Source organism: Lytechinus pictus, chromosome 2 (assembly GCF_037042905.1).
Source record: "Lytechinus pictus isolate F3 Inbred chromosome 2, Lp3.0, whole genome shotgun sequence".
NCBI classification, from domain to species: domain Eukaryota; kingdom Metazoa; phylum Echinodermata; class Echinoidea; order Temnopleuroida; family Toxopneustidae; genus Lytechinus; species Lytechinus pictus.
This window is the reverse complement of record NC_087246.1, coordinates 69,227,640-69,299,728: the sequence shown is the minus strand read 5'-3', so window position 1 is coordinate 69,299,728 and position 72,089 is coordinate 69,227,640. Positions and strand designations below refer to the sequence as shown.

General features: G+C 34.9%; 2 protein-coding genes across 2 annotated transcripts in view; both read right to left on the bottom strand.

The window, feature by feature from the left end:
• Positions 1-28,853: 28,853 nt before the first annotated feature.
• Positions 28,854-58,987, bottom strand: LOC129255093 (GATOR2 complex protein WDR59-like). The gene is made up of 22 exons (XM_064095735.1): positions 57,816-58,987; positions 54,656-54,736; positions 54,068-54,105; positions 51,913-52,001; positions 50,689-50,805; positions 50,088-50,165; positions 49,621-49,777; positions 49,138-49,220; positions 48,285-48,548; positions 47,564-47,725; positions 45,490-45,585; positions 44,514-44,658; positions 42,605-42,674; positions 41,715-41,820; positions 38,424-38,569; positions 37,790-37,871; positions 37,372-37,484; positions 36,690-36,804; positions 36,073-36,224; positions 35,393-35,538; positions 32,313-32,429; positions 28,854-31,242 (listed from the first exon to the last, which is right to left on the bottom strand). Exons 1-22 carry the CDS (start codon positions 58,985-58,987, stop codon positions 31,055-31,057), a joined length of 3,717 nt encoding a protein of 1,238 aa, XP_063951805.1. The 3' UTR covers positions 28,854-31,054.
• A 10,130-nt stretch (positions 58,988-69,117) lies between these two features.
• LOC129269457 (GATOR2 complex protein WDR59-like) overlaps positions 69,118-72,089 on the bottom strand; it is a 6,712-nt gene continuing 3,740 nt past the window's right edge. Inside the window, exons 3-4 of the mRNA XM_064095884.1 lie at positions 72,050-72,089; positions 69,118-69,244 (exon numbers count right to left, since the gene is read on the bottom strand). The exon at positions 72,050-72,089 is cut by the window's right edge and continues 105 nt beyond it. Of these exons, the coding sequence (XP_063951954.1) occupies positions 69,155-69,244; positions 72,050-72,089 (130 nt within the window). The 3' untranslated portion in view covers positions 69,118-69,154. The remainder of the gene's footprint in view (positions 69,245-72,049) is intronic.

The window sequence follows — 72,089 nt, the reverse complement described above, 5'->3', positions numbered from 1 at the left end:
TCACAGACGGACCTCGTTGATCAACAGGAAAACGAAAGAGATGGAAAAGCGTACGTGACATGATAATCATGTTTGATTTTTAAAAAATACAAGTTAGAGTGATGAAGAGTTAAATTCAATGGTTATCTTGGAGAAATTTTTTGAACTTATATTTGAAAGAATTAAGGCTTGATGATTCTTTGATGTTTTTATTAATAGTTCCCCAGAGTCTAGGGCCTTCAAAAGTAAAAATTGATTTTGCAAGGATGGTCCGGGGTAGTGGTAAATGGAATTCATCTGATTGACGTGTGGGATACTTGTGAAGAGTTTTGTTTTTGTTAAATGAATAATTAAATATGAATGGTAACATATTATTGTTTAACTGATACATGAACTGACCTAAGTTATATTGGTACAGTGTTTTTATTTTTAGAATTTTATTGTTAAAAAACAACTCATCTGTGTGAAATCTCCAGGACAAGTTGAAAATAACACGCAATGCCTTCTTTTGTAAAAGTAATATTCTATCAAGGTAGGTTGAGTGTGAATTTCCCCAAACAATTGCTCCATAATTTAAATATGGTAAAATTAATGTTGAATAAAGCATTTTTAGGGAGGAAGTTGGAAGAAAAAACTTAACTTTGTTGATAACACCAATATTGCGTGAAATTGTACGACATATAAAGTCAATGTGTGTTTTCCAAGATAATTTGTTGTCTATTATGAGACCTAAAAATGTTGTTGTAGTAACAACTTCAATGTCTTTATTGTCCAATATAATATTAAATGGCAATTGTTCTAAAGAATTGCTTAAAAGCATGCATTTCGTTTTTTGTACATTAATTGACAATTTGTTAGCCCTAATCCATTGTACCTATTTATCCAGTTCAGTGTTCAGTACATTTATTAAAATATCGGGGTTAGGATGAGAGTAGAGTACATTTGAATCATCTGCAAAAAGGACATAAGATAATATTTCAGAGGAGTTCTGGATGTCATCTATATAGATTATAAATAAAAGAGGGCCCAGGAGGCTGCCTTGGGGAACACCCCAGTTAACATTTTGTAGAGAAGAATTTTGTTCATCTATGCGTACGAATTGTTTACGATTTACGAGGTAGTTTCTGAACCACTCCAAGGCCTTCCCACGAACTCCGTAATTTTCAAGTTTGTACAGCAGTATTTCATGATTTATAGTGTCAAAGGCCTTGGAGAGGTCCAGAAAAACACCTATTGTATGTTCAAAGTTGTCAATAGCTTTTGTGATTTTGTCAATAAATGAGAGAGTGGCATGAGATGTACTATGTTTTTGGCGATCTCCAAATTGAAAATCAGAGATTATATTATATTTATTCAAAAAATTTAATAATCTTGTGTAGATCACCCTTTCCATAACTTTAGACAAAGTAGGTAATAAAGCAATCGGTCTATAGTTACATACATAAATCTTTTCTCCTTTTTTTTGTGCACTGGTATTATCTTTGATATTTTCATATTGCATGCGAACAAAATTTTAGTAAATAATTGTTTATGATTATACCCAATATTAGGGAAAAAAAGTGAAACATGCATGTTTCTTTGGTAAAATTTTGTCCCACAGTAGGCAAAACGCCTGTTGTATGAATGCGTTAATTTCAACGCAACATCGGTTAAAATTTACACGAAATTATGATTTTACACAACCAATTAACATGCATGTTCCCTTTTTACCCAATATTGGGTAAACCTAAGAGAGTGTGTGTGCAAACAATTGGAAAATGATGAAGTAATGGATCTGTCCAGTAACCGCCTTGGGTTTAATACAGTCATGTACCTTTTCCTGTGTAGATGGCTTTAGGATGCATTTTTATAGGGGCAGGTGGGGTTGCACTTGCTAAATAGATGCAATACTGGCAACAAATTTGGGGGTGTAATCTTGCACCCTACGTTAATTAGGTAAGACATTGCATCTTTTAGAATGCACGGTAGCTGTCTGCGTTCAAAAATCGCAAATTGAAGCCACCTTCAACCATTAAGGTGCATAAAGATTACCATATTGAAAATTTGCGCCAAAAATGGGCACCCAGTGTTGTACAATTACACTCTTTTCTCAGTGTGTGCTATTAAAAAAATGAAAACTGTCTCTTTTTTTACTGCTATTTGATATCGAATCCAAAAGTAATCCTAAATCAGGCCATGGGACAAGTACATATTTCACTTAGCATTTGTTTTTATTTTCAGCATTGGCAGTATAGCTGGGCGAAAGTAATGAAACGCATGTTAATATCATGTGATTCTACGCTCGCGATAAGATAGAAATCCGACTACCTATGCATTTGGTCAATTCGTCAAAAAGAAGTTCAATCAAAGTGAAATGCGAGCCAAGATGAATGGAAGGCGACAAAAGAAGAAATCATTTGGGCATACGTGCGTGAGCGCAATGATATACATGGTGTCATCATTTTCAATGAATACATAAATAAATACAAGTAGGAAAAAACTATTTGACTCCACCCAAGGGCGTATTCATTTCAGATTAAATATGAAATAAATGAATCATCAAGTAATTTACGCGTAACAGGAGATTAGATTTAACGGGAACCCACCAGCTTTTAACCGCAATATACTACACGTTGTCGGCGGGCGCTGAAGTGATTATGTGAATATTCGCCAGACAATAATGGTCTAACATAATTCTCTCTCTTTCTCTCTCTCTCTCTCTCTCTCTCTCTCTCTCTCTCTCTCTCTCTCTCTCTCTCTCTCTCTCTCTCTCTCCCTCTGTGTTGCATACTAGCATTCGGCATTCGCATTATCTAATGCGTATAAGATGATAATAAAATACACACACACACTCTCATATATATATATATATATATATATATATATATATATTTATTTATATACATGTATATATATATAGTATCGACGACTGACAACTTAATGCGTTTGTAAATGGAAAAGACAATTCAAAGGAAAATAGCATACTTACAAAGAAATTTAAGTACGAGTGTTTCTTAGAGCGTAAAATTCAATGAGACACAAAGTGCATGTGTGGAGACACTAGCATGTCACTTACCGTATAAACTCAAAAATAATATGAGAGGGTGAGAGAGAGATGGAGGAAGAGGGAGCGAGGATTGTTGGGAGGGGGTGAATAAGAGTGGTATAAAGTAGATCAACAAGTAATTCGATTACGTTATTCGTCATGTTTTTTTCGATTTCATCCTGAACATCCTAGTTCATTGTTTATACAAAAGCAATTCATCATTGGTCTTAAAGCCATGCAACCCTATTGAATCACCTTCCCCCAACCCGTACTATATTAGCAAAAAAACTCTTTCGTCTTTTTGGACCACTGTATTCGAATTCACTTCCCAACGACTTTAAAGAATCTCCAAGCATTAATATGATTAATATTTCCAAGAACAAAGATGCTTGTTCGTCAATACTCCACACTAACAAGTCAAGCTAACTTATAACTGTAACTAAAAGTAATAAAATCAAATCTTTAACTATTAATAAATTTTCAAATATTGTATATTCTTAATAATATCACTATAATGCCTTGTAATAACCTGTACACCTGCCATGTTAATCTTTTCATTTTCAGTTTGATGTGCACCTCCCTCTTTCCTTTACCTCCCTTTTCCCCTATTATTATATACTATAATTAATCTTTTGAATTTATCATTATTATTATTGTTATCATTGTAATTATTATCTAGATTACTTTCTATTTTTGTTGTTGCTTATTCGCTTTGATTTGGTATTTTGTAGATTACTTATTTTAAGCTCGTTTCCGTCCGTCTCTTGTATATAGGTTATGTTAATTAGTAGTGAAAGTATGGACTTGCCTTTTATACAAGCTCTGCTTTTCTTGGCAATTGAAACCTTTATTTTAAAGATGGCCAATTGATCTTAATCGGAAATTTGTCTATTTCGAGCCAATCTGTGACTCTCTCATTAATTGACAACACATTCGTGTTGTGAATGGTAGAGAAAAAGTGGATGACTCTATTACCATTTTAATTAGTATTGAATGTAATTATGTTAAAACGACATGATCAGGGTGTTGCATTTTGGGTAAGAACGCATAATTTTTTTGAGCCTATTCAGGATCCAAGATGCCACTGTTTCGTGTGAGTTTGGCACTTTGATCATAGACCAGGAATCAGGTAGATGGATAAGTGGTCAAGACACTTTTGAACTTGAAATTGTGTTTATTTACAAGGAATGGTTTCTTTTAGTTTTTAATCATTTGATCGCTTAATTATTTTCATAAAATGGAGCTCGTTAAAAATTAATGTTTGAACGCCCTAGGGTTTGTTGGTGAAGTTGGTGAAGGGAAAGTCGTAATTTCCGAATATACAAATGGAAAAAGTTCCACTTGACCATGGAATGCTATGACAAGTTTCAAACATAAATAAATGTAGATGAATAAAAAATAATAATATGAAAATGTGTGCTTTCTTAAACCTGAAATGCTAAACTATAAGAAAGAAAATGTTTGTTTTTCATGAATTGGTATAGCATAACATTATGAAATCGAAAATGCTATAAGGATGAGAACTAAAGTGTACTTTTTTGCTCATAGTGCACAGATGTAAGAGTTCATTAAACTGTGGAAATCAAGAACACGTTTCAGAGAAAATACAGTCGGTTGTTTTATCACAAAATATGATTGAAGAATATTGGCTTGGATGTCGACTATCAGATACGGGATATCGATATCGGAAAGTAGTATCGGCCCCGACTGACACTGGTGTCGTCTGATGATAATTGGATGTGTCTCCTTGACGTCATCATTCTTGTTACCATGGAAGAGAACACCGCGAGAACATTCACTGAGGCGGACCTAGATTAAAGGTAATATAAGGTTTCAAACTTTTTCGGTTTTGAGGCGAGGGTATATTATCGACTAAATAATAATCGAGCGCCAAAAATATTTTCCTCACAAACCAACAGACATATGATATGGCAACGACCTACTCATGGTACCTCGTTATAAACTTTTTCTTTCCGTCGTATTGTCCCTTTCTGTTTACATCAAGAACCGTGAGATATTTTGCCTGCTTACCTGAACACTTTAATATAGTTTTTAAACGATTTTGGCCCGACCTTGGTTGGTGTCAAGATTAGCCCATTCTTATAACTTCTGAACCCTGTTGCAGAAAGAGGTGCAATAAAACGCAAGTTCAAAAATCAAACGTAACTCGATTTTAAACCAATGCACATACTTTGTGGGGTTTTTTGGTTACGTTTAAACGCAACTTTCATTGCAACGAGCCCCATACTTTGTTATTATCATCGGACACCTCTCCTCGCGTATCTACCTTGTTTTCATGGGCAAGAACATTCAGGGTCCGTTTTCTTAAACATTTGTTATCATATTACGAATGCACAATTCCTTAAAAAGCTTATAATCAGCCAATCAAATTAAATGATTTTAGTAGCTTTAAACTGTTATTAAAAATTAACAATTTTTTTTTATAAAATTTTTTCTAAAATGGGGCCCTGGGACGAACTGGATTTCTTGTTTGTACAGGTATCAGTAGATATCTAACTCGAAATGTGACATGCATATTTTTAAGCATAATTAGTTGTCAGGTCATGTCGGTAGATTCACTATTCTGTTTTAAAAATAAATATTTTAAATTCATTATAATTACTATTCGATATCCCTGTTTCCCTTTTTACGAGAACATTAGAAATATTAGTCTGCTTATAATTCCATGTTCCATCATGAAAATCATTATTACATCTTAGTTAATGCCTGCGTGATTTATTCATATGTACAGTGTTAATACCATTTATAACAATGAGAATGTCCTGACGAAAAGAACTCGGATTTTTGCTTTAAACCATGGCTAAGAGATTACATTTGCAGCGGGGCACCAATTAATTCGCCAAACCGCCAGCTTGGGTGCTGGTATAAAGTCGACAAACCACTGCCGCCGCAGCTACATATAAAGAATACTTCAACAGATCCATAATGATCATGACAGATCGTGAAATGAATATCCAAACTATTAGAAGAAAAGACGTTGATCTTTGCCAGATAGGATGGTATCATAAACCACTCATCCACAACACCATTTTGCAGTCACTGTATCACCGGCGCGGCGGTTCCGACTCCATGAGCCTGGGCTGACCGGAGCTTCCAATGACATACCATCGCGATGCATTGGTCGGTTTAGAGTCGGTTTTGTTGGTCACGTTGGTGGGACTAGGCTTGCGTTACGACATGCGCACGCAAATGCACACACAAACACACACACACTCTCTCTCGCAGGTGTTCTCACATGTTGATAAAGGATAAAGCAGTAAAGACTAAGTGATTGTTCGAGGTGATTTCCAATTTATCATCCTCAGCATTAGATATGCTCCAGGGGCTCTAGACGACGACACAAAAGCTCTTTTCATTAGTTAATTAAGAAATTTATGGATCCACGATCCTAGATTGTTCGGATATCGTTATTGTTTAAACGCGTTGGCATGCAGTTGACACCGCAGAGCAGCTATTAACAGAAAAATCATTAAGATTTATTCACAGGGATTTTAGAGTCACACGTAAAAGAATACATGCATTGAGATGGTATACTAAAAAAATCCCCTGGTATAAGATTGACAAGTTTTAATTTGTCTTCCTTTCAATGTATAATTTTCATTTCTATTCATACATAATCATTATACAATTCAAAATGTAGCCCGCGTCAAGGCTTTTTATTTAGGAGTGTTATGGTCCAATATTGAATTTTTCGGTTCTAAAAAATTTAGTCAACCTGATTTAATTTCATTCCTCGAGTTAAGACATCCGTTAAAGTATGATTTAATTCAATTTCAATCCGTGATTCAGGAGAAACATAACTCTAAGAATAGATTAAAACTTGATGGACCTTCGGAATGACTTAGGTCAGTAAATCCCAAACGACATAGCACCTGCGTTTACGCTTAGATGACGGCCTCCTATGATAATGAATGAGGTAACCTACCTCGATAAAAATGTAGGTTATTTATTTCAATGAACTTATAAGGTCTTATTCATAAATAAAAGGGACTTTATGAAATAAAATATATTGTATATATATATATACTGTATATATATATATATATGTGTGTATATGCGTGTATGTGTAAGGGTGTGTGTGTAAGGGTGTATGAACGTATGTATTTATGTATGTATGTATGTATATATAATTATGTTGACGATAGTAGTATTAGTGTATTGTTTAAGAGGTTTAGTAATGGTACAAACAATGATAATTTCAATAATGATGAAAATATGTATGGTAAAAACAATGATATTATCAATAATGATTATATAAACAAGAGTGATTTACAATTAGATCATATACCATTGTAGATGTAAATAGATGCAAATAAATCAAGTAAATAAATTTATGCTATCATATTGCATTCTGTGGTTGTACTTACAGTCCTGATGAAGTTCAATGATCGAAAGGTAGACTACTAATAAAATAGGAATTTATAGAAGCTACGACCGTCTCATAGCCCATCTATTTCAATTATAATTACACACACACACACGCCCACACACACACACACATATATATATATATATATATACAGTACCAGTCAAAAGTTTGGGTACACCTGTAATCAGAACTGTTTTTTACAATCATTTACAAGTTATTCACTGATGCTCTTTAAACACAGTGACGATTTAGTATCAAATTAAAGGATAATTATCAGGCTTCAGACTGGCTTTATTTTGAAGATAGAAAAAAAGTTTCAGAAAGCACTCAGGCGTGTCCAAAGGCCCCTCTTCTTAAACTGTCAATTTAAGCCATTGAGGATTTTGTCATTTTATGTTTTTTGGGTTGAATCTGTGTGTTTCATAATATTTTATTAGTTTTTAGTGAAGAATCTTTCAATATTAATTAATCAGTGAACAACAAACATCACCTCTGAAGCAAACTAAGATACTCTAGTGGTGAATTAATTGAGCATTTCCATATTTTCAAAACTTGCATTTGATGTTTGCCTCCTATTAATTTACAATCCCAAGTCTCGTCTTTTGATTTGATTTGATTTTATTTCAGCATTTTTCCAACAGAAATATCTTTCTTATCACGACAGGTATTATGAAGACGAAGTTGATTCCGTCAACCTACTAATGTCATTTTCTTGAAACTCAATCATTTTGTTAGAAAGATTTGGCCTTTCTATTCAAATCAGTTTGTTCTTGGGTGTAATTCACGATAGAAGGTAAACACCTGCCTGAAAATGATGTCATTTAAAAAAGTGAAATCAGACAATCTAGAGACTGGAAATTCATCATGATTAACCGGAGAAATTTACGGCATTTCACAGTTTTGAATCATTTAAGTGGGACAGTTCTATGCAAGTACATTACTCCGAACTGATTTAAGTGCTGTTCAATGTAAATTCATTATTATCATTATTATTATTATTATTATCCTTATTATTATTATTATTACTACTATTATTATTATTATTAGTTTATTGTAAAGCGCTTTGATCACATTTTTGATAAAGCGCTATACCTGTTATGTATGTTTGTAAATCATCTCAACAATTATTGTTTTGTATTTCATCATATGAAATTATGTATATTCATTTTCCCCCATGAATTGGGATTGACTACTGATTTAGTCATTTCCGAAACTTATTTCCGTCAACAGGAAAACATGTTTTTATGTCTGAAAAATATGACAGGGATTCATATTATGAAATAAGAAAAAGGCTATTTGTTGCATATTCATTCATATACACTCTAAAAACAGTTTACCCAATATTGGGTAAAATGAATAAATGTATGCTTGTTTGGTACAATGACACTAAATGCGATGTAAATTTTACGCAATGTTGCGTTGAAATCTACCCTTTGAACTTGCATTTTTGCCAAGTATGTGAAAAAAATTACCCAGCAAACATGCTTGTTCCCTTTTTACCAAATATTAGGTGAAGTTTTACTCATTTTTTTTAGAGTGTAACTGTTTTCATTTTAATATGGTCGAACTTTAGTATTCAATAATTTCGTCATTCTTTATCAGGTTTTGATGACATTTTAAGGGTTTTTCTTTATTAATTTTACTCTATTTTATTCAGATATCGTTATTTTGGAGTCTGCAGTATGCATTCAACTTGCATCCTATGTTTTGTTCACGAAAAGATCCCTATTGTGATGTAGCATTGTACTAACCAAATTCAATACTTGACACTTTGGCAATGGAATTGAAGTAAACCATCTTCCCACTGATTTGGAATTGAACAGCTCATTCATTAATTCTGGCAGAAGTCAAATCGCATTTTTTAAAGATTATCTTAATAAACAAGTCTTAAGAAAGAAGGGGTCATTGGGATGAACGAGGGAAAGTACAAGACAAAAACAAAGAGAACAAAACAAAAAAAATAGGTAAAAGACAGGGCAGCAGTAGCTGTCGGCAGGGGGCTTTTGGCCCCAATAATTTTTTTATAGCAATACATTTTCCTCTAGCAAAGTGTATCACTGGCTGTCTCAATTTAAATATACACAAACAAAATTAATAAACGCGTTGGAAATCAGCCCGGTCGCTTCGCTCTTAACGTACTGTAACCTGTAACATTTTTATGTGTCATTGCCGTTCTAAGGGGGCACATCTTCGAGCAGCCATAGTAATATAAACATGATAAAGACTAGGAAGTCGACGAAGAAGAAGTAGGAGAGGAAGAAGAATGAAAAAAGGGAGGAGAAGAAAAGAAGAGGAGGGTGCAGGCAGAAGGGGGAGGGGAATAACAAGACAAGGGAAATAAAAAGATAAAGATGGGAAAATAAATAAGAAGATATAACGGAAGTTTAAGGGAAAAAAGAAGAAGAAAGAAAGGAAGAACGATGAATATGAAAAGAGTGAGAGAATAAGCAGACGACAAAGAATAGAAGATGGTGGAAGAGAAAGAAAAATTAGAGACGAAATTTGATATTTTCATTTGTTTAAATATTCATATGTTTATATTTTTTAACCCCAGGGTCCTTTTTTTCTCTTTCATCTTTGCTGCCTTTTCTCTATTCTCACTTTTCTTATGGCTGAATTTGATTTTTTGGCTATCCATATTCCGTTAATAGAAAACATGCTTCAAGGTATTCGTTTTTGTCCTTCATTACAGTCTTTTTCTGCGTCATAACGAAAGCTCACTATTGCTTGGTCTTGTTTTTGTTTGAATACTTAATAGCCGTAAATGATATACCTTTTCCTATATATCTTTTCCTCTAAAACGAACTGTTGCCCTTCAAGCGTTACGCTCATTTTTGTGTAATGATTTATTTAACATGGAAAAATTAATAATGTTCCCATAAAGTAAACATGTATATAATAACTTATAGCATTGCATCTAATGCGTGAATTGTTTGTAAAAAAAATGAATTCTTTACTCAAACAGATCTAATCCTTTTTAGTTTTAATACTGATTGGTATATTTTGTTTGGTTTATTTTAAATTTCAAACAAATTTAAACGTAAAGTATGAAATGTAAATTAAACCAATTTAAACTAATTTCACCTACCCTCATGGCCCTGTGAACGAGTATTTTAACAGGGGATGCATGCTTGTAAAAATTCGACAAGCATCCCTATCTTTTAAAATTCTAATTTTCTAATTTTCTTTAACCTTTCCTTTGCTCCTGAAGATGAAACGGATATCTTATCAAACGAGGTTAAAATTATTGTGTTTCAGCCTAATTTACAGGTTTCTCCTTAAAAAAACAGCATATCACAACTGCAACTGTAAACAAATGGATTTTCATCCATTTGTATTCTTTTCTGCATATATATTTTGTAAATTTTTTTAACGCGCATTTATCATTTAATTTGTTTTGATTTATTGCCATATTCCAATTCAACAATGAAAAAAGAAAAAGGGAATGACGATTAATAAAGTGTTAAATATACGAAAGAACCAATTTTATGGTTAGAATACCGAAAAAAAATCCAAAGAAAATAAAGCATCGTACAGAAAACCGTAAAAGTTACGGTCGATTTTCATGCAACACGTTGTCAGAAATTCACCGAAATCGCTTTAGGTAGATAAATTAGTACAATACTTTCATAATTGATTTATTAAACAAACCTTAGAGTTTAATCTTTCCTTTTATAGACGACCTATCGTCTTTGAATAAAATGAGCAACATTCATATTGATATCATCAACTTTTAAATTGATAATTAAATTTTAAATCCCATGCATGTGTTCTAAGAATAGACCGTGTTGATACGATTGGTGTCTCTAAATAATACATCGCTATTATTTAAAGAACTCCTATGATTGATTGTCAGGGTGCCGTGACCTCGGATGACGTCATACATAACCCCGACGAATAGAGTCTTCGGCGCTGTCTATTTCGAGAGCCATCTTCTTTATGCATACTTTTCTTTCGGATTGATTTTGTACGAGGTCTGTCTGGATTTTATATGCTATATAAAGCTCACAGTATTTCGACCGTCTCTCGCTCAGGGATTCACCTACGGTGTTGGAATATATTACGGTATATACAATAACAAAAGCGACTAGGGTTATCAACAATTCCACTGTTCATTAAATTCTCTATTTTTCAAATAATTTCAATATCCAGTCAAATACTGTGGGAAGCTCTTTTATGTGTATATTCAAAGACTATGTTTCGTTCAAACCTTAAATTTACCAGTTGAAGGATAAACTTTTATATTCAAAGTGCACCGTTTCGGGAAAATTGTTAGAATGATGCGAAGTTGCGAGCCTGCATGATTTCGAATATTAGGAATTAGTGAGGACGCAGCCTACTTATTTAACCCCTTTACAAATTCGTCCGGATGGATTTGCGGCATTGGATTGGTAGATACACGGATCATCTGTAGTCTTGAATTGAGAAATATCAAGCAGTCACACTCTTTCGCTTTGATTTTATATTCAATTTTCTATCACCCTATCGACCGACTTGAAGCCAAATGAAATGTGATCTAACGTAAACAATAAGAAAGTTCTTAGATTTAGCGTTGCGTATTAAAAGAAAACTAGTGGCTGTTCGCATCGTTGGAACTCACATGCTAAACTGAGTTAGCATTTGTCAAGCTTTATGTTTTAATTTTTGTTGAAAATACAAGGACTGAAAATGTTTAAAATTCCCTATTCAACGCAGCTTCCGTATGCTAAAAAAGGTTTTTGACCCTTTGGTATTTTCAGCTTCACTGTCTCTTATATACGTTATAGGTACTAACTTTACTAAGTCCGTCTTCGATATGTTATACGCCACTTGAAGAATATCCTTGCTGGTGCAATGATGCGGGATTTGCGCCATTTAGGGTATGTTACCAGTATTCGATACAAGGGTACCATAGGGTGTGGATCCTCTATAGGTTGCAGTGTGTGGTGTTTTGCAATTGTGCATGTAGATAGCTCAGTCGGTAGAGCGGGGTTTTCGGGTTCCGGTGACCCGGGTTCAATTCCCACTAGGTGCCCTAGAGTATAGGCGGATCCAGGGGGTCGCCCCCCCCCCCCCCCATCGGCGGAGCAAAAAAGGGAAAATAAAACGGGGAAAGAAAGAAAAAAAAGAAAAAAAAGGGGAAAGAGGGGAGGAAACGATTAAGAGGAAAAATAAGAGAATAAAGACGAGTGAATAAAATAAGGTGAGGGGAAGACTTGGAAATTTAAAAAAAATATATATTTCATGTCACCATATAAATTTTTCGCTCGCGCTTCGCGCTTGCATTGCCTGTTCGATGAAATACATATCTTCCTCAATAGGCTGATATGGAGTTTAAAATACAAAGTTTTTTTAAAGTCAATATACAAAACATATTTCAGCTCGGACATCGAGCTTTCATTATTTTGTTTGATTACATATCGATTTTTAAAAAGTGCTCTGTAAAATATCAGTTTTATGGTCTATATAACTATCAACATTTTTCATATGATAACACAATGTCCTTAGAATGTCCCTGTCCTGGGTCAAAATGATATTTTTAAAATATCAGCTCGCGCTTCGCGCTCGCGTCATTTATTAAGTGCGATCCACTTCCACTTTACAATTTTCCTATACAATGCTTGAAATAATTCTTAAATTGGCCCTTTTTTAGATCGGAAAATCAATTTTTTCCTCGCACTCGCAGAATTGATTTTCCATGATTAAAAAAATGTCGATCAAAATGCCAAGATTCTATTTCTAAATCTAAAGCACGCGCACGCATATTTATTGAGATACGCAGCTTGTTCTTTATTTAAATCGTGCTTAAATTTTACAGATACAGATCAGAATATACAAAAATTTCTGCTAGCGCTTCGCACTCGCATTATTAATGTAGAAAGAATTACTCATCCTCTTCATGATTTACAAAACATGAATAGAGTCCCATTTTAGGTCTGAAATCTCATTTTTATCCGCTCGCGCTTCGCGCTCGCATCAATAATTGTTTAGACATATTCCCATCCCGTTCATGATTACATAAAGTGCTTCGAATGTCCATTTTTAAGGTCGAAATGTCACAAATTTTCAGCTCTCGCTACGCGCTCGCATTATTTCATTGTTGAAATACGCATCGTCTTCAAGGCTAACTGCAAACAGTCCTTAACAGGTCCCTTTAAGATCAGACCAGAACTTATATTATTTTTTTGTTTTGCTCGCGCTTTGCGCTCGCAGTAATTATGTTTTTACATCTTTTTCAGGAAACACAAACATTGCCCAGAATGTTAGATTTTCAGGACAAAATACATATAATTTTTAAAAAAATTAGCTCGCGCTTTGCGCTCGCACTATATGAAGAGAGCTTATGAGATTTATGTTGTTTTATAAGAATAAAGCTAAAAAGTGACTGTTAAAAAAAATCAACTTTGAGCGGCAGGTCGGGGAAAATACGGGTGAACAATTTTTTCGCCCCCCCCCCCCCATTGGCGAAAGTTGGATCCGCCCCCGCTAGTGCCCTTTGGTAAAGCATTAATCCTCATTACCAGGTCACTCGGAAAGGACCTTAAGCAGTCGGTCCTCTGGTTACTTGCTTACAATCATTCATGCTTTCTTAGCAGTCAGATAAAATAACCATAATTTAGAGAGCTTTGGAAAAGAACGTGAGTGTCGTGGTGGTGTCGATTCGACCCTTATGATCCAAAATTAGGGTGATTCAAATACTTATCCACTGAGCCATGACATATCTCCATGGGCGGAAATCCCAGGGGGGGGGGACAGGGGGGACGTGTCCCCCCTACTCAAAATGGTAGGGGGGACACAATATCAAATGTCCCCCCTACTATTTTGGTCTTTTTATATGATGGTAAAAAATACATCATTCTAAATCGAAATAAAACATGTATTTTGGGACGAGATGACCTTACTTTGGCGATGATAACCTTTTTTTTGCTTGTCAAATTTTCCCGCCCCTTGTCCCCATAGGCGGATCCAGGAGGCCGAGGGGCCCGCCCCCCCCCCCCCCCCCCCCCTCTTGGCGGAGCAAAAAAAGAAAAAAGGGAAAGAAAAAAGGAAAAAAGGAGGGGAAATAAGAAAAAGAAGAGAAGGACGACGAGTGCATAAAATCAGATGAGGGGAAGACTTGGAAAATAAAAAGAATCTTTCGTGCCACTATATACAATTTTCGATCGCGCTTCGCGCTCGCATTGCCTGTTAGGTGATTTACATATCTTGTTCAATATGGAGTTCGAATATCAAGTTTGGAAGTCAATATACAAAACATATTTCACCTCGGAAATCAAACTTTCATTATTTTGTGCAATTCACAAATTGGTTTTTAAAAAGTGCTCTGTAAAATGTCAGTTTTATGGTCTGAATGTTAACATTTGCTGTTTGCGCTGCGCGCTGATCCCTCTTCAGGTCTGATTGTCAAGACGTATCAGCTAGCGCGCTGCACGCCCGCATTTTGATTGGCGAGTTATATGAATGTTTCAATATTGATTATACAACAAAATACTTAAAATCCCCTTTCATGACAGTTTATCAAAAAATTTAGCTCGCGATTTGCGCTCGCATTAATGGTTAAAAATATATTAACTGATGCATCCTATTCATAATCACAAAAGTGAAATGTCCAGTTTTTATGCCATGATATCATCAGATTTCGCGCCCTCATTAGGCATTAATAAATATATTAATTTAATAATTAAATTGTCCCTTTTGTTTCATCTCGCGCTTAGCAAGAGGAATAGGAAGATAGTCATCATTTTCATATGATGACATGTCGTAAGGATGTCCCGGTCCTATGTCAAAACTCAAAGTAATAATAATTTTTAAGTGCGATCCATATCCACCTTAAAATTTTTCTACAAAGTGCGTGAAATATAAAGCTGAAATTGACTCTTTTTTCAGATCGGAATATCAAAGTTTCATGATTTTCATCATTAAAGTTGTATTTAAAATGCCTAGATTCTAGGTCTAAATATGAAACACGCTCGCGCATGTTTATTCAGATACTCAACTTGTTCTCTAATTTAAATCATTATCCAGTTTCCGATCACAATATCAACAATTTTCTGCTCGCGCTTTGTGCTCGCATTATTAATGTAGGAAGACCCTATATTAATACTCATCCTTTTGATGATTTACAAAACATGAACAGAGTGGCCAATTTTTAGGTCTAAATCTCGATTTTTTTTTGTCGGCTAGCGCTTCGCGCTCGCATCAATCGTTAAATTACATAGCTATCCTGTTCACGATTACAAAAACTGATTAAAATTTTCCATTCTTTCTTTACAAAGTTCAAAATTTTTCAGCTCGCGCTTCGCGCTCGCATTTTTTGATTGTTGAAATATGTAACGCCTTCATGGCTAAGTGCAAGCAGTACTTACCACGTACCTTTTCAACAGGTACCAGTTCAAAACGTATATAAACATTTTCTGCTCGCACTTTGCGCTCGCACTATTGATACTCATCCTTTTCAGGATTTACTAAACATGAATAGAGTGTCCCGTTCAGTAAATATTATTGGACTAAATTTCGAAATTTTCCGCTCGCGCTTCGCGCTCGCCGCGTTACTAATGAGGACTACCCCTTCAAAGAAACAAACAAAAATCATCTTCGAGCTGCCGATCGGGGAAAATATGGCTGAAACAAAATTCCGTCCCCCTATTGGCGAAGGCTGGATCCGCCCCTGTGTCCCCCCTACCCTTTGCGAGAGATTTCCGCCCCTGCATATCTCCATTAGAATTGAGCTCTTTTTTTTACAGATTATATTCCTCCTGATACTACCCCCCCCCCCTCCCCTCCCCCTCTCTCCCTCTCTTTCTATTTGTCTGTCTTACTTTCTTTCTCCCTCCCTCACTCCTGAATCTGAATTTACACTCTCGTTTGATAGAAAGTGTGTACATCATCGCATTACGCAAATGGAACTAATGTTTGTAAATACAGATAAACATGCTGTCAGCTTCTGAGCGATATCTTGTAAAATATAACTTGTTTTTGTCGACTATTAACTACTTTGAACGATGATGGCGCCATCATTCATACAGTGACAAGGCGAAGAATCGTAAAGACTAAAGAATTTTTTTTTTAAAATTAACTTCGCATAAACTTATCACCCTAAATGTTAGCTCAAATTGCTCCTAGGACATTTGCAACATAATTGAAAATCGTATCAGACGAACATGTTATATTTCTTAAGTTACTTTATTCATGTTAAATGAATGGGAATAATGATATGTATACATATATATAAATATATATATATATAATTGTAGTAACATTCTTCTGGAAAATGGACTCTATCGTATTTGCAGTGTAAACTTTGTTTAAAGATTATATCAGTATCTCGATTTTTAATTTGAATTGTTGGTCGTATCATTTGAACTATAATCCATCATGGCCGTACACCAACCCCCCCCCCCCCCCGAGTTTCGAAAAAAAAATACATGTTTGTACAGAAATTGTCATATTATTTACCAAAAGTATGAACGAATTCCTTAAATTTCACTTTTAAAAATGCAAAAGCGCCCCCATAGCAGCAGGCTCGGTTGCTTCGTACCCTCGCTTTCTAGTTTCTTCCAAAATTTAAAGGCATACGTCCATATCCAGCATCATTTTGATAATTGATATTGAATCGGCGTAAACAAATCAACATACTTTTTATTTTTTTAGGGTGGTGGTGATTTCCCGATAACTGTGACTTAAAATTGATAACTAGTTTAACATTGGGTTATGAATCGTAACAAAATGGCCGATCGAGACTGGGGTAGAAGGAGAGAACTTTTCGTTTTTTTGAAGTTCCAGTCTGTGCCTCGATGTCAGGAAACTGCCACTCGTTAGACCTTCATCCATATAATCGCGGTAAGTGCATAATTTCTGTTTTCACAATTCATTTGGAGAAATATTTAGACCATAAATCACGCTAGTCCCGTGAGTATGGTCAAATACACGGTAAGCCCCTGGGCTCCGGCCCGCTGCGCGGGCCGGAGCTCCCTGGGTTACATGTAGACCTACTTACATCTATATAGATGACAATAATGGATCTAAAAGCTTGTACACTGTAAAAACTTGTTGTAACCCCCAACAACCAAGTTTTTGTGGTTGTAATGGCTTTATAGTGAAGGTGTAATTAAAGTCAGCAGTAGGACATATTACATTTTATTGTTCATCATTGAAATTAAGAAATAAACGAGTCAAGAAGAAAATAAAACCCAGTATATTGCTGACGAATCTACATCTGTTTCGTCTACTTACATTTCCGTCTCATCAAACAAGGTCTTATCCTAGTTGGTCTAACCCATTCGTCTATCAACCATTTGGTCTAATTGTCACTTAGCCCATATACTATTTTGTCTATTTTCCAGTTGGGCTACCCATTTAGTATTAAACCCACATGGTCTCACACTACTGACATGACTTAGTTTATAGGGTTAAATGAACTTTTTATCAACCATAATTAATTTGACAAAGTAAACAAAAAAAAAGAATAGAGGCAGTGGTAGAAAGACCAGCTGGGAATCGGACTAAATGAGAATTGGACTGAGCTGGTAGTTTAGTGTAGACTGAACAGTAATTAAACAAAATTGATGGTACTCGTGATTGAATTGAGTGAATTATTATATACTCCAACACAATAATTCGCTGTCGAAATATGATAAACAATAACAACAATGTGGACATCTTTTTCTATTATTTTCGCGCCTGTATTAGATCCAGGTATTAAACAGCTACTAATTTTAGTAAATCTGCAACTTAATCTGGAAAAAGAGAAGAGTTTTAAAGTTAATTTAACCTGTAAAATGACGTATACATGTACAGTGCGTATCAAAAAAAAGTTTACACTTAGAAAAAATCCTGTAAAATTATATATTTGTAGTATCTTGAAGATTTTTCCACATTTTAACATTGGTACAGATCCATTTAAGCGAATGACGATATAATTGTCGAAAAATATTTCCGCTTGAGTGAGCACCACTTACTTTTGAAAAGTTAGTGAAAAATGATTTGCGCAGAACTTGGATATATTTATGCGAATAAAAGTAGACCTTAATCATGAAGAACACATGGAATTTAGCTAGTAAAATTGATTTGATGATATCTTTTACCTTTTTAAACTTGTTTTCTTGCCCAAAACACTTCGAAGAGTGCATTGCGCCCCACCCCACTCCCCCACACACCGAGGCCATATTGACGATATTTGCTTTACACTGAGCTGTGATTTACATGAAATGGTTTAGGCTTCATTTTCATTTTATTAATCATTGTCAAGCTTGGGAAAAGTGTGGAGGAAACAAGTATAAAATTAAAAATGAAATGTAAACCCACTTTAATGACACAAACTTAGTGAAAAATGCTGGAGATGTCTGATATAAACTTTTGTTCAGATTCAGTTATATCCTCAGATCCAGCTGGCACACAAAAGGGTAAAGGTTGTGCCTACTAAGTGTTGAAATTTCAATTTGGGTGGCAAAATTGTTACAAAATGCTGGAATGTATCCGTTTTATTTCAATCGACTAAAAGTGCAAGGAAAATGTATGAGAAATGTTTCGCAGGGTAAGTTTGATTTCGCCCTTTCCCCTTGACACAGCGTGAAAACGAGCATTTCTTTCTGCGAGCTTTACAAAAATGGACAGTGCTCACTCAAGTGTAACATTCTGTCAAAACTTTTACTTTCATTGGATAGATGAGACCCAAACCCAAGATTATATGTGAAAAAATTACCCACATGTTGTATATTTTTTAATTCCCAGGGCTTTTTCAAAGTGTAAACTTTTTTTTGATACGCACTGCATAGTCACTTTTGACTATACATCTGTAAACACGTCCTGACCTGAATTTTAAATAGGGCCATGTCCTTGATACCCGTCTTAAATATTTCAGTACCAACTACATTTGAAGAGTTCCTCTCTTGGCTTTACTTACGTTACCGAATTTATGTCACAAGTGAAGAGACAAACGATTTGCAAAAATGTATTTTAAGCTCAGGTAGTCCGCCTTTAATCCACGTTTTCTATCTGCACGTGGCTACTCGTGCTATTGCTTCGAGGATATCGCTGCAAAGTATCACACAGTCGACGTAAATTACAGGAAAAATAATAACAGTTTATCGTCATTAGTCTTTGTGGGTATTTTGTAAGACGTGCCGTCATAAAGTTAAATTTATCGTGATCAAAAAAAAATTGATGATATCAAGAGCAATTGAGCTAAACACTTGAACAACCCACTAATGTTGACATCGAAATACAGCTAGTACACAGGTCACAAGAAAATCAGGTCTCTCATAACAGCTTATGTTTTGAATAATATAGTCAAAGTTAATGAAATTAATCGTTTGAATCTACCAAAACTTGGGTTGATTTTCACCAATATTTTGGGGTTTGACACATTCAATTTAAATTAAAAATATAAAAGTATGTTGCACATGCACGTCTAAAAAATCCAAGTGAAGAGACAAAAGGACATCATCATCCAGATGAAGATTGAAACAAAAAGGATAAGAATGACCACGGTCATGTTCATAAAATATTTGTTAACAAATGCACAACTTCTAGTCTCTAACAAGTTGACTATCAGTAAATAAGTAAAGTGGGGTCGGAGTGTGTCAGACACATATTCATCAACAGTCAAACACATTGTTGTTTTGAGAGACCTGTTTTTCTTGTATACTGTGTTATTTAGGGGCGTCGCGACGCCCCTAAATAACACAGTATACGCGTCGTGGTCTAGTGGTTAAGACTCTCGTCTTTCAAACTGAGGGACGTGGGTTAGATACCCAGCCACGGCGTGTTTTCCTTCAGCAAGAAATTTACCCACATTGTGCTGCACTCAACCCAGATGTGATAAATGGTTACCGGCAGAAAGTAATTCCTCAAAAAGCTGTAAACACCGGAATCGTTAGACTAGCTTAGCCGGGGTAATATAAGAGTGCCTTGATCACATAACAGGGTGGATACGTGCGCTATCCTATATTATTTTGAATTACCATCATAACTTTTAGAGTTTATGAATCTGATTCATGAAACTTAGACATTTAAGGTCAAGGAACTTTAGCCATGTTGGGGTATTTGTTGAATTACCATCATAACTCTGTAAGTGCATTGGTCTAGTTCATAGAACTTGGGCATATCACTGAACATCCTGTGCGAGTTTCAGGTCACATGACCATGGTCAAAGGTCAATGGACTTTGGCCATGTTGGGGGTATCTGTTGAATAACCATTATAACTCTGAAAGTGTATGGATCTAGTTCATAAAACTTGGACATGAGAGTAATCAAGTATCACTGAACATGTCATGCGAGTTTCAGGTCACATGACCAAAGTCAAAGGTCATTGAACTTCGGCTATTTTGGAGGTTATTATTAGATTGCTGTCATAACTTTCAAAGTTTATAGATATCATTTATAAAATGTGGATATAGGGGTAATCAAGTATCACTGACAAGTCTTAGGTCGCATGATCAAGGTCAAATGTCATTTATTGTCAATGGACGTAGTTTGTATCATTAGATGAATGGAGGGTTTTTTTCTAATTATTTATAGTAGTTTTCATAGTCATCACTGCTGCTATATTGAATCGCGTGATGCAGGTGAGACTGCCAGAGGCGCTCCACTTGCTTATTATTTTTAATTTTTAAATCAAATGGAATGATTTCACTAGCTTTAAATAAAAAATGTTATTGCAAACTTGTTAATTCAACAAGTCTTATGAAATTAAGGTAAGGCATGCAAACAGTTGGATCTAGGACCCGATACAAAAACAGTTGTAATCAAAAGTGAACGTTAAAATCAAACGAAACGTCATTTTCAACCTAACAAAATCGCCTACTCGGGACTTGTGCTTGATTTTCTGACTTGCGTTTCAAAAAAAAATTCTTCCTGCAGTGGGCCCTAGATCGAGTTTACCACTGAGCATTAGAAACATTAGTAGACTATAAGTCGGGTTCATTCATTAATAAAAGATAATAATCAATAAAGAAATTAAACTACAATATGGTATATGGCTGTTGAAAGAGGGAGTGTTTTGGACCCGGGGGGGCCACTTCCATTGACGAGTGGATACCATGCGCGACCATGGGGTCTCGAAAAGCACCCTAAACAAGTATTTTCCATAATCTAAAAATGCACCCCTTAACAAGTAATGGCGTGTGAAACCCCACCCTTAACAAGTATTGGAAACAAAACGCTACTCTTGGCAAGTATTCCCTGAATTGAACCTCTAAACAAGTACAAGTATTTCAATAGTTAAGTCACGGCCGTCGGTCGTCGGTTTTACCTTTACCTACATCATTGGGTTTAGTACGGCCATACCTCCCACACCTCGCGCAAATCGTACTCTAAACACGTAGTGTTGACTGTTGGGGCAAAAAGTACATCCTTTATCAAACATTTTTTATACCCTCGCAAATTTGACCCTAAACTCGTAGCTTTCCTAGCGAAATAGATACCCTTTTTTCATTATTTTAGTGTTTTTGACACCCTTATTACGTTACGTACGTAACGTGCCCTATCTTGAAAAAGACATCCTTTTACGTGGTTTTGGTCGCGCATGGTATCCACTCGTCAATGTAAGGGTCTCCCCCCCCCCCCCCCCCGAGGTTTTGGAGCACTCTGTACAACAAATGCAAAGCAATTTTCATCTTAAGCTCCCCCAAGTCCTCGGAGTTTTAAGTCTTACTACCTATTGACAGAGGCAACGGATTTCTACTTGAATCCCCACCCTTTCTCTCTCTCTCTCTCTCTCTCTCTCTTTCTTTTTATTTTCTTCTTGTTATTGTTCTTTTGTACATGTTCTTCCTTTTTTCTCCTCCCATTTCTTTTTTCTTCGTTCTTGAAAACGATCCGTTTGTCTTTGTTTCGTTTTATTTTTTTTCTATATTAAAAGTGAATATCTAGGCCTAGTTTTGGTTTTCTTTCCATTTCCTTTTCCTTTCCCTTTCTTTCTTTTCATTCTAGTGTTCCTTCTCTTTCTCCATCTCCATATTCTTTTCGTTCATCATCTTCTTCTTTCTCTTCTCCTTTTCCTCTTCCTTTTCTTCCCCTTGTTCACTTGCCAATAAATTCTTATTATTATTATATTATTCTTTTTAAATTCAAGTCAAAATGAATAAAATGCAAACTCTAATTTTAACGGTGGAAGAGCCGTGGTGTAGTGGTTCTGACTCTCGCCTTGTAAACAGAGGGTCGTGTGTTCTAATCCCACCGCGGTCTAGCGTCCTTTGGCAAGGCGTTAATCCACACTTTGCCACTCTCGACCAGGTGTTAAAATTGGTACCCGGTAGGATGCGAAAAATATTGTATGTTTGATTTTGCCAGCGCCATAATGAGGCTGCGATGAATGCAAGGAATGCTCCCCAGGGAGTGGAAATTGTGCACTTTTCGTGCGGGATTGAAATCAATCCAATGAACGGGGTAATAATATGCTGTAATAACGCGCTTTGAGCCATTCTGGGAAAAGCGCTTTATAAAAATTGGCTATTATTATTATTATTAAAATTGGCTATTATTTTCATTTCTCCATGTATACAGAAAACAATACAAAATGATAAATATATCATAGGGCCTATATGTTCAATATCATAACTAAAAATAAACGTAGTGTACAAAACATGAATCATTCATCTTGTGGAAATAAATTGTAATACACAATATAAAACAGATGTAGCCTGGGCATATGTAAAATATCTATGGAAATAGGGTGATCTACTTAAAGGCATAGCTTGTATAGCAATAAAAAGATTCTGACAAAAAACTGCAATACGCCTTTCGAAAACTTGCAATTAATAAAGGCAAAGGACAAAAGGAAAACAAGGAAAATTATAAAGATAGAACAAATGGCCTCTTCCAGTCTTTAATTAAAGAAGACGAAAATGGCAGAAGGAAGAAATGAAAAAAAGGAATAAGTCATCGCCAAGCTAAAGAGGAAACCATACATGACTATTGAAGATTAACACAAAAAGTGAAGTAGTAATATGAAGAAAAAGATATTACAAAATAATCAAGGAAGAAGAGTGTAAGGTTTGCTTTCAGTTTCCCTTCATATGAATCTAACGAAGGGTCATTATATTATAATGTCATTTGAGTTATTAAAAAAACATTCAGTACCCGTTCTCTGCTAGAAAAGAGAATAATTTAAGTTTAGCTGCCAATCGGTTGTGATTCAGATATTCAAGTTTGATGCTTGTTTTCGTAACACTATTTCACTCTATTGCAACCACCCTGATTTTATTTCAAAGGGAACCTAGACGCTTTTATTAATAATAATCATATCTATGGAGGATTTTTTTTTCTTTCAAAACGCTCCTTAAGTTTCAAGCAAAGATAAATTAACTATTCTTTGGCGTGTTCCTTATTTTATTTAAAAACTTTTATGGATGTGTGATAGTGTCTTGTCTCCAGTGATATTAATGAGCCATAAGTGCTTGTTTATTTATTTACGGGGCGGACAGTATGCTGACCCAATTCAGCTAAGAATTATAAAGAATAGAACAATTAAAATGAATAACATTTTTATATTGTTATATACCGCTCTTTATAACACTCTAATTACAAGTTCTAGTCTGGGGTTTTCATTGTATTTTTTATGTTATGCTTTAATCACACAGATTGCAAAATGTGACAAATGTCATCAGATAGTAATAATGATTATAGAATGTAGAGGTGTTGTGGCTCGGTGAATAAGTCTCCAGACTTTGAACCACAAGGTCCGAGGTTCAAATCCAACTGCGCCTCGATATTCGCGTCTTTTTGGTAAGGCGTTTATCTACATTTGCCACTCTCCACCCAGGTGTAGTAAATTGTACCCAGTAGGAAGGAATTCCTGGAATGCTTGATCACCTAATAAGGGTAGCCGCGTTGTGCTAAAGCCGAGGTAACAGTATGCAGCGCTTAGAAACATTGTATAAAGTGCTATATAAATGTTGCTTATTATTATCATTATTGTTTGGTGAATATGTCTTATCAACACAATTACTTTCAATAACTTGATCGTGGGTATCGACCCGGGAGTGATTTTTTCCCGTCAGTACTTATGTAGTCGACGTGAGAGGGCAGTATACCGTAGCCCTAACTTTTCACGAATAACGGTCTATGGGAATGACGAAATGATAGGGTTTGTTTAGTCAAACTACTCCTCATGAATTTTAATCGACACAAAACGTTGGGATATGGTGTATTTCCAACTCATCAAACCGCTCGATTGATGTGGTCCAACCAGTATAGCCTAAGCCTTTCTTGCATTCAAGTTCATGGAGGTAGAACGATTTTTCAAAGAAATGTTATGAAGGAAAACTCTTTACAAAACTATTCCAAGATTTGTAGTCTGATTCAAAGCCTCCAAAACAGCAGGGTGCACTATACTGACGGGAAAATTCGCATCCGGAGAGGGAGGTTTATCATAAATAAGTGGAGAACATACAAAATAATTGAGAATTTATATTTAAAATTGCTAAGAATTCCTAAAAATGGCTTATTATCAGGTCATTTTTTTTTCTCAAAATATCAGCTCGCGCTTCACGCTCGCATTACGTAGTATGTAGTAATATAGTCTTGTTGACATAAGAATTATAGTTCTTAAAACTTCAGTCATAAGGAATACCCCCTCCTCCCCCGCTGGCGTGCAGATATTGAGCTCGGGACATATGGACCCCCAAAAGAGTTTCAAGACTAAGAAAGAAAGAGACAAGAAAAATTGTGAAATATGATAGATTTTTTAATTATCATGTCAAAATCTATCACAAAATTAGATTTTGCATCAAAGAGGTAAAAGCAAAATTTATCGCTTGCTTCGCTCACTAGCAACACTTTTTTTGTATTTTGTCCTTCACGTCATGTCTGCCCTCCCCCATTCTTTTCGACTAGCAACCCCGCCCTCCCCCTCCCTATTAAATAGAATTTCTCACAGAGAACAAAATTAGTTTCATTCATCCCCAACGATGAACATTGATCGACACCCACGATCATGAGTTTATTAATTAGGAAATACAAAAATGAAAACAACGAAGGTGAGATTAGCTATTTCTGGATAAGATGACCTATTATTCTACAAAAGAACCTCTACTTTCATTGAAATAAACATTTTCACACATAAGCCGTTTTTGTTATCTTGGAAGAAAATAGGAAAGAACAAATCTAGAATGTCAAAAAGCAGAAGATAGCAGAAAAGCATGGTCAGTCATTGTTATTTTTAAAGATTTTTTTAAAACTTATAATAGGAGTTATAAATTGAAACGACATTCAGCATTTTAATGCCACTAAATTCACGCTCTGTTTATATTTCTCTAAACGCGCATTTATATCTTGAAAATGACATTCAGCCTATTTTTTCAATCCTGAATTTATACTCTTGTATTCTTTTATGCAAGGTGTTTAGTGGTACTATCGATTAACACACAACAGGGGAATGGTATGTTAAATCAAAGTTATGTATTTGTATGATTTATATTTCTATGTCAAATTATGTTAAATCAATTTAATCAATTGTTATTATCAATTTCCATCTACGATTATGTTGTGATTATTGTATACATGCACAGTTTTGGTCCTCAGTCCTTTAAATTATATATCTGTTTATTTAACCGAAAAAATAAAATAAACAATAAAAAGAATAAACCCCCAGTTTCTGTATCGACGTAATCACCCTCTTTTTGTAAGAAATGACCCGATGGAGAAACTTTGGCATAGATTAGTACATTTACAACTGTCGCCAACTCTCTCCTCCTCTCCAGACACTTGAAGGAATGCTCCGGGCTGAATATATCTTTTCTAGATAAAATAGAGTAAAATTCACAGAGCAAAGTGCTGAAAAATCAAAATCGGATAACAAGTAATGAAGTTATTGAATCTTAAAAATTCGCATTATTCTGGTGAAACAGTTCTTGGCATGTCCTAGGTTGGCTAATGTTGGTGACCACAAAATAACGTGAACGGTTGGTGTCCAGTTTGGGGTTGCCTGTGCGAATCAAAGAGCCATAGACACTGTATGGGGCCGGATGACTACCCCCCCCCCCCCCCAAAAAAAAAAAAAAAATCAAAAAATCAAAAAAAAAAATCAAAGCGATGAAAAATAAGAAAAGGGAGGAAAAATGGTTTGAAGGGAACGATGGGTGTAAAAAACATTTTACATTTCCAATGAGCAAAAAAAAAAAAATTGAAGTCACCCTTTGATCGTCTTGCCCTGTCGTGTTTGATTCTCTTTTCAACATAATATATTCCATACATATATCCCCGATAAGCTTCTATTGAAATTAAGGACAGTTACATTAAGCCTATTATGTCTTCAATACTGGCAACTACCGCATAAATATTCACCTTTTAAGGACATTACTCCGCAATCATGGAGATCTACTTCAAATAAACACAATTCAGTGTCAAAATGGGAGAGGCTAATAGATAGTTTTCAACCTAAATAAATTAAATGAATTTTCAGGAGTCCCCCGACTGTAACGGGGATCTTTCACCTAGGGGTACGTGGGCTATCTATGAATTCAGTACTTATGATTCGATGGTGATTTCCAAGGACAAATTTGTTTGAAGCCAATCAAATAAAGTATTCACAATGATACTCCCAAGGATATGAGTTTGGTGTAAATAAATTACTGGTATATCGATTGACATAACCATCATCATAGGCATGCCGTTACCACCACCACCACCATCATCATCATCGTCATGATCAGCATCATCACCACCACCACCATCATCATCACCATCATCATCATCACCACCACCACCACCATCATCATCACCATTACCACCATCATCACCATTACCATCATCATCACCATTACCACCATCATCACCATTACCACCATCATCACCATTACCACCATCATCACCATTACCATCATCATCACCACCACCATCATCATCATCACCACCACCACCACCATCATCATCACCACCACCACCACCACCATCATCATCATCACCACCACCACCACCATCATCATCACCACCACCACCACCATCACCATCACCACCACCACCACCACCATCATCATCATCACCACCACCACCATCATCACCATTACCATCATCATCACCATTACCACCATCATCACCATTACCACCATCATCACCCCCACCACCATCATCATCACCACCACCACCATCATCATCACCACCACCACCACCATCATCATCACCACCACCACCACCACCATCATCATCATCACCACCACCACCACCATCATCATCACCACCACCACCATCATCACCATTACCACCACCATCATCATCATCATCATGATCAGCATCATCACCATCACCACCACCACCATCATCATCACCATCATCATCACCATCACCGTCATCATTCATCATCATCATCACCACCACCACCACCACCATCATCATCACCACCACCATCATCATCATCACCACCACCACCATCATCACCACCACCATCATCATCACCACCACCACCACCACCATCATCATCACCACCACCACCATCATCATCATCATGATCAGCATCATCACCATCACCACCACCACCATCATCATCACCATCATCATCACCATCACCGTCATCATTCATCATCATCATCACCGTCATCATTCATCATCATCATCACCACCATCATCGCCATCATCACCATCATAATCATCATTGTCGCAATCGTCACCATCATAATCATCATCATCGTCACCATCATCACCATCATCACCATCATCATTATCATCACCACCATCATTCATCATCACCACCATCATCACCATCATTATTATCACTCTCATCATCATCACCATCATCATCATCCTTATCGCCATTATCACCAGAAACTTCACCATGACTACCATCAGTATGCATCATTATCATAATTATTTAAGTCATCCTCATCCCCACTTCTACTTCAATCATCTCCATACTCATTACATATTAAATTATCATAATTATATTCACATTCAACATAAACAAGAACGCCTTCAACATGACCACTCTCATTATCATATATCAATTGCATAATCTTTCTCCTCCTCATCACCACCATCAATACCATCATCATCATTACAATCATCTTTATAATCGTTACCACTTACATCATCATCACAATCAAGAACGCCTTCAACATGTCCACTTTCATTATCATATATCAATTGCATAATCTTTCTCCTCATCACCACCATCAATACCATCATCATCACAATCATCATCATAATCATCATCATCATCATCACAATCATCATCATCATCATCACAATCATCATAATCATAATCATCATCATCATCATCACAATCATCATCACCATCATCTTTATAATCTTTACTACTTACATCATCATCACAATCAAGATGAGTTTACAATAAACACATTTTCTTTCTCTCTCTCTCACTTCCCTTCCATCTCTCTTTACCATATTCTTCTCTTTCCTTGAACCCAATCCCAATATCAATCTGGTCCCTTTTCTCTGCACTTTTGAAACTTTTGCTTCAATCTTTATTAAAACCCAATATGTAGGCATATCATAAAACAATAAACCAATCTCTATCTATAATCGAATTTGTATACTAGTATATCTTTATATTTCAGTTTTGATAATCAAAGTCTTTGGATGCAAACAAGATTCAATTTTCATAACAATGCAAATCGATCAATACTTGTCACTGAGTAATCATCACAACCATCTTCTAAAGTGATATATCTAAAGGATGTACGACTCGTGATTTGAAAAATTTGTGTAAAATATTGTTTTGCTATGCTGCCAATAATTTGGCAGACAATGCAGTTTGAATTCATGCTACATTATGCTAGGAGTCCACTGGGCCAGGACCAGTTGGTCCCAGTTTGTGCAATACAAGGCAGCTGTGGACCCTACTGTCACCAATAAGGTGCCTAGTGGTGTGCAGTGGCTATTAAACTGACTCCCAACTGGCATGTGGTGGCGCATGGTGGAATGTAAAGGTGCAAGTTCCCTCCTGCTCTACTGATTTTCACCATGGGAATGCGTTTCAAAGTGTGTCACACTTTTTATCCATATACCAATGTAAGTGTTATGAATTTCATGAAGATTACTTGAAAATAAAGAAATGGTTTGATTTGCAAGATACGGATACTGATTAGTTTAAATATGCAATTACCGAGGCAAATGTAAAATTGCATGACATGTAAAATAAACAAATATGTTTTTATCCTAAAAGTGAGGCGTGTGCTTAATGAATGAACATTGTTTCAAAAAAGAGGAAGTGATTGAATCCATAAAATTTATGATGGATACTAAATCGACCATATAATGTATACAACATATTTTTCCTTTGTTTGTCAAGGCTATATAGAAAAAGAAATGGCCAAAACAGGAAATACAGTCAGCTTCTTTAATTTAAATCCAATGATAAATTCTAAGTTTCTAACGTTATAGCATTTGTTTATCGTCACTGCAACACAATTTGGCACCACTTTAACACAACTTACATGACCCTCTTTCCTTTAAAAGCTGCAGGAACTCCTTCCTGGCAGCGGGCTGAGTAAATATCAGATATCTTACATCACCAATAGGGATTTCATAATTGGAAGACAACAAGACTTCTTTAAAATCAGAACAATCTTATATTCTCTCTCTGTAAAATAATGCATGAGCCAATATAGAAATGAATTATGTTTCTGAATGAATCCCTTCAGTACACATAGCTTTGAATATCATACATGTAGTTCCTACAGGATCATTTTCAAAACACCAAATCACTTTCACGCCTACACATAATCCTAGCCTTGAGTGTCTTTCCCATTGGTGCCTACGTATGCAGTTGATCATTATAATAATATTAAATTGAATAATATTTGTCTCAAAATACAAAATTAATATTTTCTGCATTCATACCCACCTGAACCAGACACTTTCAGGGTAAGCACTTGAAGATATGAGCAGTAAGGTCTGATCATGAGGAGCAGATGACACACAGCATTCAAAACTGCAAGTTAAGCAAGCTAGTAATCCAAGTTCCTTATGATGTTCAGAGCCTAACATTCTCTCTGGGATAGGGGAAGTTCTTACGAATTGCTTTTGCACGCAAAGAACACCTGTAACCTTAGAAAAATCCTTGCAAAAGGTCTTGTAATTTTGAGAAATACCATTTCATTTTTTTTTCTGGGATGTAAAAAGCAATTTGCTTCACACTATCAAAAATACCTGGTATTCTCTGATTGGAGTAAATTCCCGGGGAGAGGGAGGGGGCATTGCAAAATGAGTTAAAATCAAACCCAACTCCAAATACGTGTATCAAACGTAATTTGATTCTCAAGCAATCAAATGCGCATATTAGGGACTGGCTTGATTCTAGGAGTTGAGTTTAAATGCAATTGTTTCTGCTAGAAGACCCCAATCACAGAATACCAAGTTTGTTTTTTTTAGTTGTCATCTGGGTATGAGTGAACCTCATGTGAACATTCCCTTATTTCTTGCCTTGTTGATGCCATCAGTAACAAGTGTGACATATTCTATTTGTATTTCAACAGCATAACAACATGATTTCTATGATCTCCATCAATATCAATGCAATATGGAGCCTAGGGACTGTCTCATAATGATGTTTGTAAAGTTAAGATCGACTTTACAAGCAACTTGCACATGCAGTGAGACCAAAGTTTTCCTGGCATACTATGTCTGAAAGAGACCCAGGCCAGCATTCCTGTGAAGAAATTGTGATCTCAAACACCCAAAGTCACATCTGAACACACCATTCAAAAGCACAGGTCATCATCGTCTTTCATCTTTTTGCACTAATGGTGGGTGTAATAGGTGATGAGCACGAAACGTCCTGTTCACACGCTCGCTGTGACTCCCGTTCACACATACAGCCGCAACCAGTAGGACACATCTTCTCCAGTTTGAACCAGTCTAGCATGTGTTGTGTGTGACCTCCATGGCCGCAAAACAAACAGAATATTGAGGCACCTACGAATCAAAGACAATAATATTGAAAGGTCATCGAACTTCTATTTCATGAAAGAAGATTAAACATGGATTCCGGTGACAATGAGTTGGGACAGAATCCAACAAATCAACCACCAATCGTTTGTATGAATAAGTAAAACAAATATGAATGAGTAGGTGCACAGTAATTGAACAAAAAAAAATTGGTTGACAGGTCTTAAATTACACTTGCCCCCATGTGCTCATCTGTGTTGGGAAGTTTCAGCATTATCTGGTTTTCAGCCTAGAAGCCAGTATTTCACAGTGTATGGTTTATTGTCATATTGTGCAATGCAATCAAATGGTAGGCTGAATGTGAAACAGTCGTACCATCACACTCATGCCTGTGCACTATTTGTATACTATAATAAACAGATTTGGTAGTATGTTAACTGACAACCATGATGTTACAGCATTTCTCTCCTAACTTTAGCGCCCAGCAATTTATTGTTATAGCTTTAATTAGACAGAACATGATTATGAACTGAAAAATATAATAAAAATGATTGAAAGATAACAATATAATGACAGCCACTATGTACATTAATTTCATCTAATCAGCAAAATTAAATTTTAACATCAAAATCCTTTACGATTGCAAGGATGTGGGTAAGGCAGAAGCGGATCTAGAGGGGGGGTTGGGGGGGTTGCAACCCCCCCAAAAAAAAAAATCCGGGGACCATTTTTTTAAATCTTATCTTTTTTTTTTAACTTGTAATTTTATTTTATTCTATTTCTATGTATTTATTTCATTTATTATTATTATTATTATATTATTATTACAAAAATTTTCCCTACTGTGGGAGGGGGGACACCCCCCTCCCACACCCTCCCCCCTCGCTCGCTCCGCTCGCTTGGACTCGGTCGCTACGCTCCCTTGCATACCACCCCAACCCCCCCCCTTTATAAAAAGCTGGATCCGCCCCTGTAAGGAACCATGGGAACATACTGAAAACTATCACTTGTAGATACCTTTGAATGCTAACAACTAATGATTATTATTCCACATAGTTTTTGTTTTGATTTCTTAGTCTTGAAATGAGAATACTAACCTCTCACAGCAACATGGCAGATAGCACATGCAAAGGCGTACTTCTTACATTCCTTGCATTGAACGGACATTGACCTTTTCTTACATCTACGACACTCGATGCCAAAGTCTGAAAAATCTGCAAAGAAACAGTGAAAGAATGTACTTTACATCCCTGGAAAAATAAATCTGATTTTCGAGAAAGTTACATGTATCTCACTTATCAAATATGTTCAGATTCCAAATTTGACATTAATACCGTAGTAAAATTGAACCTCCTTTTAGACTGATTTTATCAGATATGCATACATGATCCAAGTTTGAAGTTGATTTGTCAACCATTCTGATTTCTTTTGAGAACAAGGCATTTCAGGTACATAATGACCTCTGCGACCTTCAACTGCTCACTTCCATACCCCACAACTAATCAAATCACTGTTTCTCTCATTTGCATACATGATCCAAATGTGAAGTTGAACTACCCAAAATTTCTTGAGTTATCGCAAGAACGGTGTGTTTTAAGGTGTATAATAAATCTGTGACCTTTGATCTCAATACCCCCCCCCTAAACTAATCAATTCATTGATCCAAATGAATTCAATCTGACTCATATTTCTTGAGATATTGCAAGAACAATAAACAGGAAGGGTGGACAGAGAGACAACACAGAATCATAATGCCTTGGTCACCACCTACGACAGTTGGAGGCATAAAAACAAATCTAAAATACTGTGATTTTTTCTCCATATCAATAGATAATAAATAAATGCAAGATAAAAAAACCCAGCCAAGCCCATAATAAGTCGAAAATATTGGCACAAGATTATAAATATTTATCAATTAAGATGCAAGGTATTCTACCAATAAAAATAGATCGATCTAAGATAAGAACAGGCCAAGCCTATAATAAATCCATGGGCATTAGCGCAGAGGATTATCTATTTGTTTTGAGGGTAAACAACAAAAGATGTCCCCCCCCAAAAAAAAATGAAGATAATCCTCTGCACCGACGCCCATGAATAAGTCGAAAATAGAAGCACAAAAATAAGAAGCTATATAGATCAAGATGAAAGGTATTCTTATGTTTAAAATAGATATATTCTCAAAATAAGTCAATCATCTATTGATTGAACGATAAAGAAAGCTTCACCTTCAAGGGCATTAGCGCAATAGAAGGACTAGTTCCATAATAAGAAAGCTGCTACTTTAAAAGACACACAACAGGAAGTGATCCTACATATAGAATGACCTACAAAGGTCACTACAAGGAACCTCAAAAGGTCAATATGTAGTGGGAGGACAATGAGAAAGTACAGTTGTATATGCATGAAATCTAGGCATGTTTCACAAATATTGTAGTCTTAACTTAAAGAAGTCCACCTAACAAACAAGTTGATTTGAAAAAAAAGAGAAAAATCACACAAGCTAGATATTGAAAAAGTTGTTAAAATGGCTATAGAATAACAAAGATATGACATTTTGAACTTTTGTTTAATTTCACAAAACAGTTATATGCACTTCCTGCTCATTATGCAAATGAGAGAACTGGTGACGTCAACCACTTACTATTTCTCTAATAGTTTATCATACTAATACTAATTACAAGATACTTTAAATTCTATATGCAGACCATCCAAAGGAGAGAATAGAAGTAGTCTTTATGAGGAGGTGGTCTTTTCAATGAAAACCAATCTTGTGGTATTAATTGACAAGTGACTCATCTGCTGAAGTAGGTGTACTGCATCATATTTTTTAAGAGCAGCATGTCAGTCACAGGTAATTTAAATGTGTCTTTATTTTAATGAAAAAACAACTATGTAATCATTTTCTAAGGTGATGACTGAAATTATGATGAAAATGATGGTGGTGGTGGTGATGGTGGTAATAATGATGAAGACGTGGGTAGTGGAAGTGATGATAATGATGATGATAATGGTGATGATGATGGTGATGATGATGATGGTCACGATGATGATGATGATGATGATGATGATGATGGTCATGATGATGTTAATGATGGTCATGATGGTGATGATGGTGATGATGATGGTGATGATAATGATGATGATGAAAATGATGATGATGATGGTGGTGGTGATGATAATGGTGATGATGGTGATGATAATGATGATGATGATGATGGTGATGATGTCGATGATGATGGTGATTATGATGATGGTGATGATAATGATGATGAAAATGATGATGATGATGATGGTGGTGGTGGTGATAATGGTGATGATGATGGTGATGTTGATGGTGATGACGATGGTGATGATGATGATGGTGATTATGATGATGGTGATGGAGTTGATGATGATGATGATTATGTTAATGATGGTGATGATGATGAAGATGACGATGGTGGTGATGATGATGTTGATGATGATGGTGATAATGATGATGATGATAATGTTAATGATGGTGATGATGATGATGATGATGATGGTGGTGATGATGATGATGATGATGATGATAATGATGTTGATGATGGTGATGATGATGATGTTAATGATGGTGATGATGGTGATGATGATGATGTTGATGATGATGATGTTTATGTTGATAATGATGGTAACGATGATGATGATATGAGGATGGTAGTGCTAATAACGATGATGTTGTAGATAATTGTAGGAAGGGGGGGTGAAGAATCAAAGGGAAATTATTTACAGAGGTAAACCATTCAAAATGTGTGGTTCATATACTTGTTATATCTAATTATACCCTTGTTATATATCCTCTGTTCATCCCCATAACCGAGCAAAGCAAATGTGAAGCATGAGGTAGAATTCATGTCACAGATCAGCCGATACCAAGCTCATTGATCGGCTGTACAGTGCATGAACAACTACATGATGATTGGAAACATAGTCAACAAACATCTTTAAATCCTTCATGTTATTCTTTATATGTACGTATGATCGCCTATATGTAGGTGATTCCAGAGTGGATTTCTCTGTTTTCTAGTTCATTGCTCTTAAATTATCATGGCTGGAAGACTCCATGAAATAAAGTGAAGAATGAAGGAAAATAGGGGTCAGACATACAAATAGGATGATTATTTTATTGAATCACCCAGCAATGGAAAAATTATCCAACCTAATTGAGAGTGCCTGGATCGCTCTGGATACGTCATATACTTGAGAAGTTCTGCTCTAGCCTCTAGGAGATTCCACTTGTACAGGATGTCTGCGTACTTCTTTTTAAACTTGTCCAGTTGGTGTCTCTGAGAAGGATCGATCAATCTAAGGATGATAAAAGTTACCATACGTAACCATTAAATGATCACATGATATGTTTTTAGCTGCTAAAGTGACTTTTGTAGATGATTTAACAGTAGTTACAATAAAAATAGGGCCCATATAAGGCTGTAAAAAGTTAAAGAAAAATAAACCATTTATGAGGTGGGACTGGCAGTCTCTTCTTCTTGTTTGAATGAAGGGCAAAGACTCTTCTGTCAATAGAAAAGATATATATATATATATATATATATATATTTTAGATATGTATCAAAGGTAGAATTAACTTTTGTATAAATACTGACTTCCTTGACTACTACAAGCAACTCTGCCTAATTTGAATATTTTGGGACCACATATTTAGGAGATATTCGACCTACTACTAGTCCATGTATTAGACCTGCTTCTGCTGCTACTGTTCCTACTACTTCTTATACTACTACTACCGCCGCCGCCACCACCACTACTACTACTAGCACTACTACTAATCAACTGATATTACTATTGGTTTTATAATTGCTACTCCCCCCTAATCCTTACTGTATATTTGCTCTGTGAATATCCTTCTCCATCTCTTCAGGGTTTCTGGCCTGACCAAACTTGTAATCGTCAGGAGATTCAGGAAGACTCTGACCATACTCTGTTATCCAGTCAGGACTAAAAATAGAGTCGGAACCCGGAGATACAAAGAACTGCACAACAAAACGAAGGAAGAAATGGAAGGAACTAGTAGAGGTTAGATTGGTCATGGGTTGAACTACAGATATATGAAACTTAGAAATTTGAAAAGAAAAAAGCAACAAAATGCAGGTTTTAAGCAAAGGTATCATAACATACAATGAAATAATCAATGTAATGGTTAATAGTTATTGAAAAAGAAATAAGATTTGAAATTGTAAAGGGGTAGTGGACAAAAAAAGGGAGCAAGAACAAGGTAGTAAAGAAGAAAAGAAGAAGTTCCAGCTAATAAAAATGAATTAATCTCTGCTATTACTTCACTCGTTATAAAAAAATACTGACATCCACACCTATCCTACAAGATAAATTTTAATAAGTCCCTCATTTTAATTTTCATATGTTAAATATAGATTGGGGAAAAAAAGGAAGAAAGGAGGAGGCCATTGAGGAGGAGTAGAAACAAAAAATGTCAAACTTACCCTTTGAATGGATGGACTATTTATATGATCCCCCTTGGGTCTTGTATTTTCACCAAACACACAGGATAACATGGCTAATGTCTGCACATCATGAATTGAGCTGTAGTGATCCATTCTAAATGCAGACGGGTTGGATTACAACAATGATAGTTATCCTTATAAACATATCAACATTAATGCTTCATGGTATACAATATTTTATTTTGAGGGCATATGTTTGGTCCAGAAAAGGACCATCCAAACTCGGCATTTCGGCAAGTATGTTTCTGTTGTCTTTGAGTGGTCCTTCTCAGGGTCAAACATACGCCCATGAGCAAATAAAAGGTTATTCAACGGTTGTGAATAGATGGAAGATTTTTTTTAAGAGCAAAAGAGGTTTGAAGAATATAACTGCTGTCCCATGACAAAAGGAAGCAACTGATTTTTTTTTTCAAATTAACTACATTTGTTGACTTGGTATATTTTATGCTCTACATTATCCTAAAGGAATTTGATTCACATAGTCCCCAATACCTGAAATACAAACATTTTAGAGGAAATAATTCTACATACCTCCACATAAAACAATTATACATTTTCCTCATTTACCAAGAATTTCACTCCATAGAGTTGCTTCCTTTTGACATGGGATGGCAGATAAGAGAGTAATAATGAGAACAAGTGAATTTCAATTTGTACTTACAAAGACTTGAGTAGTTGTCGCCCCATTGGATGTTTAGCCCAAGGTCTCTCAGTGTCTGGGGAAGGATGTGGGCCCAACTTAGGACTGCTAGCTAAAGAGGCTAAGGACCATACCTGTACTTGGACAAAAACAAGAGAAAAGTAGGCCAATTTGTCAATTCTGGTTTAATTACTTGTAATATATCAAGTTATTTCACCTTTGTTACTTAGTTGATTCAGTTTCATATATAACCTATTTCCTTGTACATATTCAGTTCTTGGGGAAGATCTAAAATAAATTAAAGATCTGAAATTTGAGCTATGACAAGATGACTCTACTTAGAGTTTAATTTCTGTCATTATAATATCATAACATGCAGTCAACGACAGTTCACTTCCTGTTAAAAGATCACAAGAAAATGATAATTTCATCATCTCACCTGTAATAGATCTTTCCTTCCTACAGCTGCGGCTGCATTTGCATTAAGAGAACACATCCTAGGCACATCATCAGGAATTAATCTGTAACAGAATGAGAGAAGGTAGCAATGTATGTTTAATTGCACATTTGGAGAGAATGGACCCCATATATTTGCTGCATGCAAGAAGGTTAAATAAGCCATGATACATATAACAAATATTAAAGGAAAAAAAAAATTCTTATTGTAACTAAAACTTAGAAGAAAAGAAATTACTGCATATTCATAAGGGACTTGATAAGACAAGGGGTTTTAATAACTTTTCATTTGTTCAGTGTAATAGATATCGATTAAGAACTTGGATTGTATGACCTGCAATACTGAAAAAATTATTGATCTCCAAACATCATATTCCTTATTCTAACTGTCATCATCATCATCATCACCACCACCACCACTATCAGTAACATCTTCTTCTCCTTCTTTGCTCTCTTCTCATATAATCAAATCACAAACACTGAGCTGCAAAGATAAATTCAGTGTACCTATTCATACATAATCTACCCTTAACCTAACAATCTGTACATTAGCCTCTATCGAATCGCAATTGTAGTTTTCATACCAAACTTTAAGACCACAACATGTCACTGCTTACACATAAGTTTCAGCTAATTTCTGATGAATGGGTAGGAGACAGGACGTATCAAAGACAAAGACCATACCAGATGCCTGTGATGTAGAGGTAGATATCTGAGTTACGTCAGAGTTTTTCCTGCGATGCTTACCCCCTCTTCTATGTTTCTGTTGAAGAAAGGTGAAAAGAATTATTGTAAGTATACAACAAGATCGATTGAGTATTTTGGGGTTGTATTTTTTCCTCTCTTATCAATCATAATCAAGGTGATCTCTGGACGAAGCCTAAATGAACTCTAGAATTTGGGAAAGTTGCAAGTGAAGAATTACTTTCAGAATTAATTAAATAAAAGGTTTAAAAAATATATAGCTGTCAATTCTACAGGCAATGAATGAAGGCTTTGAACATTTGAAATACATAATTCAAATTAAATTTTAAAAAGAAACTAGTGTAGATCAAACATCATGTAAACACCTATAATGTTTATCTATATCTACATATTTCAATATGATTAAAAAAGAAGTGAGCTTTTCATTATCCATAATCTTTTGCCTTAACCCTAACTAGGCCGGGCTTTTTTGGCTGTTCTGTGGCCGGGGGGGGGGGGTGATTCAACCCCCCCTGAGATCTCAGCCGCCGATCGCGCGAGCGCCGCAAAAATTTGCACACTGGCAGTGTGCGATGTAATCTACAAGGCTGCATGGTAAAATTTTCCAAAATAATGAGATTTTATATGAATTAATTATGCTAATTTATGCATAAATCATACTTTTTGCTCTAATTCACTAAATAAAGCTCCAAGAATGCTAATTTTTTGTAAAAATATTCTTTGTAGCATTTTTAACAATCGCAATTGAAAAAAACTTCGGTTTGGAAATCAATTTCTGATGTATCTTATTGTTTTATGTATTTCTTTGTTTTTCAACCTTTTTTTTCTTTGTTTTTTTCATCAGATTTATTGCACAACCTTTTTGAAGCATAATTATGCTAAAATCAATTGATTTCAGCTGTTTAAAGTAAAAATAATCATATCTTTATGAATAAGATGAGAAAACTCAATTTGCATTGACTTTGTACACAAAATCACGTTTTGGAACAATTTTTGGTCTGACATGCACTTTTTTGGTAAATTTGGTCTCAAAAGATGCGCGAGACTTAAAAGTATAAACTCTGCGAGTGGCGCAGTCAAAAAATTTTGCGCGGCGGAATGATTGCAGAAAATGTTGAGGGGGGGGTTGATTCAACCCCCCCGGCCTGTTTAGGGTTAAGGAACTGGGTGATGCCTGATCATGGACTTGCAGGATTCTTTAGTCAACAAATTAGTTAAGCTCCATTTTTTTTAAAATAAATCTACCATTATCATCCTCTCCCAACCATCACCACTATTAATAAATAATTACGCAAATTTATGAAATATGGGGGGAGGTGAAGAAAATACTTAAAAACTAGGACATTCCTATTTTTTTTTTAAATATCTGTTCACAACTATAATAGGTATATACAGCTTATGACTAGAACAGAGAAATGGGGCATACAAAAAAATTTTACCTGACATTTTCCCTTTCTTTGTAGAACCTAGTAATCGATAAGCCCTCTTGGTTTTCCTTTCTCGTTTACAAAAAAAAAGAAAAATGTTTTTTAACAAACATTTTCCCTTTTCTTTGTAGAACCTAGTAATCGATAAGCCCTCCTGGTTTTCCTTTCTCGTTTACAAAAAAAAAAAAAAATGTTTTTTAACTAACATTTTCCCTTTCTTTGTAGAACCTAATAATCGATAAGCCCTCCTGGTTTTCCTTTCTCGTTTAACATAAAAAAGAAAAATGATTTTAACTGACATTTTCCCTTTCTTTGTAGAACCTAATAATCGATAAGCCCTCCTGGTTTTCCTTTCTCGTTTAACATAAAAAAGAAAAATGATTTTAACTGACATTTTCCCTTTCTTTGTAGAACCTAATAATCGATAAGCCCTCCTGGTTTTCCTTTCTCGTTTACAAAAAAAAAAATGATTTTAACTGACATTTTCCCTTTCTTTGTAGAACCTAATAATCGATAAGCCCTCCTGGTTTTCCTTTCTCGTTTAACAAAAAAAAAAAAATGATTTTAACTGACATTTTCCCTTTCTTTGTAGAACCTAGTAATTGATAAGCCCTCCTGGTTTTCCTTTCTCGTTTAACATAAAAAAGAAAAATGATTTTAACTGACATTTTCCCTTTCTTTGTAGAACCTAATAATCGATAAGCCCTCCTGGTTTTCCTTTCTCGTTTACAAAAAAAAAAAAAAATGTTTTTTAACTAACATTTTCCCTTTCTTTGTAGAACCTAATAATCGATAAGCCCTCCTGGTTTTCCCTTCTCGTTTAACAAAAAAAAAAAAATGATTTTAACTGACATTTTCCCTTTCTTTGTAGAACCTAGTAATTGATAAGCCCTCCTGGTTTTCCTTTCTCGTTTACAAAAAAAAAAAAAAATGTTTTTTAACTAACATTTTCCCTTTCTTTGTAGAACCTAATAATCGATAAGCCCTCCTGGTTTTCCTTTCTCGTTTAACAAAAAAAAAAAATGATTTTAACTGACATTTTCCCTTTCTTTGTAGAACCTAGTAATTGATAAGCCCTCCTGGTTTTCCTTTCTCGTTTACAAAAAAAAAAAAAAATGTTTTTTAACTAACATTTTCCCTTTCTTTGTAGAACCTAATAATTGATAAGCCCTCCTGGTTTTCCTTTCTCGTTTAACAAAAAAAAAAAAATGATTTTAACTGACATTTTCCCTTTCTTTGTAGAACCTAATAATTGATAATCCCTCCTGGTTTTCCTTTCTCGTTTAACAAACAAAAAAAAATGATTTTAACTGACATTTTCCCTTTCTTTGTAGAACCTAATAATTGATAATCCCTCCTGGTTTTCCTTTCTCGTTTAACATAAAAAAGAAAAATGATTTTAACTGACACTTTCCCTTTCTTTGTAGAACCTAATAATCGATAAGCCCTCCTGGTTTTCCTTTCTCGTTTAACATAAAAAAGAAAAATGATTTTAACTGACATTTTCCCTTTCTTTGTAGAACCTAATAATTGATAATCCCTCCTGGTTTTCCTTTCTCGTTTTACAAAAAAAAAAAAATGATTTTAACTGACATTTTCCCTTTCTTTGTAGAACCTAATAATTGATAAGCCCCCTGGTTTTCCTTTCTCGTTTAACAAAAAAAAAAAATGATTTTAACTGACATTTTCCCTTTCTTTGTAGAACCTAGTAATTGATAATCCTTCCTGGTTTTCCTTTCTTGTTTAACATAAAAAAGAAAAATGATTTTAACTGACATTTTCCCTTTCTTTGTAGAACCTAGTAATTGATAAGCCCTCCTGGTTTTCCTTTCTTGTTTGGATGACTTGCTGTCCACGTTGTTGGCTCAATGCTGACAGAGCCCTGGGTAAAGATAACAAATTAAACATACCATTATCATTCTTATAAGATGCAGATTAAATACTGCGTTTGGCAGCAAATAAATGATGTACAAACAATACACACAAAATACATTAATAATAATGAAAATAATCATAATCATAATGATAATATCAATAATGATAATAATGCTAATAACAACAATTACATAAAGTTATCACTATAATTATGCAATATATTGCAATATTTTGAGCAATCATATCCACTCTGCTACATGGCCAAGATGCTAATTGTCATTATTAACCAAGATTTATAAATAATTCTATCGAATTAGAAACATATAGATAATATTCATATTCATTCCTTGAATATTTGTGCACTATGGGACGGCCAGCCAGACTAATGCCAGGGTATTGATCACAACAGGGCTTTGAGCACCCTGCACAATGGATACAGGTGCTCTATATGTTGCACAATCATTCAATAATAATAATAATGATATTATGCAACATATATACAAAGTTTCTAGGAGCCGCCTACTTTTACCATGGCTTAGCACGGCTACCCTGATTGTGCACTCAAGCATTCAAGGAATTCTTTCATACCAGGTGCCTATTTATTACACCTGCGTGGAGAGTGGCAAATGTAAAAAAATCACAGCCAAAGGATGCAAGTGCTGCATTTGGATTTGAACCCAGCCTCTGTGGTTCAAAGTCTGGAGACTTATCCACTGAGCCACTACATTACTATAAAAAAAATATTACTACTAATGGAGAAAAAATTCCTAATAATCATAATGCTGACTTACTTTGGAATTGGCTGAAAGATAGCACTGGATTTCTTCATACTATTTGGTCTGGTGAACATAACTAGTTTGTCTAAAGGTGGAAACAAAAATTGGATAAAAAACATAATTATTGATAAGGCTTTCTGACTCCAACAATTGGTAGATTATGGTCTAGCTAGGTTTATGAAATGGTCCCCAGGGCCCCCGTCTTACAAAGAGTTACAAATGATCCAAACAATCTCAACTGTATGGAAATCCACCCATATCATAATTTTATACTACATGAAATTTGCAAAATCTCCTGCTTAACAAAGAGAATCACACTGACTTTTCAAGAGAATGATGAATGTTTGAATATACATCATATCTAGAAAGTATTTTGAACAAATTTGCATTTTAGATGTTGATGTTGCTGGCCGTCCATAGTTGGGGCCCTGGGCCCGTATTCCATAAACAAGATAAGCTTTTTGCTTAAGTTTGAGCAATTTGTCTTAGCATTTTGCTTGTCTAAGAAATCTTCCCTTACGATATTCTATAAACTTTAAGACGTTTGTCTCAAGTCAGAGAATATGGCTAAGCCAAAGTCTCGAAGTCTATGACGTCGTGAGAAAATTGCACCGTTGCGCAACTTTTGATGTGAACCTAACAGCTGCTCCGCGGTAAAAAGTCTATGCGTTTTATGTGTTAAAGCAAAAATCGCATCATAAGAAATATCAAGATGGAGGCTGAGAAAAAAGGAAGGCCATTTTCACTGAAGGAGAGAAAATTACGCTAATAGCAGAAATAAGAGAAAGGGAAGAGATCTTGAGACCCACGCTCAATTCACGTATCACGCTTCAGGATAAAGAAAAGGCGTGGGCCGAAATTGCCTTGAAACTAAAACAATTAAGACAGCTCACAACTGTCTTAAAATTAGGGCAAAATTCTTAGCCATGTTGAATTTATGGAATACAGACTCTGCAGTTATAAGAAGAGTTGCTTAGCCATTCATCCTATATCTGTCTTAGTCGCGCAAAAACTCTCAGCCAAATTCTAAGACAAAATTCTTAGCCAATTCTGTATGGAATACGCATCTTGGCTAAGAATTTTGTCTTAGACAGAAAATAAGACAAAATGCTTAGATTTGTTACTTAAGCATGCTTATCTCGTTTATGGAATACGGGCCCTGGTATTTACTTTGCCTGACACCAAATTGGTCATAAGTGAATTTTTAATGACCAATTATAGTTTTGAGATGAGGATGGATAATCAAATGACAAGGATACGCATCACATCACAATCATATTTAACACAATTAATCTGCATCACTGTGCTCAGGCATTAGTATAATTAAACACATTTGGTAATTTCAGAACAGTCCAAACACAGTCAGCTATGCCTCAAGCATGTAAGAACTGCACCAAAAGTACCCTGTGCATGTAACTCTTACTATTGTACTTGCTGAACATGGTTTCCTGTTTTCTGACATGCAAATTCCATGATCTTTGCAATCTAAACATCACATATCTTGTTCTTCGTTGATATGTATAAAGTATATGATAAAGCCATTATAAATAGTGAAAATCTTAAAAATATAAGTTTCCATGCAGATAAAGTTTGGCAATCACATGCTAAACATTACAAACATGTTTCATGGGCAGGTTTTAAACTTACGCAAAGTTTTGTTTTATTGGACTTACCTGTCATATTTTTCATGATTTTCACTGTACTTTTACTATGATTCCTATTTCTGTCAAAAGACTGCGTTTTCTGTGAAATTCTGTGAATTACATGTTCTTTCTACATTCCGTGAAATTTTTCACTTTTGTTCAATGTGGAATATTGGGTACTCTAGTATGATTTGTTATAAACATTATATCTTAGTACAAGGAAATTTTTCATGATGAGATATCAAGATAACAATATGATAATAAATAATGATCATAATTACCTGTACTACAGAATCTAGCACCTGAGGTACGGGGGAAAGGAATATTCTTATCAGAAACAGATCCATAATTTGAAGCGACTTGACCCCCAGATGACCCCAATATCCCCTTGCTGGATGACCCATTCATTGCATTTGGCGAGTTCAGCTGGAAAAGACAAAAAATAATCTTTTTTGTTTTATTCTGCAATTGTATTAGAAGTATTTCTCATCAAACTAAAATATGGTAATAACAGAGTCATAGATTATGCTTAAAAATGATTACAAATATTTAAAAATGAAAATACGACTCTTAAAAACAGCAGAATTAATCATCACAATAGTAATTTTTTGGTGCAATATAAGAATGTGAGCTACATGTAGTTTCTTATAAGTAATAAACACAGCATTTATACGACACCTTAATAGTTAATGGCATGTATTCCAAGGCACAGAGGGATAAGAAAATTAAAGAAGGACTTACAATAATAACCAAATTATCTTACAAAAATAAGACAATTATGATTGTAGAGACTTTGTCATTCAAATAAAACATTGATTTTCTTCCATTTTCAGAAATATCATTTTGAACATGAATTATACAGTATCATTTGTCATAAAAGAATAAAACATATTTAATTAAATTTATATTGAATGCATAACTACATAAAAGCAATGTAGGTTGATGTAGGGTACACCTGTGACACATTACAAAACAATTTGTTTTAAATGTTTAGTGATTCTGTGATTTTAAACCACTGACCACGAAACTATTTCATAACATTTGTTATAATAACAAATTTGCAATAACAACTTAAAGCTACTGAAATCATTAAATCTGAATGCCTAATGGTACATGTAAATGTGTTACAGAAATCGTTCAGTTGCTAACATGCCTTTATGAACAGAACCCGGGAGTTATGTATAATTTTTTTAATACACAAGTAGGTACCATCGGCTCTCATTGGATTATACTTTCAATTCATTTTTTTGCCCTTACCTGCAAGCCTTCCATGATGTTAATGAGTTGATTAAAACAAGTTGATATGCAGAATCTCTCAAGCTCCACTTGCTGCATACAGGAATGGTTCAATACCTTCAGAAAATGAAAAGAATATAATATGGGAAGCCTGAACAGGTAATCAACTCGAGCTTATCTAATCAACTGTACATGACTATTAAGGCAAATTGTTAAAGTCTGTGCCACGCCGTTTAACAATGATCCTGCTATTTAGGTAACATACATCTTTTCATAGCAGCTATCCTGCAGTTCCCATTGTTTTGTCAATGATGAAGTGTGAGAATTGGTAATGAAAGACTGCTTGCAGGATTCCTGCAGAAAAGACACGACTCTGACTCTTGACAACGTGACTAATCCAACGGACATTTAAAAAGCAAGTTGGTGTACAGAAAAGCATTTCAAAAAGAAATAAAGAAGCTCACTATTCCTACTTTATACTGTAATACCTTCATAAAATGTAAACACTATGTAAGTTTTCCTGGAAGATATTACATGTACATGCCTGAATAGGTAAATCTGATTGACTGTAGACAATGATGCATGACTAATCAAAGCATGTTGATATACACACTGACAAAAGTGAGTCGATATATAGAAAGAATTCAGCAAGTTGATGAACAACCTTCTATCCCACTTACTGCATGCATGAGTGATCTTCTACCTTCAGAAAATCATAAGAATATACTATTGTTTTCACTGGAAGGAGATGTTATAAAAATGCTTGAATTGGTCATTTTTTAAAGCCACATGCAAAATTCCTAGATTGATCAATAGTGCATGTCTAGTCTAGTACTTTAACAGACATAAGTTGGTGTACAAAATGTACCTACTGTATATTTAAAGGCAATATGAACTAGCAGCCTTGTATTTCACTACATCAGCTCCTCAACTACTCAAATCTAGTCAGGTTCTTAACCCATGATGCAATATTCTGAAAAGTATTCTTTTGAAATATACATCCACTTGAATAACACATTAATTAACTACTCAATACTAGTACATTCATATTGCAATTACTATGATACCAAAATGCTAAAAAAGTACTTTTCCTCCCAAAACATTTTACTTTCTCTATACAAATTAGATCATAGACACATTTATTTTAAGACTAAAAAATTATAGCACACATTTGATTAGACCACAGTGTCGGTCAGTTTGCTACCCCTTTATATAAAAAAAGTTGTAACAGCTTTGAAAACTGAAAAGAATGAGGAAAAAACATGTTTTCATGACAAATAGTGATCATGAGCCAATTTAATGAAATAAAAATTCATGATTCACTGATTTTCACTGATTTGTGTACTAAGCTACCCAAATCCTTGCATCTGATTGGCTCAGAGCAAATTAATCAGCAAAAATCACCAACAATTTATTTCATGATAAACTCCCCAGGTTGTCAACTCATTCACCACCAAGTTCAAAATATATATTTGTATCCTTCAGTAAAAATGATACCAAAGAATTTTTTTATGAATTGCTTGTGTTAACCTCTCTTTAAGAAGATATTAAGAGTTTGTAAAATGAAGAAGATATCAAGAGTTTGTAAAATGAAGAAGATATTAAGAGTTTGTAAAATGAAGAAGATATTAAGAGTTTGTAAAATGAAGAAGATATTAAGAGTTTGTAAAATGAAGAAGAGTTCTGCATAAAAAAGTTGATTAACATCTTTGTTTAGTCTGAATGTAGACCTGGACTGGATACCACTAAGTGTTTTGAAATGCTTGAAGAGCTCAATTTCATTTGTTGGTCCTTGGTGGAGGATTAATATAAATTACACACATCTCAAGGACATAAACTCATTCATTGCAGAGACACCTCAATCTTGATTTATAAAGTAAAAACCAAAATGAACAGCAATATTTCAAATTGCACAATAAAATTAGCAGATTATATCTCCAGTTGGAACCTTCTTGATCATATTGTGCCAAAAATATCTTACTTTTCAACTGACTTTATAATAATGAATAATAATTCCCATAGACCCTGTACGGGGACCACCTAGTTCCAGTAGTCAGCGGATAAATAGCAAGCAATAAAATAATCAAACTCTTACCTCTAGTACTTTAATCCTTGTTTGATTGTCCAGTGTGGTAGGAGATATGATGGATAGCTTAGGGCTAACTTTGATTGGGTACTGGGGTGGGAATGACATCTTCATTCGGACGGTGTGACGATTGTTGGATGCAGATATAAGGCAACTACGGTTTCCAAGATCCTAAATGAAGGCAAAGAAGGAATCAATTTTAAGATCCAACTCCTCACATTCTAATAGCAATAAAATCAGATCAAGTAGATGTTTCATAAAGCGGTTTGTAAATTAAGAGTGACTTTACGAACGACTGATGAACCTTTCTTACGCGCTAAATCAGCATCAATAAAAAATTGGTGTAAATCATTTACCACAAGAAAGGATCACCAGTTCATTGGAAAGTCGCTCATAACTTACAGTTTTATGAAGCACCCATCCGGTCAATCTTCAAAAGTTAATATCAGAATATTAACCCTCTAATGAAGTCTCTCCTCTATTGTATGTATATATATGTATATGTTTGTTGTTACGTTGATTGCATTTCATTGTCCAGCACTTAATTCCCTTTGAAAATGGAATTTAAAAAAAATGAAAGTGAAAAAAAAGAGAATAGCTATAAACTAGGAAAATCAAACAGAGTGCCCCCCAAAAAAAGATATTATATGAAATACAACAAAGTAACGCTAAAAATAAAAAACTCAAATTATAAGAAAGGAATGGTAAATGCCATGGATGAACTACTTACAGGTTCAATGCTAGTTTGTGGGGTGATACGTGCTACTGACTTGAACTCCTGCTCTAGGGATGTTATAGATTCATCTAAATCACTCAGTGATCGGTTCTGATCTCCAACCCCTCCACCAATCATCTCCTTGCTTCCAAGAAGCTGTCTAGCGGGGGAGGCCGACGATGCCACGCCTACCGATGAACCAGACTTTGGAGGGGATGCAAGGATTTCTATCTCACTGGAGCCGCTGAGGTTCAGGTCGTGGACTTCAACACCACACAACTGGATGAAAACATATTTTAGTCATTCAAGCAAAATTATTCAAAACGGATGGGGAGGGGATCAGATATCTGGACACTTCAGCAGATAAAATACATTATCTTCTGCTCTGGATTTTCTCAAAATTTGTGCATAAAACAGCAAAATAATTGTGCGTTGCAATATTGTCTGATTCATCTTTCAAACGATTAATGAAATATCGATTGCAAAGTTCCTGAAATTGCTGTTCTGTCCAGACAAAAAACCCATCCGATCATACAACAATTGGGAATACCTTCCCTACCAAAACACTGTGTTGTCATGAGAAGTGCACACATATGTGCAGATGATTTAGATAAGGTTGACTATTGAACTATAGGCTACTTCAGAATAATTCAGTGGTATTATTAAAGATAAATGCCAATGGTGGTAACTATTTCAAAATCAGTTCGTACAGAATCCAATCAAATGACCACAAATGTATAAATAAAAAATATGTGCCTAAGTACTGAATATCATATGTAGGCCTACAGTGTAGTTGCAATAAGACCTTGGAAATAGCATCATAAAAAAGAGAAATCATGTCATCAAATAAAAAAATTTTGTTTCTCACCCTCTGTAAGTATGGCTCTACTCTCCATATCCTGAGTGTGTAGTCCCGAGCCCAGGTAACCATGTGGTAGTCAAAATACGAAGCTGTGGAAAACAAACACTTATTATCATTTGTTATTCTTGTATATACACTTGCTCACTATGCATCACATGCTTGCTAGGAATAATGAATATGTGACTTGTGGTACCAATCAACCAATCAAAATGCTTGTATTTTGGAACCCATTTCATGAAGTGCATTAAAGTGAGTCGAAATAATACTGTTAATAATTTAAGCCCTGGAACAAAAAGCTTGATGATTGTACAGCCCTGTTATCAAATTGCTAAACCTTGTGTAACAGAGCTATCTTGTAAGTCTCAAGGATTGCACTTAGAACTAATAAAGAAATGTGTGAAAATCATGAAAGGATGACACCTTTCCTTCATGAAAAGGTGTTTCTATGGCCAAAAATAGGTTGGAAAGTCTGAATTCAGACTGTCTTACCATCTTTTGGCCTCCACTGAAATTCTAGGATGTCGTCACTGTGACCGGTGAAGGAATGGATTGGGGCTGCAGGGTTAGATTGAGTCCACATCAGTAAGTTCTTTTCTCTCTGCCTGAGCTGAGGCATAGTGATGGTTATCAGACCATCACCAAATGGCTGTTGGCATCAAATTCAATGTAATAAGACATTATGCTTTAGGGGTATTGTGACAAAGATTTATAAAAATGTCATGAATTATGATATTTAATATCATTTGAATATGACATTTAATTCCCCTGATGGAGTTGTATTTTTCCCAAGGGATTTATATTTTGCCCAAAGCGAGGGAAAAATAGATCTTCAGAGGGGAGTTGTTACGGTAACATTCAATGATAGATGCAAATGGATTTGAATCCTCCAATTTGGTAAAATAAATATACCGGGTATAATGTATACCATTAATGAAACTTTTGGAGCTGCCACTTACTGTATATCTGACTTTCCATTGCGGGGCATCAGTCCTGATTTCAAGAACAGCTTTCTGCTGATTGTTTGTATCCCAGACCTTCAGTAAAACAAAATATAATTTAGAAAATGTTACACATTTATATCAAACTTCACGTACATGAATAGTAGCATGTTTGAGAAACATTGCCCTCAGTTAAAAGAAATACTTGAATATGCATCCTCTTCCCAATTTAAAAACAAATTGAGCATCAGAAATTACTATTTACAGCAATCATACATGAAGTTCATTAGACAATTCTGGATCCAGTTTCATAAAGACTTGTCATAATAATACTATCAGCCAATCAGATTGAAGGATTTCAGTAGCTTTTAACCGGCATTTTGAATTTGATATTATAACAAATTAACTCTATAACTCACAGTTTGGCAATCAATCGCAAAATGACAATGGCAAATAAAGATAGCTGTACATATGCATATCATAACATACCCACCATCAATCAATCAGAATTTGTTGTTGTTTGAATTTTGCTATTAATCACTAGTCTCGGTACAACAATGCCCTCAAAATAACTCATACAGTACATGAATACAGCAGTATAGACGGTTTATTTTCTCACCTTTGCCGAGCAATCTTGGCTAGCTGTGATAAGATGTGATTGATTGTTAGGGTCCCAGTCTAACGAGTAGATCTTGGATACATGGGCAGAGATGTACTTCACTGCTTGATTCCCTTTCTGTTAACATAAATACCAAATGAGAAGGCAGATTTATAGCAACATTTGGGTATTAAACTTTGTGAGATTTGTGAAAAAGGGTCCCCATGATGAGAGAAGTAATATGAGCTCAGATACATTGGTCCTTATAACTGGCGTACAGATGTGGGGCTGCTTGGGGAGCCATGGACCCAGAAAAGTTTCACGACCAAGAAAAAATGAAAAGAGGGTACAGGGAAAAGGGTGAAATGATTTCTTTAATATTTCATAAGCTTTCAAATAAAAGGTTGTTTGATTAAAAAAGTCACAAATTTTGTTTTCTCACTTTTTAAAATTTTTGCCTCATATGCCATGTCTGGGTCCCCAATTTTTTTTTTTGGGGGGGGGGGGCTTAATAGGCCATTGGTTTTTACTGGTAGTCAATATGAGTTTTGGAAATGAAGTATGACACTCATGGAAATTGTGATCTGCATTTTAATATGAAATACAAGAAGTGGAGTTACTGTATCTTTTTTTTATTAAAAGTTGCAGCAATTATAAAGCTATGGTGCTTTTCTTGCTGTCACTCTGGCCCGTATTCTAAACTCGGGTTTAAATTAAACCCTGGTTTAAAGTTGTGGTTTAACTATGGAGAGCCAAATTGGGGCAAAAAACCCCCAATTTGACACTTGTCCTTAATTGTCTGTGAACGATACCTGAAGTATTTTTCTTCATTATGAAAGCAAAATAAAACTAAATAGTAAACATAAGAAATATTAAAAACCAGAATTTTTTAAATTTGGCTCCCCATAATTTTAGTACAGAGTTAGACTGTGGTCTAAGTTTATAAACCTGACTTCAGAATACGGGCCTCTGTGTTTACATTGAATATTGACATCAAATTTAATTTTAAATGTATATTATAGATTTCATGGTAATATGGAAGTACATAAATGAAATGAGGTGGAGAGATAAAGAGCTAGAGCGAGAGAAAAAAAGATTGAGATGGAGGGAAGAGGGAAGGAGGGGAGGGGAGAGGAATCACTTTGTGTCCATTCCAAAACATACATGAATAAATGCAAAAATTCACAGCTCGACGACATGGAATTTATACAAGATTATCTTTAAGATATTTTACAGTGACTTTACCCTCTTATCCCACAGCCTGATATCACCATCATGGACAGTTGCTAGGCAGTGCTCATCTTTCCTATTCCATTTCACCTGACCAGCTCCAGCTAGAAAACAATTAGGAGGAAAATAGTGAGATTGGGTTGTGCTCTTTAATATAGACCACACTTTTTATGGTACCTTCAGTTTTTACATAGTGAATAAAGCACAGTTTGAAAGTGTGAGACTAGATTCATTCATTGTAATAACTTGTAAACCAGTTGGAAATTATGAACGATCATCTCCTTTAATTTTTTGATGAGTATAATATAAAGCGTCAATGCTTCTCTACGTGCAATACTTAATTTCTTATGATAATAATGTAAATGATAAAAATAATAATGAAATCTTAGATTCATTATGATAATGAATTAAATAATAAATGGTTATAGAATGATTGAATTACAAAGATGATTGATTTCACAATAAGGCATGTATGTATTATTTACCTCAGGCATGTGATTATTATTTTTATGTATTTTGGAATTGTGTTTCTAATTTTCATTATGTTGTCGTAATTTTCATGTATATTTGCTTTTATGTCTGAAAATCTGTAATTCAGCCTTTGGGCCGCGAACAATTTTTTTTGTTCAATACACCATTTTTATTTCTATTTATTTACTTTTGCTGCTGCATAGGGTTTGGTGTAAAAGTGTCATATTTAAGTCTGTGTTTGAAGACTACTTTCAGGGAATGCCAGCTGACAATGATATGCCAGGTTGAGTTACAAATGATTTTAAAGTGAAAGATCACCCTAAGGAGAAAGGTGTTTTTCATAAAAGCAGAAAAATAGAGAAAATATTGGTCAAGGTTTGATGAAAATCCTTGCAAGTAAAACAGATAACTGATCGTTTAAAGATTTGAATTTGTGACATCATATGCGAGCAGCCTTCCTATACATCATGTAATGTAAATTTCATAAATTCCCAATTTCTAATGGTTCATGATGGCTGCATCATTTTCTCTTCTTATAATACAACCTGATATTCAATGATGCGTCTGATAATGTATTGACTGCACAAGTAAATATATTCACAGTTTTCTGAAGAAATGAAAATTCAATGAATTAATATCATATGACCAATGCGGGAGCTGCTTGTACATGTTCATCAAAGCTTGAAAAATCAATAACACAATTAAATAATCTTTGATGGATTTTTGCTTTAAGCTTCACCAGTATGTTTCTCTTGCTTTTTTTCAAACCAACTACATGCCAAGGTGATATTTTCCTTTAATCCTGTACGGTAGTGACTTTTTTTCCCCAAATTAATTTCAGCATGGAATAAGAAATTAATTATCAAGAGCATGCTATTGACTTCAATGACTTAATAAATGTTTATTTCATGAATGATCAACCACGAAGATGAGACCTAGCACTCCATAGAAGTAAGGACTATACTTCTTCTTTTTGGGGGGGTCAAAGGTTGAATCCTGGTTGATATATCAATATATGAGAATGAGAATATGATGTCATCCTTTATGTGACCTGCCATCCTAAAACCAACAGTAAGTCACCCAAAATGAATTTTGAGAGTTCCACTGAGCTTGACAAAGCACATCCTGAGCTTTATAATGATATACATAACTTGTCAAAATTGATGAACATTAACCCACACAAGTACTTAATTGAATGCTGAAGAAATTCAGGGAGAGCTTTAAACAAAATTAAGGAGAAAACAATGTTTGAATTCTGGGGTTAAAACCGTTAACTCAAGCATGAAATGTGCATGGTGAAACTTCTAGTAGCAGCCTGCAAAAATAGTGTCGAAGAAACTCTTGTAAAAATTATTCAACTTTACAACTTCAAACTTCAACAGTATGAAGAAGAATTACTCTTCATTTCAGACAAGCAAATCTTTTGAATTTTTGCCATTTGAATATATCGAACTACTATTTTGGCTAATTACAGAGAACATTCCCTGACAGTTGGCTATGGGCTGGCTGGTCACATATTATAAATTTACAAATTTATATGAAGTATACATATATTTCATTCATTAATTGAACAAATAAACATAAAGGGCACCATTTCATGAAGTCTGACAGCACTCTGCACTGATAAGATGTCATTCTCCAAATAAAAGTTACAAATAGAATCTCATGAGTATGTTTTTGATTTTATATTCAGACTTACCAAAAGTAGAAAATGCACTTGCTGGTTTCTTGCTTTCCCTAAAATGAATTAAAAGTTGATTAAAGAATTAATCAATTTGTTTATATGACTTAAATAGTTACTTCAAAATAATTACATGTATATCACATATATCTTGCCAGTATTGGGAATAAAGATATTCTTCTTGCTCAGATGAACACTAGATAAAATGTTTATCATGGTCTTTCATCAAACGTATTAAAATACATGTAAACAAAAGGGCCCATGATTTGAATTAGTCAAAATATGTGGTTAACTTGTTGGTCACTAAATGATGCATTTTTTTCATAGCAGATATTCGATTTATCAATATTTTGATAAGTGCAATTATTTCTTATGAATGCATGACACTGAATCCAGAAAAGATTTTCAGAAATGCACCATGTAAATAATGTTTGAATTTTTGTTTTGCTTACCAAGCAATATAAATTTAGATGATGGTTTAAGTTAAACTGGTGTGAACATTAGGAACCTTCATCTAATGAACTAACTGTCCACAGGGTGATGTTTGATTAAACCTGCATTTGATACAAAAGGTAAATAGTATTATGAACCAAACAGTCTTCTTACCTTGTATCCCAGATATAGATATAGGTATCAACAGAGCTTGTTGCTAGCAGATTTGGATCAAACAAAGACCAGTTCAAATTACTGAAAATGACAGGGAACAAGGGGAATGGGAGAATAAAAGGAGAAAATGTTGCATTATAAGAATAATGTATCTGAATTACTATTTTTTTCTCTCATTAAAAAACAATTGATCAATAATTCATTAAAATCAAACAATCATTCCCTGAATCATTGGTGAACCAAAAAATCAAATCAGTCAATAACCAATCAGTTACTAAGCAATAAATCAATCAATCATTCAACCAAACCATCAATCATTTCATTGATATACCAATTTATCAATACATTGAATAGTATTGAATTGATTTGCTGATTAGTTGATTGATTGATTGATTGATTGAATCAGTCAAAAATAAATCAGTCAATAATTGTCATTTATCCAACCAAAATTAACCATTCAATCAATCAATCATCCAATCATTCAAACAACCATCCAATCAATCAATCAACCATCAAATCAATTAAATCAACCATCCAATCAATCAATCAACCATCTAATCAATCAATCAACCATCCAACCAATCAATCAACCATCCAATCAATCAACCATCCAATCAATCAACCATCCAATCAATCAAGCAACCATCCAACCAATCAATCAACCATCCAATCAATCAACCATCAAACCATTTAATCAACCATCTAACCATTCAAATAACAATCCTATCAATTAATCAGTCAACCATCCAACCAATCAATCAACCACCCAACCAATTAATCAACTATTCAATCAACCACCCAATTAATTAATCAACCTTCTAATCAATCAACCATGCAAATAATCAATCAACCATCCAATCAATCTATTGACCATCCAATCAATCAACCATCCAATCAATCAATCAACCATTCACTCACTGAATCAATCAACTTTCCAATCAGTAAATCAACCTGGAAATCAATCAATCAACCATATACATGTACATGTATACAATCAGTCAATCAAATCAAATCAATCAATGAGGGAATTGATGACATCACTGACTCTATTTATTTTGTATTTTTTCATACAAAGTGTGAAATATTCGTATTCTTTCCTATCCAATTTTTTATTCACTATAAAATAACGATTCCTCCCTGAATATGAGGAATTACCTGTTATAGTCTAATGTGGTTTGATACAGAGTCTCTTTTCGTCCAATCTTAAAAAAAAATCATGTCATTCAAAAAATAAATACAAAAGAAATAGTGAGTGAGATCATCAACTCTCTATTTGCATATCACTGTGATTCTCATACTGTTTCGTGAAAAACAAGTGAGATTTTAAAATGTTATAACTTTCAGATCTGATTTTGATAAAATTTTCAGAGTTATGCTAGTTTAAATATTTTCTTTTTTTCAAATCAATTTTTGTTGGCATGGACTTGACCTTCAAGGTTTTCTCAGAGCTAGATCTGTCCATCTACCAATTTCTACCCTTTCAAGTTATAGTTGGATCAAAACCCAGGGGGAGGCACTCACATATATTGGTGGTACGGGAACATGCCGCTTTGATGGTCCCCTTTTTCAGACCTAATTTTCAGTTCCCTGCCAAAATTGTCCAGCACGAGCACCGCATGCGAGAGCTGCATGCGAGAGCTGCACGCACAGCTTCACAACTCCATCCTAAGTAACCACTACCAGCTCCATGCACTGCTAGCGCCCACATATACATGCACAGCGCTAGTGTGCATCGTACGTACAGTACCGCGATCCCGTTCCGTAGACCCTGTTTTTCACACCGCCCTGTATATATTTAGTTCCCAAGACCCCATATTTTATGCTTGTAGTCAGTTCCTTAGAACCCCATTTTAGGGTTTCGCGAGGCACACCCCCATCAAAATATAATTTGAGTCCCCCCCCCCCCTCCCTGGGATCAACATTCCTTTCTATTTAAACCCTTTTAACAACAAAGACAGTTCATTGAACAACCCAAAATCTGCCTATAATCAATCTTTTTCACTCGCACATATGTAGCTCCAGACTAGAATCCACCCAATCAAAACAATATTCTTTCAACAAATCTTCATGATATATAATCAGTCATATATCTCACATGAGTCACATCATTAAATTATTATACATGCAGCACAAAATTCCTTTGTGTAAGTTTGAAGTATAAGTACATTCATATGTTTACTGTATTGGCAAGCAAGTAGTGAGGAATCAAACAACTTGATATATACCTAAAAATTTTGTAACAAGACAAAATGATATGAAGCTGTATACAAATTGACTAGAAATGGTTCCAATATTAATCAAACTTCCAAGTAAGTAGAATTGGCAAATCATAGAGATTCCAAAAATAACACATGATGGAGAGTCAAACGTGATCATAAGGTTTGACATTACACTAACAACTTTGGTTCCACCATCCAAGTGAAACACATACGAAATCTGACAATGATTATAAATGACTAAGGTCCATGTTTTCTTGGTAGAAGAAAATATACAAATTATTCTCCCCCCCCCTCCAACTTCAATTTCAAAAATTCAAATTCGTGATGGAAGTTGCTATGGCAATGAAGGACATATTTTTCCTTTGGGTTTGCTAAATACTCCTACTTTACTCTGTCAAATGATCCTGATTCAAAGTAACTTCCCCATTATTAAAATGTTTTTCTTTTTAATCAAAAGAGTTTGAGCAAAATACCTTGGTACAATTGTTTCTAGACACAAACTAATTTTGGCCAAAATAGTCTCATTTACCAGGTTGCAGACATGGGCCATGTGCAGACAAGGGTCTGTATTACGAGTTACAATGAATTAAATCAAACTAAAAATTGTGATAAATCTAAATTTATGAAGTTGAGAGATAAAAATTGAACCCCTTTAAGTGATTGACCTCATACGTCACATACTAAAAGACATCATTTCACTTGTTTACAACAGATGAGACAGATGTACACACTGATGGTAAAACAACCCCTAATCTGGAACCACTTCATGTACGAATAAGGCGATACAGTAATTCCTCTAGGAACTAATGCTGATTTTCCTTTTACCAGCTGACACCATAATAGAACAAATGGTCCTCTGTCTACTGGCTATTGTAGGAGCATAAACAGTGGGTCTCTTGAAAGGACGAGTACGTTCATTAGGTAAAGATGGCAAGACAAACCCCTCAAGATCATCACTACAAGACTCAGGACTATTAGAGTTTTTGAAGAAGGCATCAACAGGATTCGCATTATGTTGGATGCCACGAGGAGAGACAGAGGATTTAGGACGTGATGAGAAGAAGGAATCAACTGTCATCGTTTCCTCACTGCGGATTGTTCTGTGAGGAGACCTAGAAGGTGAGGTCTTTGAGTGATGCTTGTTCCTTGATCGTCCAGATGAACTGCTGAAGGCAGAGGAGACTGAAGACATACTAATTTGTCGAAGGGTTTCCTTTTGATGGCGAGGAGACCCATGAATAGAGGAGGTTGAGCTGACGGAACTGTGAGATTTTCCCCTGGACGATCTCATCTCAGTAGGGTTCACAGGGTCCATATCTGCCCAGAATGGGATGTAGGCATTTTGATGGCTCGTTGATAGGCCACCATCCTCCAAAAGGATCTGTAAGCGTGGAGATAAATGACCCAGGTCTTGGATAGAACTAGCAGACGTGGTCCACACAGAATTCCCTCCGGTTGATAAGGTTTTCTTTGATGACTCCCAACATGGAGCAGTCCTGGGTCTTGGTTTCTTACCATGCCCCATTTTAGGTAATAATTTACTCCTGGGTGAACCTGTAACTGCTGAACCACACCTCGATTTGAAGTCCTTTGGTCGGTGAGATTTTGGCAAAGAAAGTTTTTCATCTGATTCCTCAACTTCCTCTTCCGAGTCTGTTTCAATCTTGTCAAGAATCTCCTGGAAAATCTCATCTGCACTCCTGTTATCAACCTTCTGCTTGCAAGTTTCCCCAAGCAGTGACATTTTCCCTAAGCCCTGAGGAGATTTGGGTCGCCGTTCCAGGAAATACCTCAATAGAGCCATCCTCTTGCTGTAACGTCTCCGGCTCTCTACTCTTTCTCCGTACATGAAACATGGTGCTGTTACTTCTTTGGAAAGGAACTCTGGATCTGCTAGGTTACCAGATGAAATGGCAATATGCTGCAAGACCTCACGGACTTGGTGAATTTTCTGGTTCATTATGTGTTCTGCATTTTGTTTCTGGTGCATGAAGTAGCATGTCTGGAGGTGAAGACGTTTTCTCTCAGTACGGTTCTGTTTTTCAGCAACTTGTTCCTTGGGTGTGTTGTGTTTGCGAGGTTCTTTAGGCATGCCATTGTGACCATGTTGCATTTTGACCTCTTAAATCTACACACATACAAGTACATGCAGGAGCAACAGGAACAGTCTCTTGGACAATCCAGATTTTCAATCAAAACTTCCTCAATTACTATTCATAGCAAGTTATCCCGAGAAGATCTATGTAGTCTGATGTGCAGGTATAAAGTATTCCCATAAACTCTACATGTAGTTCATTCAATTGAAGACCAACATTGGGAGCTTAAAATGCCAGAATGTACAGTGAACAACAACTGTCACAAAATGAGTTATTATCCTCTTCTGTTAAAAATAGAGTCAGGAGTGCACCATTGCCTGATATACACTCTCATTGCAGGGAAAAACAATGAATGCCTCTCTAGAAGTCTCTTCCAAACTCCAATTGACCGCAGGCACATATCATATGAGCCATCTCCTTGGATGTAAAGTAAACTGTTATGATAGAGTTATCACTGACCGTTATCAGTTTAAATACAGGGCCGACACTTAATATCTGACTATAATGACCATTAGTGCAGAGTTACAAATTTACACAAGAGGGGTGTCATTCGCAATCGTCCTGTCCAGTTATTTGAAAAGTCCTAGGGTCAAAGATTACTTATCATCGATGACACTCTGACAAAAGGTTTGTATCAGAAAAACATGTTTTTAGTACTTGAATTATATCTTTCTAGTGGGTCATGAAAGCTATGTACATGTACAGAACACAGATTGGAAAAGTAATTGTCAAATATCATTGAAAAGGTCTGTCTAAAAGAAGACTAAACATTTCCTGATTCTCTGATCGTAGAAAGATGAAATTTTTATGACCCTCAAGTGGAAAATTTATAGCAGCTCTTTCTGCTCCGTTGTCCTGGAGTCAGAATGTCAATGGTATCTTCGGATAGCAACCAGATGCTATGTGATGTTGCTATGCACTTTGTTAGATAGCAGAAGGCAAGATACGATCTTTCTCCTGAAAAAAAAACACTTTGTAGTAATAAAACAAATCCTATCATAATACACTGAATGCATGAAGTGGTGCTGAGCCAGATATGAAATGTTCACAGAAGCTATTTTAAAATGCAGACATCATAGTTGTAGATCAATACATTGTGTTGGGGTGATATGAGAAAGTTCTCAGCAGCTCTTGATATTCCATGTTGATTGCAGCAACAAAGATTCCCACCTCTACCACATGATGAATCTTCAATGGTGGAATGGTGAAATTCACTTGTTTTTTGTGTTCTTCCCCTTTTCATTTCAATCACAGTTTTAACACTATCAGATCTCCAAGCAGGCTACAAACACCAAATGATAGCTCTCTTCCAGAAATATAGGCCTACATTTATATCTATAGTCTTCCTCTTCCGATGATATTGAAGAATACACATGCGACTATCATCATGATGCAACCACATTGTTTAATAATACTAAATGTAGAAGGCCTATGTTTTTGCCAGTCCTGTGGTACTTGGTAATAAAAAAGAGGTAAATTGGGGCATAAAATGGAATTTGAATGGGTAACTGGGAAAGTGATACCACTATCTGCTACTTAATGATATTCTTACATAATCTTGCATACTCCACTGATCAAGTCATCAGAAATTCTACTTAACCTCTCTCTCTCTCTCTCTCTCTCTCACACACACACACACATGCACAGCCTAACACACTACCAAATACAGTGTATCTCTTAACTCCAATCTCTCTCTTTCTTTTTCAAACTCATTCTATTCATTCTCCCCTTCTCTCTCCCTCCCTCTATATTGTTTTCCAATTTAAGTCAATTACAGTCGAGTAATCTATTCTACATGTATGTAGAGAAACAAGTCACTAATTATATTGTACACGATTCCAATAAACTCACCCTCTTTCTCTCGTCAATGTAAAAAAAAATGTCAATAGTTAAAGGCAGTCTTTAGCTTTGGTAATCCCCTAAAATTTGTCTTTCAATTCACTACCGGCCCTAAAACAGTGATGATGTGGAGTGCATGAAATAGAAATGTATTTAACAGCATAAATTTCGTGATTTCAAACGAAAAAATTTTCTGATTGGGAATACATTGAAAGTGAAATTTCTGCATTTTTTTTTTCGTTTGGAAATAATTCCTATTGGAACACATGGAATGGGCTAAAAGTTTTGGGATATAATCTTTGCTTGTAGCTTCCTTAGTGTTCAATGAGACATTTTTTTAAAATAAAAACATCACCAATAGTGGGGACTACATGCAGATTTAAGGTTTGAATATTAGAATTCTCATGGAGATTGGCAATCGAAATGTCAGATGATACTCAAGTATTGTTCACTTTATTGAATCTTTCCTAAAGCTTTAGCTGTACTTTAAAGGTGAAGTTCACCCTGACAAAAGTTTATTGTCAAACTGGCAGAAAAAAATGATTAAAAATAATGGTGAAGAATTGAGGAAAATCCAACAAAGATTAAAACAGTTATTACTTGTTTTATTAATGATATAATATACAGGGCAGCTTTCCTATATATAGTGAAGTAAAAAAATAATATCAATAAAAAATCAACTTCACAAAAAAATGAAAATGGTTTTTACTGCACCTTCAGTATATCAACAGAAAAATTCATTTCACATTCGCTCCTGAAAAAAAAAAAATAGTCATCATGAACCACTGAAAAATTGAAATTTATACATTTCCATACATATATGGGGCAGCTGCTTGCATGAAGTTGCAAATCCAAAAATTTAAACAATAACCTTTGATGGATTTTCCTGAAACCCAAACCAATATTTTTCATTATCTCTTTCCCCCTTTTCCCCTCGGACATTATAACCCAATTGAAGATTTGTATCATAATCCATAAAACATTATGATATTGTAATTTTACATACTTTTGAATAATTATACTGAAACAAAATAAAAGAGAACTGTAGATCAAATACAATGTTTAAGTGGTGCCTTTATTCATAATGCATACTGAATGAAAGTACAAAGCAAACAAAACAAAAAAAAATACATTTACAGCACACATAAAAAAGAGAGCTCAATTTCACTTTCTGAGAAAATCACATAAATTTAGTTCCCACTTTCCTCTGACATCTGCTCATTTCCAATTTGTAATTATGAAATGGCTTATTTACAACATTGATTCTCTGTACTTTACAATCATAAAATGAGCTGAATATCATTGCTGCGATTGTTGCTATAAAGCAAATACAAACAAATTCAGTTTCCAATAAAATTCAATTATCCCTCTCTGATAAAATCTCAAGACTTATACTTATAGACATATCGAGATAATCTATCAATTAGTAGCTAAAAGGAGCTATGTTTATGATCATCCCAAAAGTTAAAAATAATGATAATAATACATGTAATAATAGGCATTTATATAATGCCATCTATCTAGAAATAATCTACTCCGAGGCACAGTGTTTATTATTACCCCGGCTTTAGCTGGAGCTGCCTTCCAGCGCTCAGTGCATGCAAGGAATTAATCCTGCCGGGTACCCATTCACCTCACCTGGGTTGAGTGCAGCACAATGTGGATAAATTTCTTGCTGAAGGAAATTACGCCATAACTCAACATCAAATCTAATGGTCAGGATTTTGTAAATGGTGACAAATTGATTATCCATTATAAGGGTTTAAATTTTAAAATTAAACTTAAAAATAATTTTTTGTATCCACTTGGTCTACAAGCAGACTGATCTAAATGCAGTTCTCAGATAGTCTATAATGGCCTAAGCCCATTTGGTCTATCAGTAAGTACTATCAATTCAGTCTAATCAATAATTGGGGGATGGGGTCTGATATATGTACAATACAGCTGTACATTAACAGCGCATGTAGTGGCAATATTATGCATATCCTTGTAACTTATGTAGCACGCTCAACATACATGCACAAGTACCTCCGGATGAAACTACTCCCAAAAGACTAATTTTGATCTACACTTAAACCAGTTTAAAGACAAAAATTATTTTGAAAACAACATCAAAAGATGTTAAAAACTGGTTTTTAAGACCACTGCAAGTTTGCTTTCAAGACTTCTATGAGCATATATGCACTGGTTTCCACTAAACTGGTTTTAGAAAGTAGATGAGAACAAGGTCCCAGTCATGAGAAACCCTGGTACTGGATAAGGTTTCTCCCATAAAATTTCATGGGACTGGGACTAACGCCAAGGCCAGCAAATAGTGGCCTTGGGGCCAGCCTCAACCCCATTCCTGTGAAACAATTGTAAAAGCCAAGGGCATAAAACACACACAATATTAAAGTTGACTGGATCAAAGGAATGGTATATTTTGCTTGAATACTTTCATATTCTCAACTCTCAAGCAATCCAGACATTGTTTCTTGATGTTCATTGAACAAATTTTTAGGAGTTACTTCCACTAGTTTTTGGTCTGGATAAAGAACTTGAGGAACGCCTCTTTGGAGTTACCAAGAACTTCCTCCTTCTCACACTGCTACCTGAATCTCTTCCATCAAGTGCGCTCACAGATCGTTTGCCAATGCAATGGAGCACCTTGTAGGTCGATTGCATGTCATTATAAGACACAGATGAAGGTCGGTAATCATCAATGTTAAGAGATGCCTCCCTTCGTGTGGATGACGACATAGAGGGTTTTGACTTGGCAGAATTGTTGTTGATGTAGCTATTGACCATCATCTCTTTTGTCTTTGGGTAACTTACAGGTTTACCTTGAAATAGGAAATCAACAGAGAGACTTGCAGAATTGGGCCTGGTATATGAAGTCCTAGGTTGCATCCCATGGTCTGATAATGCTTTCTGTATAGGTGGTTTGTCAGCTTCCTTAACTTCAACCTCTTGAAAGGAAACATGCCTTTGTTGTTCTCCACTGATAGAGTGTCTCCTAAAGGCTGTCCTTGAAGGTACTCTCTGTTCTTCATCCTTTCCTCTTTCATCAGCATGTTTGTACAGGTGATACATGCCTTGCTTGCGCTCAGTATAATCCATAACATTCAGATTAAGCTTCTTAGCTTTCAGTTTCACTTTCAGGATCTCTGTTTCAAAACTCTGAAGACTTTGTTTCCTGGCAAGGGTCAGATTGGACATTATTTTACGAAGTTCCACATTCTCTCGCTCATTCAGCAAGGACACCCTGTGAGAAAACTCTGCGACAGCATTGCGTTTCATCTTAAAGTCTGATATTTTGTCTATTTTCATCAAATTGTCACCATGTTAAATGTAAGATCCTTTTTAGAATTGTCTTTCAATAACTTCAGTTACTTTCAAAATCACTGACAAAGCCTAGACAAAACACTGGCTGCCACATCTACAATGCCGAGAGATACTGTTTTCTTCAAATTCTCAGTGTCTTTGTGCAAACTTTGCTCCTTTTGCTGACATTTCACAGATACTTTCAAAAACACTGAAAAAATATCGACCTCACGGCAGAATGGTGCATCATCTTTAATGCCGAGAGATTCTCGCTTTTTTCTAAATGTTCCAATCCAATTCAAGATCACTATTTACAATCCACACGATTCTTCAAATATCAATAACAAAAGTTTAGCCTTGAGAATCAAGACTGGCTTGTCAAAGTTCTTACTTTCTACAAGATGAAATCGCAAGGTCCTCATAAAAATCTAATATAGTAGTACATTCATTTAAACTTATTCATTCACTCTGTTCATGCACATCCCAGGGCATTGATGATCTTTCAGCAAACATAATCAATAATTATTTTTTTCCCAACAAACAATTACAATGAAATTTTATAAAGAATTGTTACACGTAAAATTGAATCACTGACTATGAATAGACATCAGGCACTTGTCTTATCAATTTTTATGGTCTAACATGAGTACAAGGTCCTTTTATCATCATTGCAATCATTATTGTTTCTTCAAAGCATAAGTATGTAGTTATTGATTGGGTAGACGAGGACCGCAATAGTGGGAATCTGTATTCTGTAGATTTGAGCAATCAATTGCAAGATAAAAGTCATAGGTATCACTAATGTAAACACTGATAAAAAGCTGGCAATATTCTTTTTAAAATGTCTCAGGGTTTGAAAGTAGCTTATCAAGTGTTGAGAAGAAGAAATGCAGGAATTTTTGTGACCCTGCGCATGATCAGTTTGGAAAGTGAAGTTCTTCATCTGAAAGGATAGGCCGAATTCTCAAGAATATGTTGGATAAAATTATATGATTTCAATAGAAAGGCAATGAAACCATTTTTCATCCATGCAGAACTACCGGTATAATTTGAGCAATGTTGATGTTTACTCCTCAGTGAAAGCTTCTAAAATCAGTCCATTCATCATAGGCATTATAAAAGGCACACATGTGCTAATACAACAGCGTGTTCCATTTGGTCAGTCAAAACTATTAATTCTGTAAAGTTTCTGTCAGGCTTTGGATCCCAAGATCTTTCTCATCAAAGCCTTTCAACAAAACTTTGTCATTTTAGTCAGGTAAAAAGCATCAACACTTTCAATACTTATTTTCAAGTAGCAGCATTCCAAATGCTTTTCCTAGATCCAGACATTTGCTCTAACACTTTGTTGAGGAAAAAAAACAAGTGTTTATAGCTGGCAAAGATTTCTGAGGCTTGTATCCATTTGTGAGAGAGTTGCATCTCAATATCAAGCTTGAGTTAATTCAGATTTGCAGAATAATCCACCATTATCTTTTTTCCGTTATTGAAAATAGTTCCATGAAAAAATTATGTGAAAGGAAATCATTCAAATTGCTTGATCATTCAATCATCCAGCTGAAACGGTGGAACTATAAAGAAGAATCCATGCTCTTGCTTTGATAAATAATGAACTCAAAATGGTTGTTCATACTCGTACATGTACATGAAGCTCCATGGTGATGCATTGAAAAGCTACTTTGCATACTTAACGATGATCCATCCCCCCCCCCTGCCATTTCATTTTTATTCCTTCCTACTTTGTTAGAAGTACTACGTGCCTCTTTTCTGATTCATATGCATTAGAGAGATGCATCTTGATAATCCACATTTAGCCAAAGTTGGCATTCACTAAATAATCTCCTTACTTCTATCAAAGCACAGATTAATTGAAAAGAATGGTATAATTTGAGCCTTTCCTTTTCACTGAACTGTGAATGTATTGAAAGAACTGAAAAGAATGGGTCCTGGATAAAAAAGAAAATCCAGAGAAATCTAAAGTGGGACAATTTATAAAAGGGATTTTAGAAAGTATTTGCAAACAGTTATATTGTATGCAGATGAACAAAGGGAAGAGGGAAATACTATGAATTCTGTGCCAGTCATGGCATCAATTCAAATCAAGTGTAAATATCAGAAGCTGCAGAGTATCGGAGTGAATGGCTATTTATTTTGAGTTTGGACTGCTCCTTGCATGAAAATCACAAAATTAGAGGCTTGGTGTGCTCTTTGCTGTTCAGGCCTACTATGAACAGACTTGATATGAAATAGGCAACTTTACAAATATATACTGTATATATATAGGCCTATATATTTCTTAAATACCGCAACACACATATTTTGACAGTTTTGAAAAAAATGTGATACTGTAGTATATATCTATTTATCATATGATAACAATTTTAAATTTGAAGAAAAAAAATCAGAATAGGACAATATTCAAATTTAAAAATTCAAAATAAAAAAATCTAATAAAATCAAAAAAAATTCCACAAACTAGCACAATGCAAAAATTCAAGATTAGTTTGTTTGAATATATCCTACAACATGTATTTGTGATGTTATGCATCACAGATTTGACCGCATGTGGCAAGTCAAGTAAGTAACTTCAAATCATATTTCAAAAAATATTGCAACATTTTATTTTTCTTTCCCATGTAAAAGTGAGAAATGTGTCTGCTCATATCATCCAACTAAAGGTACATGTAGCAAAAAGTAATTATCAATTTATCATTACAGGAGCATAAATGTATTTCCTTTTGTAACTAGTCAGTACGTCTGTAGTTCGGCACAGAAATCATTTGTTTACAAACAAAACCCCGAAAATTTAATCAAAATGGGACCAGAAATTCATAGCAAAGTTATGGCAATTCAAACCTTTACATATGGGGTTGGAGAAACAGTTGTATGGATGTCCTCATAATTATGCAATGAGCAAGTTGCTGATGGCATATCCCCAGTCATTCTTTTGTATTTTATTACATGACATTATGTTAATAATTCAATTTCTTTCCTAAACAGAATGTAAAAAAAATAGGAATGAATGCTGATTTACTGTATGAGATTACATGTATCTTTGCTCAAACATGTTTTTACATTTTATGAAAATATGAAAAAAAAGGTAATAAAATAAGAAAAGTGAAAATACGGATATCATCGGCCCACCTATTGCATATTCATCACAACCGCAGGGCTCCACACTAACCCTTTTTTTTAATCCTGGTCCAAACTGTTTGTGTTGTACCAGTAGATACCCAGTATTTCCATTCTTTACTGGTCTGAACCAAAAATTTACTGGTCCCATAAAGAAAAACATTAAAAAGACTTGAGTTTATTTTGCTGTCTTTTATTTCTTATTGTTACCCCCCCCCCAAAAAAAAAGAAAAAAAGAAACAAACTAGGGCAAAGCACACACACACACACGTACACACAAAACATAATTCATGAGAGCCATTTTTTAGACTCCAGAGCCATTTTTTTTTGTAATTTACAAAAGAGAAGAAAATATTATTTGTATCGGTTTGATACCGGTATATTTTTTACTGGTCATGTTGGCTATTTCTGAAAAGTTACTGGCCCGACAGCAATTTTTACTGGTCTGGAACCGTTGGACCGGTGCCAGTGTCGTGCGCAGCAACAGGTATTCAATTGTTTTCACAAAATATTGCTGAACTTTACACAATTGTTTATTTTTCATCAGATTTCTATGAAATTTTCAACATTTTAGTTGTTGATTTTTTCAAATATTTATTTAGATATTATTTTCAGCCTGGAGTAGCCCTTTAATACATGCCTTTTTGGCTATCGGCTGATGGCATATGAGACAATCTCTTCCCATCTATCAAGAGAAATGGCCTGCAAGATCTGCTGCCCTCTCAAGTCAAACAGCAGTACAGGCTTCTCAATAAACACAGTTGGGTTTTAACAAAATGGCTTTCCCAAACACAAGAAGTAGTGAGCTTTCTCAGCCAGTTAAGGTTGGATGAGGTAGAAAATTGAGAACAATTTAAGCCATCATACATGTACCGAATTCTTTCATTGCCATTATATACAGGCTTCATATTAGAATCATCATTTCTTAAGCAAATGTACAGTAATTTAAAATAATAAAAAAATTATTGAACTACAATATTGTGAACACATGACAAAAATGTGGAGGGACTACTGAAAACAGTTATCTAAATTTTGTAGCCATACATGACCAACAGCGATGCTGCTCTAAAAACGTACAAAAAATGCGATGTAGATAAAGTAGAGAGAAATAAGCAGAATTTTAAGCAAAACTGCACTTTCTTGTTAACTTCAGATTTGTTGACTTTTTTATTAAACTTTTATATTTGTTGTTGTTTGTATATATATATATATATATATATATATATATATATATATATATATAAATGTGTAAAGTTATACATGTACAACAGCTTTTGGCAACTCTTCATCCATTTCTTTACAATATATATATATATATATATATATATATATATATATATATATCCAAAGGAACTGTTGCGGGGCTAATGCCATGAGCGTCTCTAGACAGTGTGTGCACTCAATAAGATATCAAAATTATTATTATTTTATCATTATTATTTATTAATTTGTCTAGAATTAAAAATGAATGAAAACTTTGGAATTTATTTTAACACAGGCTTTGCTGATGACCGTGTACATGTACTCTACCATACCATATCCAACATATTTTGTTCATGCAAAAAGATAATTTTTACAGAAACTCAATGAATATATGAGAGGAAGAATTAGATATGGTTGTTTTCTTGCTAGGATATATGGTCACAGTGCATTGATCCCAGAACCTTCTCATGGTCTGAAATCACCAGGATATCATCGTAAACCTGGATCAGTAAACAACACTACCAGGGGGCCCATTGCAGAAACACTTGCGTTTAAATGCAACTCAAAAATCAAGTGCAAGTCCCTAATACATGCATATTATTGGTTAGAAGTCAAACTTCATTTGATTTTTGGAGCTGAGTTTGATCACAACTCATACTGCAACGGGCCTCTGTACACTCAATGAAATTCTGTGAAAGTGTTAGTTCTTACCTGATTGTCCTTGTGTGTGCCTTAAGTGACATGGCTTGAACATACTCAGATTCACTCAGAGTGAAAACATCAGCTGTTTGGTTGGACTGCAAAGAAATCAATGAATAAGTATTAAGTTTTGGTAACTGCATTTTCAAAGTCTGAATTCCTTGTCAGATAAGGCAACTTGATGAAATTCAGGGTCAAAACTTCCACGCGAGGATCCCGCAAGTGACTTATCACTGTTGCTTAAAATCAAAGAATGAATATTAAAACACACATTGTGTGAAAGAAGCGAGCTATAATCTATTATCTATAGCTCACAATCACATTTACAATTACAATGCACTAATCAAAAAGTCTATCTCGGTTGAAAAAAAATATTATATTTCAAAAAGTTATTTTGTTTTCTTTTCTGTATTCAAAATCTTATCAAGCATTGAATGGGCATAAATTTCAGGAAACAATCTTACTTTTTAGCAGATAGCTTTTGATCACTAAATTAAAAAAAAATGTAATAAAGGCCTTCTACACAGCCAAACAGACAGTATAATGGTCAAGCATTATTACAAGTATATGCTTTGAGTTTCTCAATATTTTATATCATGTATTCCACACACTAGAATACTACCATATAATTGGTTGCATGACTAGATAAGATTCAAGTTCAAGATAGTTAATATCAAGAAAATCATGAAAAACAAAATGACTTTTGTATGTCCAATGATAATCTTGTTTATCATTCTTTCTGGGCACTTCTTGGTGGCATGCCAGGGTACAAGATGGGCTCATGTACAATACCCCCACATTAAACCCCATTTGACCAAGAGGTGGACTTGCATCATTCCTATATTCATATACTCAATTGTATTTTTGATACCCATAGGGTGTTAAACCATTAACAGGTACTGAAGCAGAGGAATCAAGTATTACGATCAATGGATGTTGTATGATCGTTAAGTTCTCCTCGCCTCTTCTGATAATATATGTCACTGTCTCCCCATCCCTGGCTCAAAATGGATCAAATCCAGCAAAAAGAAATGTTTGTGGATAGGCGTGTTACAGGGATTTCTAATGTTTTTGTCACAGACTCTAGTGCCTTCAAATTGTAATTTTGGAAGTCTGAGCCTGAAATCGGTACAATGCACATGATCTTTAGTACAGACAGTTTTTCCACAAAATGAAGGACACAGTAGATCCCTCTTTTACCACAGATCTGGGGTGGTATTCTGAGGTTATTTTATCTTTAAAATATTTTATTTTATCTCTTAAAATGAGATTGGTATTCTGAGATGGCATTTTATTTCTCAGATAAAATTTGAAATTTTATCTTGCGCATAAATTTTATCTTGCGTATCTATAGATACATGACAGAAATCATACACATTGCATATCTTACCATTACAACGTGGATGATGAGCTTGCACCAATGTATACTTTGAAGAAAAAATAAAATAGACTTAAAAGAGGGTAGGAGCTATTTTATCTCCATGACGTTGATTTCATCAATATTTCTAGGTGAATTAACTCCAAATGTTGATTTGAAAATGAGGAAAAATGATATATTCATTGAGAGTAACTCCTATAACGTTATTCCTGTACAATCAGGAATTATTTCATCAGACTTTTCTTGACTAATATTGTTTCTGAAACTATGCTTGAAAAGATGCGATATAGACATCGAAAAAAACGAGAATGTTGTCATAAAAAAAAAAGAATCTCTTTAAAGATGCGCTAGCGTATTTGAAGTCAATAAATTGACGCAATCTCACTCCTTTGCCACACCTCCTGGCGGAATGGATTTTCATTGGTTGAGTGAGATGAGAGAGCTATAAAAGCACATTTCTCATTGGATATTGCTTCAAATGTAGGTGTGTCTTACAGAGATAAAATGAAGATAAAATTGTTCTCAGAATACCAATTTGGAGAGATTTTAAGGGAATTTTATCTGACTGATTTTAAAGGAGACAAAATATTTTATTTTATCTGAGATAAAATGGATCTCAGAATACCACCCCAGGACTGTCACTAGAAAGTTGCAGGTATGGCTTTGTATTAACTTGTGACAAGCCATCCCAAAACCAACAGTGAATCACCAGCGAATGTTCTCTGCAAATAGTTTCATCTTTAAAAACTGAAATTTTACGAAATTAGCTTAACTGAAAGGGCAGGTTTACCAGCTTTTCAAGAAAACAAACTTCTCTGATTTTTCCCTGATGAAGTTTAAAAATTCCCTGATAATTATTTATTCCCAGTTTCACATGTTTTCTAAGTTGTTGCAGTTAATTATATGTATTTTCAGTATAAAAAAAATAACCAGTCATTCAATGGATGTTGTTTTGATATGCAACTAAATAAAATATAACAGAGTCTGACTGACTACCGTGCTTTTGAATTTTGGGCCGATAAAAATTCCCTGAATTTTCCCAGATATGAGGGATTTAAAAAAAAATAAAATTCCCTTATTTTTCCCAGACTGGAAAAGGGTAAAATAATTCTCTGATTTCCCTGATGGGCTGAAAACCCTGAAGGGTATTTCTTCTTTTTCATGCTACCAAAATTTGAAGTTGTAATATTAAATGAAAGACAAGATATAGAGTTTGTTCTTACACCATTTTTTTTCTGGACTGCTTGGAAGTTACACCAAGATTAAAGTGAACCCCTTAATTCAGACCTTGTTTTGTCCTTAATTTTTTTAATCGCTCACTGGATTTCTTCTACATTCAATCAAGTGATTGTGTAGGTCAATGTTGATCAATTGGACGAGTTACATGTTTATATCATTTTAAAACTTCAGATGTGCTTTTTCAAGTTAAATAGAAATCTCATGATACATTTTTGATGATTCATTGTAGGTTTACAGGGTGGCAGATCACAATTTTGTTTGTAAATTTTGCCAACTGATCACTTACAGCAGTAACAAGCTGATTTTTCTGCTCTGCATGAGGATTC

Excerpts from the sequence above, each read along its gene's own strand:
- LOC129255093 (XM_064095735.1), bottom strand. The coding sequence starts at position 58,987 with ATGCAACATGGTCACAATGGCATGCCTAAAGAACCTCGCAAACACAAC. Across the intron at positions 45,586-47,563 it reads CAAGGATTAAAGTACTAGAG|GTATTGAACCATTCCTGTAT; the intron begins GTAAGAGTTTGA and ends CATTTTCTGAAG. Across the intron at positions 36,225-36,689 it reads ATAGTCCATCCATTCAAAGG|TTCTTTGTATCTCCGGGTTC; the intron begins GTAAGTTTGACA and ends TTTGTTGTGCAG.